Source organism: Zingiber officinale, chromosome 6A (assembly GCF_018446385.1).
Source record: "Zingiber officinale cultivar Zhangliang chromosome 6A, Zo_v1.1, whole genome shotgun sequence".
In the NCBI taxonomy this organism is placed as follows: Eukaryota; Viridiplantae; Streptophyta; class Magnoliopsida; order Zingiberales; family Zingiberaceae; genus Zingiber; species Zingiber officinale.
In genome coordinates, this window is record NC_055997.1 from 25,042,642 (window position 1) to 25,114,730 (window position 72,089).

General features: G+C 37.3%; 4 protein-coding genes and 1 pseudogene across 6 annotated transcripts in view; all 5 read right to left on the bottom strand.

The window, feature by feature from the left end:
- The window catches only part of LOC121996147, an 8,483-nt gene extending 4,839 nt beyond the window's left edge, over window positions 1-3,644 (bottom strand). For all 3 annotated transcript variants that reach the window (XM_042549991.1, XM_042549988.1, XM_042549989.1), the window contains exons 1-5: window positions 3,213-3,644; window positions 2,983-3,103; window positions 1,775-1,860; window positions 442-847; window positions 262-362 (exon numbers count right to left, since the gene is read on the bottom strand). In XM_042549991.1, coding sequence (XP_042405925.1) covers window positions 262-362; window positions 442-847; window positions 1,775-1,860; window positions 2,983-3,103; window positions 3,213-3,619 — 1,121 coding nt within the window. In that variant the 5' untranslated portion in view covers window positions 3,620-3,644. The remainder of the gene's footprint in view (window positions 1-261; window positions 363-441; window positions 848-1,774; window positions 1,861-2,982; window positions 3,104-3,212) is intronic.
- A 2,502-nt stretch (window positions 3,645-6,146) lies between these two features.
- LOC121994687 (pathogenesis-related thaumatin-like protein 3.5) lies at window positions 6,147-6,870 on the bottom strand. The gene is made up of 3 exons (XM_042548640.1): window positions 6,545-6,870; window positions 6,336-6,467; window positions 6,147-6,228 (listed from the first exon to the last, which is right to left on the bottom strand). Exons 1-3 carry the CDS (start codon window positions 6,868-6,870, stop codon window positions 6,147-6,149), a joined length of 540 nt encoding a protein of 179 aa, XP_042404574.1.
- Window positions 6,871-25,960: 19,090 nt separating this feature from the next.
- Window positions 25,961-26,937, bottom strand: LOC121994688 (annotated as a pseudogene).
- A 1,004-nt stretch (window positions 26,938-27,941) lies between these two features.
- LOC121994690 (uncharacterized protein At2g29880-like) lies at window positions 27,942-28,427 on the bottom strand. The gene is made up of 2 exons (XM_042548641.1): window positions 28,344-28,427; window positions 27,942-28,232 (listed from the first exon to the last, which is right to left on the bottom strand). Exons 1-2 carry the CDS (start codon window positions 28,425-28,427, stop codon window positions 27,942-27,944), a joined length of 375 nt encoding a protein of 124 aa, XP_042404575.1.
- A 2,599-nt stretch (window positions 28,428-31,026) lies between these two features.
- LOC121996148 lies at window positions 31,027-32,639 on the bottom strand. Its single transcript, XM_042549992.1, has 3 exons — window positions 31,921-32,639; window positions 31,578-31,763; window positions 31,027-31,464 (listed from the first exon to the last, which is right to left on the bottom strand). The coding sequence occupies exons 1-3, from the start codon at window positions 32,422-32,424 to the stop codon at window positions 31,174-31,176; spliced, it is 981 nt and encodes a 326-aa protein (XP_042405926.1). The 5' UTR covers window positions 32,425-32,639; the 3' UTR covers window positions 31,027-31,173.
- Between the last annotated feature and the right edge of the window lie 39,450 nt (window positions 32,640-72,089).

The window sequence follows — 72,089 nt, forward strand, 5'->3', positions numbered from 1 at the left end:
AACAGAGGTCGCGGAGAAAAAGAAAAACCAGTTGTTGATCACTACTAAAAATAAATAAGTACGAGAGAAGCATCACAATATATGTTAAGTTTGTCACTTGACATTGAGAAATGCATGGTAGCATATAAATTCTCTTCTGACATCTCAGAATGGACATTGAAAAAAGCCTATTAAAAAAATAGTCTTTCTACATTGAAGGGGAAAACACTTATGGAGAACATTTCATAGCAACCAATGAAAGTAGAAGATAAAGACCCTCACTCAGGTAACGTCTCATATGCAGTTAAGACACTCCAAACTTCTTGAACTGGTGCCTTGATGGTAACACTAGCCATAACACATCGATGAGCCCCTCCATTTTCCTTCGTACATAGTCATTAAGTAAACTAAGATGTGAATCAATATGTAATAAAAGCATACTAGTTTAAGGTAAATGATTACCAGCAGGCCATCAATTCTACGAAGATGAATTTCATCGACCATGCATTGCCTATCAAGTCTGCATGCGTTTCCATAAACACCCCACTTTGCACTTGGCTCAGTCGAGGGTGAAAGCACAGAACCTAAAGGCTTCACAGGTTTCTTTAAGCTATTAGGCAGTCTCTGAGTCTTGGATGCAGAACCAAACCTACCCAAGGATGATGAATATAAATCACTTAAAGTTGTATTCATTCCATTCGTAGACATGATTTCCTTCTGAATTTCTTCAAATATTCGCTCAGCTCTCCAAGCAATTGCTCGTAGATTTACTGGAAGATCAGATCTGATAATTCTCTCAAGAAAAATTGTTGGAAAGTTAAATCTAGGCACAACCGTCACTTCATAGGATAAAGTTGTCATTGAAGACCTGTAAGACAATGAATTAAATCATAGCTGCAGGATATAAATTCTTTGAACAATACATATCAGCAGATGAAGACAGAAACATTGCTAATCTTTTTACATTGAAATGTGTAAAAAAAAAATCAGATAATATTTCCATCAAATAATTCACAAAGCAAACAACGTCATAGTAATAGTTCATCCATCCCCATTAACAAAAAGCATTGTGTATCCAATTAAGCAACCAAGCGTTATAGTTCACACATTATCATCAAATCTTTTGTTGCATGTCCATTGTCTAAGCCCTTCTTATGACTTAGGTAGCTGTCAAACAGATAAATTTTTATCATTAAAAGCAAAGGAAAAAAGTTGTAACACATGGAAGGCATGACATGAACCAACATGACAACTTTGGGATAGTTTGCTGATTTGATCATCAGTTCTAAATCTTTTGGAATGTTGCCAAGATCTGAGGAAAGTTAGCATTGAGGAAAGGGCTCAGTGCAAGACATTTGACTCTACAATTGGTTTCAACTAAAAAAATCAAATATATAGTTGATGGTTCACAAGTGTAACCAACAGAGACAGAGAGTTGCTACCAAACTACCCTGAAAATTCATGAGTCTATACAACTACCCAAATTTAGAGCATAATTCATTGTCATTGGATTAAGGAACCCACGTAAGGGAATTCCAATCTACATATACCAAGCAAAGTGAACTTCTTGAATGTGATTGTTGACAATTCAATGAGCAAAATATAATTGTTAAAACTTATTTTAGATTATAATCATGTGAACTGATTAAAAATTCAAAAATGGTTGCAACTTTCATAAGCAAGTTAATAGATAGACAACTCATAAAAATGAGCAGAAAGAGAAAAAAAATGATTAATTGCTTTGCAGGAGTGGCATCAATTGGAGTCAGAAGAAAATGGTGCTAATCAAACATACCTTGGGCCTGCTTTCACAGTCCATTTCCCTTCAAACTTATTAAAATCTCCATCAACCATTGAGAAGTGAAGCTCACTCCCATTAGCCTATGCCAAAAAAATACAAATAGAATCATGGTATTTATGTTGATTACTAATTCAACAAATTTAAGAAAGTAAAATGGGATCAGCTATCAAACTGACAAGCCAAATTAATATATTCTTAGTGGAAAAGAGAAAGAGTCATGCTACCATACAAAGGAATATTTGTACTTGCATTGCATGAGAGGCAGTTGCCATAGTCGGAAAAAAAGGGAAGCATAACTCACATTTTCTGACTAAAATGGATATATGCAACAAACGGATCCTTCTTGATTGTATAACACCTTTTTGTTATTCTTTGACTTTTTAATGAAACTATATCTGCCAAACAAAATGTATAACTACACAATGCATCAAAGACTTTCATTGAAAAGAAATAAATGACTTTCTGGATATAAAGATGCTGTGTCGGTATCTTTTTTCAGTTTTCTGACAACGTTTTTGCTCATATGGAAGGTTCCTGACAACTTTTGATGACCATGTAAATTATTTTTTTTTCAGTGACTGTCATTACAGAACACGTACAAACAGTGTCCACACAATATATAGAATCCCAGTTTATGGAGTTGGATCAGACCTGATTTTTTTTACTGTTTCATCAAACAGAAAACTTATGTTTGGCAACGTATCTAACAAACCTTGAGAATTGAGATTACTTGGAAAGGAAAACTCATCTCAACTTACACAACCATCAGCTGCTGGATAAACAGGTAATGACAAACTGTCATGTACCATCTTCATTTCTTGACTAATATCGTTACACAGAATTACTCTTTCGCAAATCATAGGATAGTGCAATTATTAGTTTCTTCCTTGTGATTAGTGATAATCACGGTTTGATGAATGCATTTAAATTAGAAAGTGTGATCTAACAATTTGGATCTTAAGTGTGCATCTAAGGTAATCTGTAGATCTTACTCTGCATGATGAAATAGGGAGACTAGATATGGATTTGGAATTGAGCAGAGCTAAGTGGAGCTGTCGTTCAATGTGCCAAGGTGTCGATCACAAAAAGTCAATAAAGCATTGAAGACCATGTGGCCATTGCCTAATTTAAACCAGAAAAATGAAAAAAAAAAAAAAAAAAAAAAACTCTAAACTTGTTACTTTTGTTGATAATGCACATACCGAGTTTGGAAATTCCTGGAGGTCCAAGACAACCCGAGCTTCAATGTGCCAATAAAGCGCACGCTGCAACCCTCTCTGCTCCAACCATATACGCCCCTTGTGTGGACAAGGAATCCTCTCACTACACCGCAATTTTTTTTTTTTTGTATTATTAAAAAAAAGCAAACAAAGCATCAAAATAGCAACGAAAAATTACACTTTTTAGCCTAACCATCGAGAACAATGAATACCTATAGATGAGATTGGGGATAAAATCGGCGAGCCGCTCATAATCCGTGAGGACGCTCCACACCGACTCGACGTCGGCATTGACGAGGATCCACGCCTGAACCCGCCTCTCCCGCCAAGAGACAACGTCGACCTCACAGTGCACTTCCTCCGTGCCTCCTCCACCTCCTCCTCCTCCTCCAGATCTTTCCCCTCTTCTCGCACCTTGCTCTTTCTTCTTCCCCTTGTGGGGCTGGTTCTTGAGGCCGGGATCGGCTCCGTCGAGCGATCGGGAGAAGAAGGCCCTGCAATCGGGGAGGGAACTCGGAGGATGAGAGCAGAGGATGCCTGGGCTTCTCCCAGCGGAGAGGTACGGGGAGTGGAGGCGGCGGACGGCAGCGGGTGGGTGCGATAAGGCAGAGGCTCTCATGGGAGTGAAGCCGCGAGCAGCGCCAGCGCCGGTGTGAACTAAAAACAATCGAGATTACTCATTTAATATTTTTAAAAATAATTTTTTTAAAAAAAACTATTTATTTATTGTGTGGCTGAGATGGATTGAGCCAGGAACCAACGCTTACAGCCACTCGTAGCCCTGGCTGGAAGTCTCATTTCATAACGCACTTAGCATCTACATCAAATACCCTATTTAAAAATTTTACCTTAAATTTTAGATAGGGAAGCTAAAAAATCTTTGCATCAGCTACCCTATCCATTCTCTAAATTATGCATTCATGAATAGTACTTCTCTAAATTTAGGGACTGGATTCCATTCCCTAAACATTATAGAGGAGAGAGAAAAAATAGGGAAGCTGATATATGATGTTTTGAAAAATAGATATTCAAATTTAATAAAGTAACTTTTTTACCCTAAATTATACATTTTGGATAGGGAAGCTAATATGAATGCTCTAAACGACACTGAGTAAATTATAAAAAAATCTTCCATTATAATTTTAATTTTACATGTAATCTCTACATCTAAAAAATTTTATTTTCACTCTTTATATGTAAAATTTTATTTACTTCAACTCTTTCATATAAATATCGTTACCTAATTACCCTTCAAATTTCATAGGTACCAAAGATTCAAAAATGAATATAATTCCTCTTAAATTCAACACCTTTAAACTAGAATCTAGTATATTTCTATCAAAATTCAGCACTTTAAACTAGCATCCAGTATATTTCTATCAAAATTAGCCCCTCATAATTTTTAGGTATAAAAAATCTAAAAATAAGTATAATTCCTTTTAAATTCGGCACTTTAAATTAGATTTTAGTATATTTTCTATCAAATTGAACATGACTTTTGTCGTACTTAATATAATTTCTTCTAAATTCAGGACAATTCAAAGAAAATCTAGTATATTTTCTATCCAATTGAGTATCATTTAAAGAAAATCTAATATATTTTTCATCTAATTGAAGTGGAAAAGAGTCGTACTCAATTTGATAGAAAATATATTGAATTCTAGTTTAATGTGCTGAATTTTTTAAAAAAAATTATACTCATTTTTGAAATTTTTATACCTGAAAATATCAAGGGTGATTAGGTAAATTAATGTCTATTATATTTGACTAAGGAGTGGAAACAAAGATTTTGGTCAATGGGGACTGCATGCAAAGTTGAGTTTATGATTGGGGACTACATGCAAATTTACCCACCAACACTCACACAAAAAGGGTTGTGAGTACCAAGAATATCTTGCAGGTCGCATTATGATTCTATCATGTCTCTCCCAATCGATTATTACTCGAAAAGAAAAGAGGAATCGGTTGTTAGCGATTCAATGATGATCACTGTTGGATATAAGAGATGTGAATAAAGAAGAGGTGAAAGAAAAATAAGGTTCTATTATGAATGGGACTTTAGTTTCACATTAAAAATTTCAAGGTAAATAGGTTAGTTTATATTGATTCACATGCATTAAGGATATGAACAAATATATGGGAAGAGGCTCTCTCTTACGCGTGGGTGCACAGGGAGTGCAAATCTAAAGCTTGGATTGCACTGAACCATGTTAAATCGTGTGCGGACACGACTTGCGCGTGCCGGACCGGTCTGGCAAATAAACATTTTTGCTGCATGCAAAAAGAGTAATGCATTAAAGAAAGATTAATGCAGTCGAGTGAAACGGATGCATTAAAGAAAGATTAATACAGTCGAGTGAAACGTTGTCGTTACATAGCTGGTAAATAATTATCATTAAACGATCATTAGCGTTGTCATTGGTATGAGCTTCTATATACTATATAAGGAGACTGTGACCACAAGCAAAAGGTTACACATATAGAAAAGCAACAGAAGCTCTTCACCTACGTTCTCTCCTCCTCTGTCGTGCAAATTTTGCTCGATGAAGTGTCTGTGATAGTTCGGATACCACTCAGTTCGACGTGACCACCAGTGCTTAGTGGAATCACGATTCACCATTGTATTTTGAGAAACAAACGTCCCAAGAAAGCCTTGAAGCACAGCCGAAGGTGGGGCAAATCTGTTTCAAGGAAACTGCATTTATCAAAGGCCTCGGTTCGCTCAGCTCTAGACCAGTCACTTCGCTCAGTTGTTCGCCTGCCCGGTAGCTCGGAAGTGTGCTCGTTGGATCACTTTCTAGTTTTCACCCGACCGACCCCCAGCTCGCTCGACCTCTTTGCCCGGTAGGCCTCCAACTCGCTCGACCTCTTTGCCTGGTCGGCCTCCAGCTCACTCGGCTTCTTCGCCCAGCCGATCTCCAGTTCGCTTGGTCGCTCACCCTTTCGCTCAGTGGTCACTCTATTGCTCTGCCCGATCGACCACTTGGCTGCTTCGCTCGGTCTATTTACCCGACCGACCTTGATCTCGCTCGGCACTCGATCGCCAAGCTCGCTCGGCTAAGCTGCCCGGTCGACCTTCAACTCACTCGGTCTCTCTGCTCACCCGACCGGTTGTAAGCTCGTTCGATCACTACGCTCGGCGAGTCTCAAGCTTGCTCGGGAGCTAGCCCGCTCGGCACTGTGCAGGCTTCGTTAGGCACTTGATAGATATCAGCCCCTGCTGGCAGCCTGAGATTATCAACTCAGGTCATTTAATAGATAAGTCAATTTAATTTGATGCATTTAAATTCATCTAGTATCTCATAAATCTTTGACAACAGATTGTTTTGTCTAACATCCACAACAAGCTCGCAGAGCATAAGAGCAGCGGAAGCAGCCATTTCCCTGTGGATGCTCTTCCCAACAATCCACTGCAAATAAGCTGGTTGATGTGGTAGGTGCAGACTCTCTGCCTCCGCTTCTGGATGCTGCGATGAGCAAGTTATGAGTATTAGAGAGAAAACTTTCACCTTACAATCTAATTGATTCGATGATTCAAGAAAACCTTTTAGAGCAGAAAGACATAGTGTAATCGGCGCCGGTGCATGTAAAGATGCTTGTCGGATCGTCGTATGTGTAGCTGTAGGCGGCGGGGCACGCCTTCTTGAAAAGCTTGGAGTAGGTCGTGGGCTGGCAGGAATCCGGGAGGCCGAAGGCGCCTCGGCAGCAATACTTATCGGCGTTAAACACGCCGCACGTGCTTCGACAAGCCACCTTATGGTCGTCCGCCTTCACTGCAAGTTCCGCCGAGCAACTGTCGCGGTGGTTGCCGTCGCAGCCGACCGTGCTGCAGTTGCCCCCATCTTGTGCGTTCACTGCCGTCACCGTCATGGGCAGGTTGAAGCTATCGACAAGGCTATTGGATATATAATGTGGCTGAGGTTTTAGAAGCTGAAATCAAATCATAGAGTCATGTTGACATGGTAGACTTTAGATGTTCTAGAGGTTCAAAGTCAGCTACAACATGAATAAACTGAATATGTCCTTGACTGAGTTACTCCAAAATGTTGAAAGTATTCTCAAAACTAAAAGTGGTGGTGTATTTGTTGTTGCTTCCGCCGGGTCATCTTTTTCCAAGCCAAAAGGTAAGAGTGGAAATAAGAGGTAGAAGCCCAACAAGAAGGGTTCACAACAAAATGTAAAGAATGTCAAGGTAGGTGGCAAGGCTGAGGAAAGTGTTTTCATTATGGAGAGAAGGGTCATTGGAAGAGGAACTACAGGGAATACCTAGCTTCCAAAAAGCAAGGTGGTGGTGAGTTGTCTTTTATTTAGTCTTGTTTTGTGGTTTATTCTACTAATACTTAGATTGTAGATTATGGAGCCATTAATCATATATACAATACATTGTAGGGGTTCCAAATAACCAGTAAGCTCAATGAAGAGGAACATACTCTTAGAGTTGGCACAGGAACTGTGGTGTCTGCAAGAGTTGTTGGAGTTGTTTATCTTTATTTTTCAAATAATAAATATTTATTTTTAAGACATTGTTATTATGTTCTAGAGATTAGTAGAAATTTGATTTATGTTGCTTCATTGTTTAGACAAAGGAATATTATGTCCATTTTTCACAAATGGTGGTTGATATTACCTTGAATAAAGCTCTTATATGCAAGGTGTTGGTGCAATTTTCCTAGGTCAAGGTTGACCAATTTGACTAAGTTTGAGTTGACTCAAACTTGAGTCTTGATGTTTGAGTTTTGATATTTGACAATATATGGAGATTGTAGGTGCAATCGTCCATTTGAAGTGATTATTGGTGTAATTCCTCTCTAGTCAAGATTTGACCAGTTTGATGTGAAGAAGAGTTAAGTAGGTCGGTTGACCGGATACTTGACTATGAAGTCCTAAGTGGAGGCTAGACAAAGGCAAGACCAACATATGGTTGGTAGAAGAAGAAGAGTCAAGTAGATCAAGATTGATCGAATATTTGACTAGAAAGTTCTGGTGAGTAAAGTCAGACCAGTTGGGAAGTGTTGGTCCCTTTGGCGGCCGACTAGAGGGGGTCAATAGCCCTGTAAAAAATAAAACCAACCTTCCACGGACTTTATAGCTCAATATAATCAACACTTGCATAAAATGAATAAATGACTAAAAGAAAGAAGAAAAGAGGCACAACGATTTATTTGGTTACAACCAGAAAAGTTGTTAATCTAAGAATGATGAAAAGCTTAATAATTTCTCCTTCGGGCGAAGAAGCCCCTTACAGCAATTAAAGCTCACAATCACAAAGCTAAACAGAAAATGAAGTGACTATTACAAGTATTATTTCTCTCTTTTTCAGTATTGTCTATAGCTTCTGGGACCAGGGTTGTATTTATAGCCTTGGTCCCAGAAACCTGGAAGAGTTTCAGGCGCCTGAAGGGGGATAAAATTGTATCCCCGTTGTAACAGATCGCGTTTGACACATTCCAGATAAACATCCTGGCCCGGGCGCTCGGAGTTAAGCGAGTTCGGGCACTCAGACCAATTAGAAAGTCAACATTCGGTCCCAGTCTTCTGCTCCGGTTTCACTCGCCTTGGTTTGGGTCTTCCGCTCTGGCTCCACTTGCTTGGGTGATCTCGACTATTCGGAATAGGGCTCACCCGAACCCAACTTCCGGCCTTCGAGCAATCTTTCGCTCCTGACTTCTCGTCCCTCGAAATCACCGCGTGTTTCCTTCTCGTCCGCCGGCGTACTCTTCCGCAACGCCTTATCCCGTGGACGCACCGAGCTCGTCGACTCTCTCTCGTGTCATTCTTCTCTAGCTGCGTCTTTTGCCCGTCTCCTCGAGCAATCTTTCGCTCCGACTTCTCGTCCCTCAAAAACATTGCGCGCCTCCTTCTCACCCGCCCGCGTACTCTTTCGCAGCACCTCATGCCTCAGACGTACCAAGCACGTCAGCTATCTCCTGTGTCGTCCTTCTTGTTGGTTGCATCTTTCGCTTGACTTCCTGTGCTCCTAAGTTCCTGCACACTTAGACACAGGGTTAAAAACCAACAGGACCTAACATGACTTGGTTGATCATATTAAAACTATCTTGGGGCACTAATAATCTCCCCCTTTTTGATATGATCAAAGCCAAGTTAAGTTAGAGTAAACTATAAACAAATAGTAGTACAAAAAATTAATTAATTTTTTACAAGTACAAAAATTAAATACATTTTTTTAAAAAAATATACAATCCTCCTCCTAAACTTAATATTTACTACTTCTCCTTTTGATAACATTAAAAATAGGGTACCACAAGAGAAATTCTACTTAACAATGATAAAAAAGTCTAAGGGATAATAAAAAAAAATAACATATTTAAGGTAGAAAAAAAATTCATAGACAGTTGAAATTGTCGTTAAAAAAAGTTTCTAAAAAAATTTGACTTTTAAATAATTTATAAAAATTTAACAAACATTTTAAAGCATTTTTATAACCGTTAATTACTTAATAGTAAGTTAATTAAATATTCAATTTAGTAATTGACTTCTAGACTATGGTGAGACACTATGTCTTCTTAGTTATTGGATCGGCAACCACTTATAGACAAAGTCTCTTAAAAAATTTCATTCTGAAAGTCCTAAGTCCATAAACAATCAAGTTAAGCATGTTTTTGGAACCCAATATAATTTTCTTCCAACTGGGTTAATTAAAATTTTTTGAGGAATATACTTTCTAAACAATTTTCTAATTTTGCCTTTGTGATATTTAAATTACCAATTGAGTCCATTATAATTTCTAAAGTTTGAAGCAGAGCAATTTGAACCTACATAAATTTTTAGATTGTGTATTTATTTCTTTTTATTTTCTATTTTTATCTTGTCGAAATCTTCTAGTCGACAAAATGTTGCTAATGTCAATTTTAATTCTTTATTTTTCTTTAATAATTTTTTATTCTCTATCTATAATTTGCAAGAACTATTTGATAGTATTTTTATAAATTTAAATAAATTTGTCAAGAGGTAGGAACCGTACCTGACTTACCTTGTCGATTTCTGATGCTCCCCCTGTAGTGATGCTTTCCTCTGATGATGCTCCCTCTTCATCGATGTTCATTGAGGATGAGCTTGCTTCATCTTCTAGTAGGTACTCGGCTATTAAAGTCGTTCCAACGATTTCCTCTGTTTTAGATTCTTCTGATGATGACTTGGTGTCCATCGAGGAGTTGGATTCGACTTCTTTTGGTTCTTCATGGAGCTTCAAGAACTTTCCCAGAGTTCTTTTGTACTTTGATAGTCGTCAATTCTGTCAAGATCTTCAACCGGTAGTACACTTAAAAAATGAAATTCAGCCTTACCGTTTGACGTAAAATCGTCGCGCTGCTTTTTGGCCCAAAGGTGTTTTCGAGTTCTTCTCCGTTTGTGTTCTTTGGTGCTTCATAACCATATTTTATTATTAATAAACTATTAAAATCTATTTTAAGAAATACCTCCATGTGTTGCTTCCAAAACGCAAACTCCCCCTCGAATGTTGTGTTGGTGCAATCGACCTCCAAGGTTTTAATGTCTGACAAATATATTTAAGTATGAAGTTTGTGTAGGACCATGATCGTTCGATAGAGGGGGGGGTGAATATCGATTCGAAAAGTCGAGTAAAACTACGCAGCGGAAAAGTAAATGAACACAGTTGTTTTTACTTCGTTCGGAGCCTGTGACGACTCCTACTCGAAAGCCCGTGGTCCTTGACCACTTTCGTTGGGCAATCACTAGCAATTCGAATATAATTACAAAATGAATATAGGAAATGCAAGTGAAACAAAGTAATATCGACAAAGAAATTAACTAAAAACCGAAGGATCACTTTGTCGGAGCTTTGTTGGTGTCGCAGGAACGTAGAGCAGCAGGACCAGCAGTAGAAGAGTTCTCAGATTGATTGTTGAAGAAGCTCCATCCCTGGGGCTTCTTTTATATGCTGCTCCGGGCGCCTGGATCCCTTCCGGGTGCCCTGGTGGCAAGTCTAATCAGGAACTCCACGTGGCGCCCGGATCACCTCCGGGCGCCCGGATCCCTTCCGGGAGCCCCGGACCTCCTGTTTCCAGAAACTTCCTTTCCTGCAAAACAGAGTTAGTCTGAGGCACATATGTATTCTGCAACACAGATTGTTAGCACAATTTATGAAATAGAATTAACAGTAAAAATATGACTTAGATTCCGTCTTTCCGAGACCGGAATCTAGTCACGATCTCGACTTAGATATCTGAAATGGATCTAAGCCGGATCGACGCCTAATGTTCCCTTCCCGGGAACGCGTCCTCGCAGTCACTCCCCTCCAGTGACTTACCTCACTTACCTGCCAGACGTCCGGTCAGCCCGTCGACCCGTCTGGACTTCTCGCCAGCTATCTAGTCAGCCCGTCGACCTATCTGGACTTCTCGCCAAGCGTCCGGTCAGCCCGTCGACCCGCTTGGACTTCTTGCCAGCTATCTGGTCAGCCCGTCGACCTAGCTGGACTTCGTGCCAGACATCCGGTCAGCCCGTCGACCTGTCTGGACTTCCCCTGCACACTCGATCAAAGTGTCAGACAACAACAAAACTAACTTAACATATTTGTCATTCATCAAAATCTAGGTTAGACCGTTAGTGCTACCCGCACCAACAATCTCCCCCTTTTTGATGGAATGACAACCTGGTTAAGTTAGTGAAAGAACGCAAAAAACAGGTACATCGGTTTTAAAGTTAGTTTTAGTGTTTTCAATTTTGGTTTATCTAACTTAACCACCTAACCCTCCCCCTTTGGCATTCATAAAAAAAAACAAGGATAAGTAATCATAGTGTAGAGTTACTGTAAAAAATAAGCACAACTTATCTTGAAAAAATATCTGAGTTTGGTTCAAAATTCAAAGATAAAAGTATAATTTTTTAAATCCAAGAAAAAAAATCAAGTTGACTTGGGGGAGACAAGTTGAATTTTGAAAAGTATAAATTTAAAGTTAATCAAGTTTTAACTTTTCAAGCGTGTAAAATTTAAATCAGGTTTTTTAAATTTTCTTTTCAAGTTTAAGTAACATTTTTTTTTTTTAATTTCAACTTCAATTTTTCAAAACAAAGCAAAAATTAAACAAGTAAGATTAAATTTGCCAAAATAAATTTTTAAGGCTAATTTGATAAAAGCTAAATTTGGAAAGTCTAATTTCCAAGCATATGTTACAAAGCTGAATAAGTTTAAATTTGCAATAGTCAACTTTTTAAATCAGGTTTAAAAATTAGGTGGGATTAAACTTCCAAGTTTTTCAAACATTTGGTTAAATTTAACTTTTTGTAAACTAATGTTCAGACATAAGTTAGTTTTAAAAAGCATTTTTCAAACACATAGAATTTTAATTAATTTCTCCCCCTAAACTTGATACTTAAATTTAAACAGCTGTCTAACCAATTAGGTACTAACTAACTATCAGAAGATAGTAGCTTTCACTTGGTTAGTCAGATTAAGGTGATTATAAACAGTCAGTGTTTGACTTGACTGATCTTAATATCTGATTTGTATTTAACGTCCAGACTTATGCTGATGCACTGAAATAAGCATCTTAAGTCCAGACAGTTGGCCTATGCATCTCACCCCTTTCTATGTTTGTCAAACACAAGCAAGGTAAACCTAAGGTGTTGGTGAGATGCTCAAAAACTAGTCCTATGGGTACATGCTTTCTAAGGATTCAAAACTAGTCTAAGGCCAAAACTGTTTTTGAAAAACTAAAAATAGGAAAGTTTTGAAAACAAACAAGTTTAACTTATAATTTGAAAACATTTATTTTGAAAACAATTTTTAAAAAAAAATCCTAGTCTATTGAGCGCATCCCTAATTTTCGACGTAAGTTGCTAAACTCACTTTCAGGGAGTGGTTTTGTGAAAATGTCAGCTAAATTTGATTTGGACTCAATGTATTTGAGTTCAATATCACCTTTAGTAACATGATCCCTGATAAAGTGGTGCCTAATTTCAATATGTTTGGTTCTTGAATGATGCACAGGGTTCTTGGTTAAGTTAATTGAACTTATATTGTCAATTAATACTTTTACATTTGTGATGTTTAAGTTGAAATCTTTTAGAGTATGCATCATCCATAATAATTGTGCAACACATTCACCTATAGCTATGTATTCTGACTCAGTTGTAGATAGAGCAACACAATGTTGCTTTCTACTAAACCAGCTAACAAGTGATGAACCTAATAATTGGCATCCACCACTTGTGCTTTTGCGGTCTAATTTACATCCAGCATAATCTGAGTCTGAATACCCTATTAGTTCAAAATTATTGGTCCTAGGATACCAAATTCCTATATTTGTTGTTCTTTTAAGATATCTAAAAATTCTTTTAACTTGTGTCAAATGGGATTCCTTAGCACAAGTTTGGTATCTAGCACACACACTAACTGTAAATAAAATATCAGGTTGGCTTGCAGTTAAGTACAGTAGGCTATCTATTGCACTCCTATAATATTTTAAGTCAACTGATTTTCCATTTGGGTCATTATCTAAGATTGTGTTTACTGCCATAGGTGTTTTTATTTCTTTTGTATTTTCCATCCCGAATTTTTTAAGTAATTCTTTAGTGTATTTGTGTTGATAAATATAGTTTCCTTCATTTGTTTGTTTGATTTGTAATCCTAAGAAATAAGTTAATTTTCCTACTAGGCTCATTTCAAATTCTTCTTCTATTAGATTAATAAATTCCTCTAAAAAATCTGAATTTGTTGAACCAAATATTATATCATCTACATATATTTGTGCAATAAATATGTTTGTATTTAATGATTTAACAAACAAGGTTGGGTCAATTTGACCTTGGTTAAATCCTTTAGATGTTAAGTAAGATGTTAGCCTTTCATACCATGCCCTGGGTGCTTGTTTAAGTCCATATAATGCTTTCTTTAACTTAAATACATAATCAGGGTGTTCTAGACTTTCAAATCCAGGAGGTTGACCTACATAAACTTCTTCTTTAATTAGTCCATTAAGAAAGGCAGACTTAACATCCATTTGGTATAGTTTTAATCCCTTATGGGCTGCATAACTTAGTAACATTCTAATGGATTCTAATCTGGCTACTGGGGCATAGGTCTCATCATAGTCAAGCCCTTCAACCTGACTAAACCCTTTGGCAACTAGCCTAGCCTTATTTCTAGTAATTTCCCCAGTTTCACTTAATTTGTTTCTGAATACCCATTTTGTTTCTATTATTTTCTTATTCTTAGGTGGTGGTACTAGGTCCCAAACTTCATTACACTCAAACTGGGCTAGTTCTTCTTGCATAGCTATAATCCAGTCTGGGTCTAGTAGGGATTCATCCACTGTTTTGGGTTCTATTTTTGAAATTAAGGAGATTTGACTCAAGTTTCTAAAAGATGATCTGGTTTGAACTCTTAGGTCTGGGTCACCAATTATTTGATCAGTTGGATGGTTGGGATTCACTCTTATAGTTCTAGGGGGTTCATTTTCTTGATGTTATTCCTCTTCTTCATGACTTAGAGTTTGGTTGGTTTCTGGAACAAATTCAGGTGGTTGTGTAAGTTCTAAGTTTTGTTTAGTTTCTTCAAATTTTACATTAGTAGTTTCTTCAATTTTTAAGGTAACCTTATTGTAAATTCTATAGCCTCTACTATTTAGGGAATATCCTATAAAAATTCCATTTTCAATTTTAGAGGAGAATTTTCCTAAGTGTTCTCTTGTATTTAAGATGAAAACTGGGCACCCAAACACTTTAAAATATTTTATATTGGGTTGTTTATTATAAAATATTTCGAAGAAGGTTTTGTTATGGGTTTTATTTATTGTAGTTCTGTTCTGTACATAGCAGGCTGTACTAACAGCTTCTGCCCAAAAGTATTTAGGTAGGTTATACTCATTTAACATTGTTCTAGAGGCTTCAAGTAAGGTTCTATTTTTTCTTTCTACAATCCCATTCTGTTGGGGGGTTTTAGGGCATGAAAATTCATGATGGTAACCATTTTCAAGACAAAAACTGTTAAAGTTGTGATTTTTAAATTCTCCCCCGTTGTCACTCCTGATTCTTTTAATTTTAATATCTTTTTCATTTTCAATTTGTTTGCAGAAATTTATAAAAATTTCAAAAGTTTCATCTTTATGTTTTAAGAATTTTACCCAAGTAAACCTAGAATAATCATCTATAATTACTAAACAATATAAGTTTCCATTTATAGATTTGACTCCATGGGAGTCAAAAATGTCTAAATGTAGAAGTTCTAATATTGAGTTGGTTTGTGGTTGATTTGTTTGTTTGTGAGTGGATTTAGTTTGTTTACCTTGTTGACAAGCATTACATATGGTTGAATCTAAGTTAGTAATTTTGGTAAGCCTCTCACAAGTCCATTTAGTTTACTTATATTTCGAAAGTTGGTGTGAGACATTCTTCTATGCCATAACCATGTTTCTTCTTTTTGTGTTAAGTAACACTTAATGGAAGAAGTGGTTAAGTTGATGGCATAGATGTTGTCTTTTCTAAAACCTTTTAGGCTTATGGTAGGAGTATCTAGATGTTTGATTAAACACTCTGTGGATAGAAATTTAACATTATACCTAGTATCACATAATTGACTTATACTCAGAAGGTTGTATTTAAAATTTTCAACAAGTAAAACATTTGTAATTATAAAGTCTATTTTTAATTCAATATTACCTATACCAATTACCTTGAGTTTGCCGTTGTTTCCAAAGGCAACTGTTCCTAAGCTTTTGTAAGTGAGTTGAGTGAACTTGGTGTGATCTTCAGTCATATGTTTGGAGCAACCACTGTCCAAAATCCACTTGGTTTCCTACAGTAAGTAGGATTTAACGTTAGTCTTTTTATTTATGACCAGACAAAATTTTAAGTTTAAAATTGGAGTTTTGACATTAATTTTTAAGTTTAAAATTGAGATTAATTTTTAAGTTTAAAATTAAAATTTTGAAAGTAATTTTTAAGTTAAAAAAAATTAAAATTTTGAAATTAATTTTTAAGTTTAAAATTAAAATTTTGAAATTAATTTTTAAGTTAAACATTAAAGTTTTGAAATTAATTTTAAGTAAAAAAAATTAATATTTTGAAATTAATTTTTAAGTTTAAAATTAAAGTTTTGAAATTAATTTTAAGTTAAAAAAAATTAATATTTTGAAATTAAGTTTAAAATTAAAATTTAAGCCTTATTCATCTCACCCGATCTATATTATCAATCAGGGAATCCTATGATTTTGCGAGATGAAATTGGATTTTTAATTATGGAGTTTTGGTTTAACTTGTGTTAGATTCAGGTTTAGTTTTGGTCTCTACAAACAGGCATTCTTCGGATAAACTTCTAAGCTTGGTGAGTCACACGGACGTCATTAGAAGTAACCAACCTTTCGAGGTTTTTCGAATAGTCCTATCCACGGAGCTTAGTACTAAACCTTGGTCTAACTGATTAGGATCCATTTAAGGGTAGCTTCGGTCAGTTCCACTTGGCCAAATGCACCAGATCGAAACCATATCTTTCTAGACATGCGATGCCCAAGTTTTCCTAACGTACTATCATCCAAAAATTTCACCAATATCATGATTCAAGTTAAACTTGGTTTCTAATCCTAATTACCCTGCCGGGTTAGTTTGTTTTGGGTTACCCTGTCGGGTAAGTTAGTTTTGGAGGTGCCAGCTATTCTGGAGCCTCCCCCTGAATTATTGGCCATTAATTTAAATTTTGATTTTAGGTTTGTGTCGATTCTTTTTATAGTTATGGTTAACTTGGTGATAATTTTGTTGATTTTTAAAGTGTTTAAATTTTGAATTTGATTTAGGTTTGTATTTTGGTTTGGTTTATTCGATTTTATATAATGTATTTTTTCTTTAGGTATATAATATTGATTTAGTCCTATTTGCGTGGTTAAGCACGCTTTCGGAACCCAAGCTAAATTGGTTGATTTGTATTGGGTTATTAATGATTTGAAGGTTTTATTTGAATTCGACTTATATCCTAGTCCGGTTTTATTATAGCATGCTTTTTGATTATTTAGGATTAAGTCTAGATTTTTTGATCTTGTTGTGAATTTTTCTAACATCTCCTTTAAATTGTTTATTTCATTTTTTAATGATAAATTCTCCTCCTCAAGTGTTAGATCTTGAGTTGGATTCGAATTTTTTATTTGTTCCTTGAGGTCTTGATTTTCCTCAAGAAGTGATTTGTTTTCATTTTCTATTTTAATTAATTTACTATTTAAACAGGAAATAATTCTAAAAAATTTTTTGTTTAAATTAAAGTATACCTCATTCAGGCCTTCGGAAACGAGTACGGACTCGTGGCTTGTTTCGGGTTCAGACCCGTCTTCATCTTCCGACTCATCTTCTGTTTCAGCTTCGCGGGTCATCAGTGCGAGGTGGCTCTGATGTTTCTGCTCTTCTTCCTCTGATTCGTCCGAGGAGTCGTCCCATGTTGCTTTGAGGGCCTTCTTTTTGGTTGGCTTCGGTTTATCGAACTTCAGTTTTGGGCATTCGTTCTTGTAATGTCCCTTTTTGTTGCAGCCGAAGCAAGTCACGTTCTTTTGATCTGAGGGAGAACTGATCTTCTGAAGGTCCTTTGTGCTGAAGCTCCTTTTTCTCCTGGTGAACATTTTTCTTACCAGGTTCACCAGGTGTTCTTCATCTTCGGAGTCTTGGTCGGGATCTTCTTCATACTCAGGCTTGCTCTTCTTTTCTTTGGAGGAACCTGCAAATAAAGCTATACCTTTTTCGGCTCCAGCATTAGTTTGTTCATGTAATTCTAATTCACAGAAAAGCTCATCTAATTTTAATTTAGAAAGATTTTTAGAAATTTTGTAGGCATCTACAATTGATGCCCACAAACTATTACGTGGAAAAGCATTTATGTAACGACCCGCCTTCTACTACTAAGCTGTAAGGTCGATCGCTACATTATGCTGTGCTAAATTACTATTGCGGAAATCTGGATTGATTAAAATTTTACTAAACTGATTACTGTAAAATCTGAACTTAATACTCTAGGTGTACCTAGGAGTTGTACACATGCTAGAGAAGATAATCTATGCCTCTCGGATGTCCTGCTAGCTGTAATCAGGCATTTCAATCGATCCATGAATCGATTGGGTTGTCGGATCGATCCAGTGATCGATCCAGCTTAATACTGGCACGGAGAAAGCTCTGGATCGGTCGGCTGACCGATCCACAACCCATCTCGCTTCTGTATGCGGCTGGATCGGTCTACCGACCGATCTAGGAGTACACTGATTGGTCGGTAGACCGATTAGCTCACCGATCGGCCTCCGACCGATCGCTGAGCTCGACTCATCGTTAAGATCCGGATCGGTCCGGTGACCGATCCATAAACTTTAGTCGATGGATCGGTTAGCTGACCGATCCAGTGGCACAACCCAACTCTGAACGATCTGTAGATCGATCTGGGTTTCTGATTTCGAATCAGAACCCTGATTTCAGCACTAGTTCGTGCCAAAATCTCATATAAGAGTTCTAAAAGTAATTGAAATAAGTTCTAACATCTATTAACTAGCATTCCAACATAATTACTAACAACTTAAACAAATCTTCCATGGTTTAAACATTCTAAGGTCTGAAAGTGCATAAAGGTACTTGAGAAAAGAAACTAAGTTCTCAATTTGCTAAACTCCCTAAGGATCTTTATTCCAGGTTCCTGCCACACACACCATCACTGCATTGACCTTCAGCTTCCTCTGCTAATCCATTTTCCCTTTACCTTTATATGCAGTATAAGGAAAAAGTATCTGTAAGCTTTAAGCTTAGTAAGAAACTATCTACCTCACAAAAACATGCAACGATGCAATCATGTCTTTAAAGAATGTTATTTACAAACATGCACTGAATTTGTTAAAGCATGGCATACTGAAGTTACATGGCATAAATACTGAAACATGGCATGCATAATAAAATCTAAGCATGGAGCTATCTCATGATATCAACTAGGAGAAAATAAGCTGAAACTGTAACTGAAACTGAGCTAAAACTGAGCTAGTGCTGATCTTAAACTATAATCACATAACTAGATTATGAGTTTGAAAGCTATTATCGTAATAAGTGAAAATACATAATCATGTTGCTAGTGGGCCCGGCAACTGTACTTGCTGTGCGTGCATCCCTAACTAGACCCGGGTTTGCAAGTCCCGCATTTAGTAGGGTTTACTAGGTTATCTGAACCTAGGGACGACTGTGGGAGCCCAACCCAAATGGACATCTGGTCCAGTACAGTGCCACTGAAAATAAAATACTGAATATAGCTACTAATTGCTTATTTTGCTGTTTCTAGGTTATCTGAACCTAGAGCTAGGTTATCTAAACCTAGAGGCGACTGTGGGAGCCCACCCATTGGACCGTAGTCCCATGTAAGCTGAAACTAGACTAATATACTGATTTAAGTGCTACTAATGCATTTAACTGAGCTGTTACAAATATCTGAGGTGGTATTTAGCGACACTAATCATTTTGTCGAACACCTGGTGTGCTCCAACTCTCCCCTCTAATAGGGAGACCACCTCTAGGCACCCGACAATGTCTAGAGCCTCCAACTGAAGGAGAATAACGTGTCTGGCCCATCTAGAGGTGCTCAACTAGATCCCTAGTCTGCGAGGAGGGTTTAAACACACCCTGGGCGCCGAAAAATCTGTATATAGCTAAACTAAAGGCATGCAATCAAACGAAAGCTACTTATACTGTAGGTGAGGGATTTCTTACCTCTTACGCTAATTTCCTTACAATTATATTCGCTAGAATTTTGGTGGAGACGATCCTTTCGACGATCTTCTCGCGTCTATATGTTCCCCTCGCGAAGAAGAACGTCCTCGTGCCGGAGTTGTCATCGGAAGATGACCTTGGGGCCCTAGGGAGGGAACCCTAGGGTTGACGCCGAGAGGAAGAAGAAGAGGAAGAGGTGCGGCGTGAGGTTAGGGTGAGGAGGAGAAATTGCCGAACCAATTAAAAATAAACCAAACCCCACTTAAATTTTCTATTTATATTAAGTGGGTAACTCGACCCAACTTAAATATAAATATAATTGACTCCCCTTTCTCTCAGCACGGCTCTGCTGGGTTCAACTAGTTACTTAAGCGGTCTAAAGGCTTAGCGGACCCGAGAGGTCCCGGGTTCGATTCCCGCTTAAGCTATTTTACTTTTCTAATTATTTTTGCTACTTCCGCTACTCTAAAAATTCCGGAAAAATATCAAAAAATTCCAGAATAATTATAGAATATTTCTAATATAGTTTTGAGAATTTTCGGGCATTACAATTTAATGCGTACCTTATTAAGTCTCTATTTTCCATCTGGTGGCCTATCGCATGAAGTCCGTTAAGGATGTCCTTGATTCTTGCGTGGAGCTGATTCGCCGTTTCACCTTCCTGCATTTTTATATTAAAAATTTTATTTAAGAGCAGGTCTCGTTTTGTTACCTTGGCGTCGCTCGTTCCCTCGTGCAGTTCGATCAATTTGTCCCATAGCTCTTTAGCGTTTTTGTGTGGACTGACTCTGTTTAGTTCTTCTCTTGTCAATCCGCACTGTAGAGTGTTGATCGCTTTATTTTCTGTTGATGCCTTTTTCTTTAAGTCTGCTGTCCAGTCTTCAGGATCCAGTAGATTCCCGGAGTTGTCCACTGAAATTTTGTAGGGTCTCGTAATGCTCATCCACTGGTCGAAGTCTGTTCTGAGGTAAACCTCCATCCGTTTTTTCCAATACGGAAAATCGTCCCCGTTGAAGAGTGGAGGTCGTACTGTGCTGAATCCTTCTGTCTGAGACATTTTAGTCCTGCGCACAGACGAAAGAGAAGAAACAAAAAAATCCCAAGACTTGGTCTTGGATTAGTAGTGCGGGAAGAGAGAAAAAATAGTAGAAAAAATCTAGATTCGTGTTGCACCAATTTGGATTAATTAAAAAATATTAAAGTAATGATACACCAGTTTTAGAATTAAACGTCGAACTGAAAACAAAAAAGGAAAAAAAATTTCACCCCCAGTCTGATTGGTGGTTGCACCAAATCAGAGCGGTACTTGCTCTGATACCACTTGTAGGACCGTGATCGTTCGATAAAGGGGGGGTGAATATCGATTCGAAAAGTCGAGTAAAACTACGCAGCGGAAAAGTAAATGAACACAGTTGTTTTTACTTCGTTCGGAGCCTGTGACGACTCCTACTCGAAGGCCCGTGGTCCTTGACCACTTTCGTTGGGCAATCACTAGCAATTCGAATATAATTACAAAATGAATATAGGAAATGTAAGTGAAACAAAGTAATATCGACAAAGAAATTAACTAAAAACCGAATGATCACTTTGTCGGAGCTTTGTTGGCGTCACAGGAACGTAGAGCAGCAGGACCAGCAGTAGAAGAGTTCTCAGATTGATTGTTGAAGAAGCTCCATCACTGGGGCTTCTTTTATATGTTGCTCCGGGCACCTGGATCCCTTCCGGGCGCCCTGGTGCGACGTGGCAGGTCTAATCAGCGAACTCCACGTGGCGACGACTCGGCCTGGATAAAATTCACCTCCGGGCGCCCGGATCCCTTCCGGGCGCCCGGACCTCCTGTTTCTAGAAACTTCCTTTCCTGCAAAACAGAGTTAGTCCGAGGCACATATGTATTCTGCAACACAGATTGTTAGCACAATTTATGAAATAGAATTAACAGTAAAAATATGACTTAGATTCCGTCTTTCCGAGACCGGAATCTAGTCATGATCTCGACTTAGATATCTGAAATAGATCTAAACCGGATCGACGCCTAATGTTCCCTTCCCGGGAACGCGTCCTCGCATCCTCCAGTGACTTACCTCACTTACCCGCCAGACGTCCGGCCACCCGTCCGACTTCTTGCCACCATCTAGTCACCCGTCGACCTAGGGACTTCTCGCCAAGACCCGCTTGGACTTCTTGCCAACTATCCGTCGACCTAGCCGACTTCGTGCGGACATCCGGTCACTGTCTGGACTTCCCCTGCACACTCGATCAAAGTGTCAGACAACAACAAAACTAACTTAACCTATTTGTCATTCATCAAAACCTAGGTTAGACCGTTAGTGCTACCCGCACCAACAGATTGATCAAGGGAAGTCCTAGTTGTGGGCTAGACAAGGGAAGGGAAATCTCGGTATATCGTGGAAGCCAGGTGGATAGGTCTGGAGGATCTGATCCCTGGGTAGCCGAATACTGAGTCCTAGTTGTAGGTTAGGGAAGGAAAATCTCGGTATATCGTGGAAGCTAGGTGGATAGGTTTGGAGGACTTGATCCCTGGGTAGTTGAATACTGAGTCCTGGTGAGTGAAGCCAGGTTGAGAAAACCCTAGGGGGTGGTAACCTTAGGTAACGAGAAGTCTTGGAGGAATGACGCGGTCGATCGGACCAGCGGATCTCGGTAAATTTAAGTTTAGGTTAGGCAGGTTGAAAATCCTAAGGGGCAGTAACCTTAGGTCCTAGGGGGTGGTAACCCTAGGTGGAGGAAAACCCTAAGGGGCGGTAACTTTAGGTCCTAGGGGGAGGTAACTCTATGTGGCAAAAAACTCTAAGGGGCGGTAACCTTAGGTCCTAGGGGGAGGTAACCCTAGGTGGCGAAAAATCCTAGGGGGGGGGTAACGCTAGATCCTAGGAGGTGGTAACCCTAGGCGGAAAGTCTAGTCGGTCTGAAGGACCGAGCTGACATCAGGCTCTCCTGAGTGGAGTAGGTGAGGATGCGTTCCCCGGAAGAAGGAACAGTAGGCGTCGGTTCGACCTAGGGTTTCCGGTTTGAAATCCGAAGTCAGAACCAGACAGTCCGATGACTGTCAAATACTTTGTTATGTGTATTATGTACTAACTTTGTGCTGCAGGATATTTTTGGGACTAACATATTTTACAGGGACTAAAACACAAAGTTTGCCTCGGATGAACAATACCCGAGGAATCCTCCATGGAGCTTAGAGGCGCCTCGGATGCAAAGGTGGGTTGGCCGCGCAGCGGGCTTGGAGGCGCCCTCGAGGACAGCTAAGGCGCCCTGGACGCTGGCTTGAAGGCGCCTCAGTGGTTGATGGAGGCGCCTCCAAGCGGATAAGAGGCAGCAACGCGAAGGCTTATCTCAGCGCAGGAAGTGGGATAGAGTTTGGCGTTTGAGGCGCCTCCATGAGGCATTGGAGGTGCCCTCAACGTCCAATAAAAGCACATCTCGACCAGTAGCTAGAGGAATCAAGAAACAAGCAATCCTTTTGCTATAAGCTGCTAACGAGATGCTCTGACTAAGCTACGACAAGCAACCGACAACCTGAAACTTCAGTTTTACAATTTGTTACTGTCGGTATAATTTCTTGTGCATTCAAATTGTAAAATCCAATTGTACTCTTTTAATGATATTATAGTTGTTGCCCACCGAAAATGATCAACGATCACGGGCCTTGGAGTAGGAGTCGCGCCCAAGGCTCCGAACCAAATAAATCTTGGTGTTCTTTTGTGTCTCTTTTATTTCGCTGCTTTACTCGATAGTTTTCCGAATACGAAATGCGTGAAAGCCACGAGCACTATTCACCCCCCCTAGCACGGTCTCGATCCAACACAAACCTCTCACAAAGGATCTCTTCCTCTTTACAATGATGAAGTTTAGGATTGGGAGGAAGATAGTAGACTTGGAAGCTTTGGGCAAAGATTAGGAGTTATTCAACAAGCATGAGTAACCTCCTTCAAGCCCCAAAGCTTTCTATAAATAAGAGGAGAGAGTTGATCATCATATCAACTCATCTCGACACCAATCGACTAACAAAATCATCAGTCGACTGGTGTTACCATTGGAGGTAGCCAACGACTACTTTACAACACCAACGATTTGCCAACAATCATTTACCAGTCGACTGATAAAACTGGCAATCGACTGCACCAGTCGACTACACCACTCGACTGGTAACTGCTGGCTGAGCAAACAGAATGTTTCTATTCGCTGTCAGTAGACTGCTAAAACTAGCAGTCGACTGCTAAAACTAGCAGTCGACTGCTAAGACTGCATCTGGTTACATACACACACTTATCCTCTCTAAAGTTGCCCTTGAAGTCCTCTTCCTTGGTCTTCGTCTCTCAGATGCACCCGAGCCCATGACTCCTCTCCGTATCATCCTTCACGTTGCCTTGAAGTCCGCTTCCCTCGGCTCCACTCTGTTGCTCCTCATCCGGCGGTCCCTCGGATGTCTTCCACACCATCCTTCACCGACTCAAGGATCCGAGCCCTAGGATGAGCTTCCCAAGCTTAGCTGCATCAAGCTTCTCATGTGTGTTTCACCAAGTCCTGCAAGACTCAAACACACATATCAAACACATATGAAAGCCTAACTACTCTTTGACACACACATCAAAACCGTGATCGTACCGATCAAGCATAGGTCGATTACACCAACACGTAGAAAGTACATTAAACGAAAGTATCACCTAGTGAGGGATAATGTTCAACGAGGAGATGTGATAGTGTGCAAGATAGCATCTGCTGAAAATTTGGTTGATCCTTTCACTAAAAGCTTAACTGCTAGAGTTTTTGAGGAACATATTCAAAATATGGGTGTACTAGACATGTCTCATTTACTTTAGGGCGAGTGAGAGAATAATGTTCGATAGTATAGTGTCCATCGAGTACTTTTGTTAAGACATTTTGAAATTAAAATAATTTTATTTATTTATTTAAATAAACTTGTTTTGAGCATTGCATATGTCCATTGGATTGTTGTATTATTATAAATTGAGTGTTTAAATCGTTAAACACGGAAAGAGTCAATTTGTAATTCAGTTCAAAAAAAAATTATTGTCCATGATCAATAAATAAATAAAGATAAATTATTTTGACAAAATAGTCTCAATTTTATTGAAGTCTATCTTTGGCTTGTTAATAAAATTAGGGATACATTTGGTTGTATTAGACTGGACCACGTGTGATTTGAATTTGATTTGACCATACTAATTCAAATTCGCTTGATTATCATACGTACCACCTCAATCTTGAGCTGATAATAAACTTTGATTACTAACTTGAAGTTCTTTAATTTGAGATATCAATGGGCGAGATCAAACCATTGGTCAATATCTCGATGTTTTGGGAACTAAAGTGAAATAACAAATAACATATATTCACAATATGGAATCTGTCACCTTGTCAATATGTATGATCATGAACTCACAAGTTCTTTTAAACGACAGTAAAATTTGAGCTCAGTATTTCAACATTCTTATTGAATTTATTATGTGATGCGACCACATGAGTCTATCAAAGAGAAGATCATAACTGAATAATTATGAATATCTAATAGGGGACAATATGGAAATAATACCCTGTTTTAGATGTTCTAATTGATCGGGGTAATATGTTGGGTCGATCAATCAGAGGATATGATTATTGATTTTAGGCTTCAGCGATTTCAATTAAATTGATAGTGCAATCTTATTCTTTTAGTGAAGTACAATAAGATTAATAAATTATCTTGATTAAACCTGAGTTGATTAGATAAATTAATTTATTGGAGCTTAATTTAATTGGGTTTAATTAAGGGGGTTGTATTCATTCTAGACTTCTAATGACTTTTAATGAGTTTTTAAAATAATAAATTTTAATAGAGTTGATAGATTTCTATTGACTTTAATAGAATTCCACATACTTTTATAAACAGAATTTCAAAGACTCTTATTGACTTTTTTTGCAAGATTTTTATAGACATTCGTAATATTTTCCATAGAGTTCTGGATTTTCATGGATTTTGTAACTTGTATAATTATGTCATTTTTTTTATTGATTTCTTTTAACTAGTAAATGAACAATAACATCTTAACTTTTTATTATTTATTTGTATAAGTGAATTCTTCTTAGCTTAAAATCAAATTAACTTTAATTTAAGAAAAATGATGAATGAATCACTATTCAATTTATTAAAATCAAATTTAAATTCTTCAAGTCAATTCAATGTATATAATTCATTAATCAATAGTTTTTAATAATACATACCAAGATAGTCTTGTATGGAAAAAACCTAATTGTTATTGACAACATGATCAATATCACTCCACATTTGATTGGATATACTCTCTCTCCATGAGTTAGCATTCGCTCGTTGTTGTTCTTGAGAAAATAATTGATCAAAGTTGTTATCTTCATAAACTTGTTCTGATGAAGATGATGGGACTTCATTATCTAGTTCGATTGAAAATTCATCAGAATGACACTCCCTGCGAAGAAAATTGTGCAATCCGGCACAAGCCAATACAAGCTCTGCTTGTGTTGTATATGGAAATGGCGGAGCTGTTTTGAATATTTTGAACCGCGATTTAAATATACCAAATATCCTCTCAATAGCGTTCCTCAAAGAAGCATGACGAAGATTGAACAACTCTTTTGCATTTTCAGGGTGACGACCCTGACCAGTGAATTCTTGAAGATGATAACGTACATCTCGAAAAGGAGCCAAGAATTGACGTCGATTTGGATACCCGCCATCCACTAAAAAATATTTACCTGTCAAACCATATATATGTAGTATCAAATAACCAATGAGTAACATATATATTCTTTAAAATTACAAAAATATAAATAGTTAAGAAATATATAGAAAAAAAAAACCTCCAGGCACTTTAAGCCCATTATTTCTTGATAAAGCATCTGTCAACACAAGTGAATCATGGGCAGACCCCTCCCACCCACTGAGTACATATATAAATTCTAAATCAAAGTTACAAGCTGCTAAAACATTTTGAGAAATTTCTCCATGACGGTTACGATAACTGTTAATATCTTACCCAGACACCATAGCTAGAATGTGAGTGTCATCAATAGCTCCAATACAATCGTACAACAACAATAACATAACCACCATCGTCATCACTAATAATAATAATAATAATAATAATAATAATAATAATAATAAAAGAATTTCATACTTACTTTAAAGTAAGGGTAAAATCTTGTACTCTCTCTTATTTTTTCTGGCACTGCATATCCAGGTTTGACCATCATATCTACTACAATATTGCTCTTCAATGCTTTCAACACCTTGTTGAAGTTTTGGCTAGTATTGTAATGTGATCGGCCAAATGTTTTACGAATCAAGCAATACCGAGTATTATGACCAACAACAAGTAAAAACATGGCAAACATTTCTTTGACGCAGATGTGTCTTGTATCTTGTAAGGAGGTTCTTTCTCTAAGGATCTTGCATAATTTTAAAAATATGTTTGGGTACATTCTATAAATTTCTCGAAAGTTTATTGGATTCTCTTTTAATATTCTATGAATATAATTATATTCACTTGTACTTATTGGTTGTCTATTTAAGGGACGATGAACATATTCGTCTTGTATGCTTGCTATATATTGATATAGCACATAGAGGGTCTTGGAAATTTCCATCAACAAAGACTCAATGGTTTCATGCAACTCTTCTTGCAATTATTCTTCTTCCATTTGTTCATCTACTTCATGCATATTGATATTTGCCATTTAAATGCCTGACATTAACAAACAATTAAAATGAAAGAACATCTACGAAATCATAAAAAAAACATACCATGCATAACCAAAATAAAGATGTGTTCAATAAACAATCCAAAACTTGTAGAACTAGAAAACATTCAAGAGCTAATAATTCGCTACTAGTTCAATAATTAGAAACCAATTTAAAATACTATAAATAAAAATTCTAACATTAATTACTAATTTATGCCCCCCAAAACTACTCATTCACTCATTTTAAAATCTATCCACTCCAAACGCTCTTCAATTGTCATTTTCAAGAAAGCCACCTTCTTTGCTCTAGTATTGAGCCAGTCAAGCGCCTTGTAATGAGTACGATTATCCAAGTTTGGGACTTATTTTATAGCATCCCAACAGTCATCATCTGCAACGCCAACTAATTCAATCTTAGAAGATGCTTTCTCAATGGTGTAAGAAAGCCTATTTAAAACATCTGGGTCTATATTCTTTGAAGTGCTTGATTTTGCTTCAAATTCGCTCCTATCTCATTTTCTAGTTGCTTGTGGAACCTTAGAACTCATAGGTTGAGATGGTAATCGTGAAGCAAGGTCCTCAGAAAATAGAGGTTGATATGAAGATTCTTGCCTATTGCTTTGTATGAATTCACCACTGTTGTGATCAAATACGTAATCATCTAATAAGTTAGTACCCCCATTTTCTTGTGTTTCAAAGGTTCTCGCATCAGTGTCATCTCCAAGTCCAATTGCGTATTTTCCTATAGCAGTTCCATTCCCAACTACAAGTCTTAAGTCTTCATAATCCTCAAAAGTATCAGTCTAATAATGTTCATGTTTAGGGTGAGACTGTCAAAGAACAAAAATCATAAGTGTAATTCAAATTCTAATTGTAAATATACAGTTTGTAAATATACAATTTATTATTCTAACCTTAAAATAATCCTCCCATACTTCATCACTAGCTGTGAATTTCTTTGTCATAGAATCCCATCCAAACCCTGAACTATGACGCATAAGCTTACAGTAGTTGTTATATCGTTGTTTGAACCACTTCAAACGGCTTTGATACTATGCAAAAGTCTTTTCACACCCAAGTTTTGCATTAAGAGTGGGAAGTATTTTTATTTTCACTGTTCTTTTGTTCAACACACCATTCCTATCACGCCATCCTCACATTGCAGCATCAACCATAAGTCTTAATAATTCATTGCTGTCCTCCGTAGTCCATATATTATATTTTGCTTGTGAATCTCTCATTGATAGTACTTCTTTAGCATGCATAAGATAGAAAAATGGTGGATGAGCACATATATAATAATATTCTTTCTGTTTTATAATAAAAGTTTGGCTTATGCAACCAATTAAACAGAAAAAAAAATTTTCAACAATCAAATGCTTCTTAATTTATTAATTTCACTATTAAATTATATGAGATTTTCATTGACTCCTTCAATGAAAATAAAATACTATGTTATTTATAAGCTCTCCCTAATGTCTCAAAGTTCATACATTCTAGGTTACATATTTGCACATGTTTATAAAAGCAAGCCATCATGTATAAAAATTGATAAATAATTGATATTTTCTTTGATCCTTTGTTCTTTGCTAAAATGAATATTGGAAATTACAGAACATAGAGCAGCTGCTCCATTTTTCCCAAATTATATAAATCCAAAACCAGCAACATTTCAAAGTCGATTTTGAGTTAGAATGATGCAAAAATAACCACCTATGAACCACAAAAGAAAAATATTTTACATGAAGTTTCTACAATTAATTTTCTATACACAAATTGTGCTCCATAAAATAAAAATAAAATCAAACACTCACTAAAAAATGAAATCAAATAAAAAATTCTGCTCCACTATTCATATAATAGTAATTGTTAGAGATATAATAAATTCTACTATTAATTTTCCATATACAAATTGTGCTTTGTAAAAGAAAAAATAAAATCAAACACCCATTAAAAAATGAAATCAAACAAAAAATTTTGCTTCACTATTCGTATAATAATTCAATATTTACTTACGTTGACCCATAGAGTTGAAAAAAGTATATACTAATCGTTAGAGATTGTGTTAGAGACGGTAGACAGATATATAGGTTTATGCTACCAATCAGGATGGGAAAAATTGTAGATATATAGATGAACAATTGAAACAGTACCAATCGTTATGAAATAAGGGAAAATTTGTAGAAGAACAATCGAAACAGTAACAATCATACCTTTGAAGGAGAATTTTTTGGTCGTGAGAGGAGGTTTTTTTTATTGTGAGAGGAGACAACCCTAGAGACGTCTTGAGAGAGTTTAGTGCGATTAAAATCCGTCAAAATCTCTAGGTAAAATGGAAGACAATTTTTTACTTTTTATGGTAATACCTAAGGCATTTAAATATATACTAAAGAATTTTCTAAGAATCCTTGAAAATCTATTACAATTTTGGATACCTTTAAACTTTTATGGAGTCTTTAAAAGTTAAGTTTGAATACCACATGATTTTTTATAACTTTTGAAAATCTATTTTGAATACCACTAAATTTGTAAAGAGTTTATAAAAGTCTAATTTCAATACCTCTAGACTTTTAAATTTTAGAAGAGTCATTAAAAGTCATTAAAAGTCTAGTTTTAATACACCCCCCTAAGTCTCTTTGGTGATTCAAATATAAACACAGACAAATTGTATGAGTCATAATTTTTAGAATTTGTAGGCATAAATTAATTAGATAATTGTGTTATTATTTATAAGATATGATACGATTTGATAATCTATTAATTTATGAAAAATAGATAATTACATATCTCAATTTAGAATTATCTCATCTTTCTAAGCTATATTATAGATAAAGTAGTTCGATAGAAAGTTATGACCACACACAATAATCTCCATTTGAGTTTGAGAAAACAATCAAACTAATTTTAATTATTCATATTAAATACGCAGGACAATCAAAGTAGAGATTATAAAACTAATTTTATGGTTTGATATTCTCAACCTTAATTAATTAGTTTTCCAGAAGATTGTTCCTTGTAGTACTTATTAGAAAAAAGACTAAAAAAAAGGATTTTGAAATCCATCTCAAATCGAGATTATAGAGCATAAATCATACCTGATATATATGAAAAAGGAACAGATCTAAAAAAACAGAATCAAAAAGAAAAAAAAAAGTTAGAAATCAATCCCAAATCTAATGATTTAATCCGATACCTGACCAGAAGAGAGAGGTAAGAAACCTGAGGAGGAGTTTGGTATGCCAGTGATCCATGTCTCCGTCGTCGACGTCTTCTTATTCTGCCGGGAGGAAGAAGGTCGGAACCGTTACACAAGTAGTTTTATGCTAAACGATTATTACAGCGAGAAGGAAGGAAAGAGAAGAACGCATGCTTGGGAACGAATCAAAGAGAGGAAGCAGAGAGACACAGCGATTGCTTGCTTGTTCGCTCGATCGAAGTGGAGCGTGGCTTCCTCTTCTCTGTGTGTATTCCATCCTTGCTCTGATTCATCTCTCTCACTTGTTATCTCTCCCACTCTTTTTTGCCCTTTTTTGATTTTTTTTGTTTTTTTTGGCGTTGGAGGGAAATAAATAAATATTCCTTTAGAAACTTTGACCAGACAAACAAAAATTTATCATAGACCAATATTGAATAAATTGGTTGGCTTACAAAAATAAATAATAAAGCAGTGCATTAATAATATATTGTCTCTACTACTAAAATAAAAAAAAATTACAAAATTATAAATATATTGCTTCTCCTTTGTCAGTTGTACTGACAAGAATTCTTCAAGGAGACAGGGGAGCCGAGCTTCGCGGGGTCCAGGCTGACCTGGCACTCAACGTCCACGTGGAACCTGGGCTTTACCAGCTGGCCCAGCACATAAGCCCTGGCCTTGATCACGAAACTGAGGGTTAAAGGGATCCGGTTCGGCTGATTGGGCTTTCCAGATGGGCCGGAGAGGATCGGCCCGCCTCCGTACAAAGGCACCTTCGTCCCTTCCACCACCGTCACCACGTTTCGCTGGCTCTTTCTCGACTGGTAAAAATTCTTCATCTGCAATTTTTGTTTATAAATATTTTTGTTTTGGGGATTTATGATGTATTAAATATGCTTTTATTTTTTCAAAAAAAGCAAGAGATAAAAATGGAAAGGTTGTGCATTATTACGTCTCCGGTGGCGAGCGTGAGCTGGCTGTAGTCGAGCTGGAGGGACGTGTCGCTGACGTGGACGCCGAAAAAGGTTCCGGTGTTGTGGAAGGCGAAGGTGACGGTGGAGTTGAGGGTAGACATGTCAGTGGGGACCAGCGACGCGTCGGTGCCGGCTTGGATTATGAAGTTTTCAAACGTAATGCTCTACGATTAATTGATGCACGCGATGATTTAGCAGAGATCATAACCAAATGCATTTTTCTGAATTATATGTATATGAAGTATTTAAAAAACTGGAAAAATGATACCAAAAAGAGGATCGAAAGGGAAAGGAAAGGGAAAGGGGAAAGGGAAAGGGAACCTTCATGGTGACTCGAGGCTTCTGCGATCTGCTGGCGCCCCAGAGAATGAGGGCGAAGAAGGAGAAGAGCACCGCGAATCCGAGGACGAAGGCCAAGTAGTAGCACCGCCGCGGCAGCCCAAGCTGCTCGTCCTCCTCCTCCAGCAGCCCCTCCTCCTCGATCGTGGCGAACTCCTTGATCTTGATCCGCCCCCGCCCCGCCCCTTTCTCATCCCCGACGACCGCTCCGGCCGCCGCGATCTTCCGCCCGCGTCCGGGCTTGATAGATCCGGAGAAGCGGCTGGAGGAGGAGTCGCGCGAGTGGGGGCCGACCGAGGAGTGGGAGTGGCGCGGCGGCGACGCGGTGGGGCTGAGCGCCGGGGTGGAGTGGAAGGATGTGGCGGTCTTCTCGCCGTCGTGGGAGTCGCGCGATGGGCTCTGGACGTAGTAGACCGGCCGCCGCGGCGAGCGCGGCGGCGACGAGAGGGCGAGGCTAGTCACCTCGGAGTCCGTCTTCGCGTGCATCTCGATCGTCGGTGGCTTGATTGGATCGGGATCTGGCTGGGATGTATCTTATGGAAGAAGAAGAAGCGGTGAATTGTACACGCAATGCATGTTGAGTACAGCGATGTAGCCATGTGAGAGACTGATGTCATTCGTGTGACAGGTCAACGACGCCGTTTGCTCTGTAACTTGGCGTTTTCTTGGGGATGACGAGGGACGCCGAGGCAACCATGAACGCGTTGGGAGTCGGTCACGATTGTTCGACATCAGGGACTTGTGGAGCTTTTCCACCGACAAATAAAAAATAATAATAATAATAACAGCATGCCATTTTTTAAAATAATAATTTGATCCAAAACCTTATAATTTAATAACAATTTTAAAAATATATTTTCGGTTCGGCTTCGCTAACTAAATGCCAATATTTTAAATCCCAAACGAATTTTCTCAAAGATACTTCCTACCTAAACGTCAGATAGGCAATCCAAATAAAACTTATAAATATTTCTCTTAAATTTTACATGTTTAGTTAAACTCTATTTCATTTGTTAATTCTGTTTAAAACTTATAAATAATTCTCTAAGACTTGAATACTAAAAATATTTTTATATAATGACTCCATACATATTAAAATAGATAATTCATTTTTAAATTTGAATACTTATAAATAAACTCAAATCAGTTAAAATGAAAAAAAAACAAATATAAAAACATAGAAATACATTTGTTAATTCAACGCTTCCCTAGCTTAAGATAGCTGACAAAAAGAAAACAATTAAAGATGATGTTTATGGCAAATAAATATATTTATTTTAAAAAAATTACTCAGCATAAATGAGGGAGAGGGGGAATAAAAATTAAAATGAGCATCTTTTTTATTATAATTATAAAAATATTTTTTTCTCATTTCACTTCAATATATTTTAATTTCTTTTTTAAAATTTATAATACTATTGTAACAGATAGGGATTATAACTATTATAATATAAATACTATTTCAATTTTGATTATTAATCATAATTGTTATAATATAGATAATTTATTTATAATTAATATTATATTATATCAGTTACCAGATTTATGCCGTTATAATTGTAGAGTAACAGTAGTTATGAAATTATAATCCTTACCTACGATTATGATTTTATAGTTACTAATATATTTTAGAAAAAAAAATATATTTTTTAAAATAAAAATAAATTAAGATAGAATGAAATATTATTTTAATTAAAAAATAAATGATTTTAATAAAAAAAAATCTTTGAATTTTTACCCAAAATAAAATATATCCTCAGCCATTGTTAGACGAAGACATGAGTTGATTGTTATCTACCTAGTGGAAGTAAAAGGGTAGAATCTGTCATCCCAGTGGCTCCACAAAGTCGGTCCCACGACCATATGTGAGGAGATAAATTGGAAAACTATAGTTGGTCAGTGCGGAGGAGAGTTTTTTTTCTCGACTTTGTCGAGATTTGAACTCTTGCCCTATGATAGCAACTTTGCTCCACACTAGCTAACTCAACCTTACCCCGGAGACGATTCTTACCTACCTAGTGATCAGACGAAGACATGAGTTTATTCTTGCCTACATAGTGATCCGTTAAATTTGATTGAATCTATCCCCATATAAATAATATATAATCTTTACCACACTGCAAATAGTTCATGTCGTAGTGTTATCACATAGAGTAATGATGCTCGCAGCGACTTCCCTCAGAGAATTCGCTGAACGACTTAGGTGGCAGCTGATGTGGCCAAGTCAAACTCAGAGAAAAAAATCGCAGACTTGGCCTTTCGTAATAATCTTCCCCTTTCACAACCGTGCCCTAACTTCCCTCCTCCTCCTCCATTTTGTTGCGACCTCTCCTCCCACGCCCTAACTCTACTCCTCCTCCTCCTCCTCCGTTTTTTCTCCTCCGTGCCCTAACTCTATTTTGTGGTGGTGTGTGAAATCAGGCGTTTGATAAACACAGGCTGGAGAAGGACCTTTGAGATTAAGTATTGTTTAGGATGATTTGTGATTTTAGGTATACGTTATCTATTTATCAAGTTTATAGGGATTAGGTCATTTTGTTTCCAAGTCATGTCATGGTTGGGCCTTTAACAGAAGATCCAACACCTCTTGTTGTCTCCATCTTCATTCTTAATTAAGTTTGGTTCTTTTCACGAGCTTTTGTTAGTTGTTTGACCTGGTGTTGGATTAAAGTACTTCATGAATTTATCTATTATCTTCATTTATTGGGTGTATACTTAAGCATCTTGATAGTTTCCTTTATGTATACTACTGATAGGTTATATATCGAACATAACCAGTTGCTAATCTTGTGATTTGTTTTCTTTCACAGGGTACCAACTATCGGGGGCAAGGAGCTTGACCTTCATTGTCTTTTTGTCGAGGTAACATCCCGCCGAGGAGGCATTGAAAAGGTAAAGCGATATTGAAATTTTTGCTCAAGAATTTAAAACTTTATACTGCGTTCTGGTTAACTTATTATTGTTTGCTTGACACTGACAAGCACTATATCATTTCTGTGATGTTCTCTGGAAACTCATAGGAATAATTGATAAATTGCCTGAAGGATATATAGAATTGAAATCCTTGTTTAATATATTATGATTAAATTAGACATTAAAAGGGTATATCTCTGAGAGCCCAGTTATGATTTAAATTGTATTCTCATTAATAAGGATGTGATCCCAACTTGCCATTCAACTAATGGGAATATTATAGAATGAGAGGTTGAAAAACTTTGCAGTTTGTTGCTTGTGAACAATTGCAGTAATAAAATACCTCACAATTGGATATTTAAGTTGGGTCTTAGTTCTCGATATGATAGTTATGTTGGCTTCATGAGCCTATTTTAGTTTGACAGATTCACAGAACAGAATGAACTACTATTTCTTTTGTTTTTACATGCTGGCATTGCATTTAAAATTGATGTTAATGAAAATATTCTCTTTGTTGAGAGTTTTTTTTGTTAAATTTATTTATTTTTAATCTAAGTGAAGGAAATTTGATTATTAGGTTATTATTCCATGTCATCCTCAAGTTATAGCAGCATTGACAATACAAGATTTTAACCTGTACCATGTAGGGACTGCGGACGAAGAATATTTGTGTGTGTTTTTAGATCAACCAAGAATCCTAGAAGATACTATTACAAATGTGGGCAACATGGATGGCAAAAGTGGGTGACGACCGATACTAGTTCATCGGGCAAAATTGAAAGTGAGCAGCACAATGCTTCTCATGGACATAAACCGGGAATAATAAATGCACCAAAATTTATTTGGATATTAGTGATGGTGAACTTGATTCTCTTAGCCATAATCCTGATTGAGTTGTTAGTTCATCTGACAAGTTAGTATTAAGTAGTGTTGGTGTTGTAATGTAACTAGCTTAATATTTGTAATTCTGGACATGATTTTAGTTTGTTAGTTTATATCGTTAACTACTTTTGAATCTTGAATCATGTTGGTGTTGTAATTGTGTTAGGATAATTAGTGTTGAGTACTGTTGGATGATGTGAAGCATTTTGTTCACAAGCAATTTTGTTAATTAATTCATCTTGTTAATTAGTATCAAGTCCAGTGAAATCCTCTCGTCAACTAAACTCTACATGATCCAAGCTTAAATTCCTTCAAGTTTCAGGTCCTAAAACTTGAAGTTGATTCTGCAAGCTTCCTTCAAGTTTCAGTTCCTAAAACTTGAAGCTAATTCTGCAATCAAAGGGAGGAAGAGAATATTTCTGTTTCAAAAAAAGATCTGCATGTGCATGTTTCTTGTTTCGGAGCTGAAACAGAGCTTTGATTTCTCATCTTCTTTGCATGCCTCGGAGCTCTCATCTTCTGATTCTGCAATCAAAGTTCGATATCTCGAAGATGAGACAAATTTGGTTTCCTCAGCCGTGTTCTTCCGGATTTCGGAGCCAAGCAAGAAAGTAAAAGAAAGAAAGACAGAAATGTCACCAGTGGGTGGAGTTGGAGTGAGCCTTGGAACTGTGGTCGTGTACTCCGAGGCATGCAGAGACAAATTTGTTTTCCTCGGCCACATGTCTCATCTTCTTTTCTACAATCAAAGTTCTGATTCTGTAATCAAATTGGTTTCCCTTCGAGATATCGAACTTTGTCAGAGTCATGTAGAGAAGATGAGACATGTGGCCACAAATGGCTGCATATGCATGTTTACTGCTACTTGTCAAAAACCAGAAGCAAAAACAAAAGGAAAACAAGATAGTCCATTACTCGATGTCATATTTACATAGTAAGTTGTTCTCAATTTGATAGATTGCAACTAAATTGTATTAAAGAATGATATAACCCACATAAATATGCTACTATTCCAAAACATCTACATAACTCTCTTCTAGAACAACTCGATGAGAGAATAATTTCTCCATGCATTTACATGACACAAATTTTGTAAACATCCACAAGCATCATAAGATCAAATAAATTTGAGAAGGCATTATCCAACTCCATGTCGGCGATAGGAGGATCTTCTGCTCCAAAAAGAAGGTTGTTATACCAGAAATAAAACTAAGGATAAGTGAATGGCATATGACAATAATAACTATGCAGCAAAAAATGATACCTTGTAACAGCACCTAAGATTGATCGCCTCCAAAGTCCAATACAAGAAATGTGTTTATTATAAGTGACCACAGTTTTGAGAACATCTTTCTGATATGTAAGTCAATGAAGCCAATAGTCAGTTATTTTAGCAAGTGTTTATCAATACATACTCTCATATATCCCAACTAAACCAGTATCATACTTTTGTTTGATATTAAATACCAATTGTTTTTAGAATTAGGATCCAAAACACTTGAAACATAAACACAATTTTGTACAAATAAGCTAAAGGATAGTATGCTCATTCACCTACTAGTCCTTGCCTGCACTTTTCCATGAGTCTTCCACCATCGACTTTCCAATCTTTATTGCTGCAAGATAGATTAGAAAAAAAAATTTAAACTAGCTACAATCACATGAATCTACTTGAAAAAAAACAATAATACTAGACAATTATTTTAGGTATCTATTATATGTATCACTTACCTTCTTTTCGGGCCTTTGCAACTGCTTTCTTCACAATTTGTTCAATCTTAGATTATTTCCTCTTTATGGGTGGACGACCTCGAGACCTTACTTTTAATGGAGAGTGTATTGCTTTTGCACCGGATGTAGATACTCCTTTCAGTTGTTCAACCCTTGAATGCTCAGGACCATTAACAATTAGTTTTTCCTTCGCGTCTTTCAAAATTTCCACCAACATAGAACAATTGTCGTCATTTTTTGCACCAAGTTGTTGAATCTCTTCTATCAATGGAGTGAGAATATTATATCGATGTCTTTCTCCATCACAAACAAAATCATCATAGATGTTACTGATACTTTGATACCCATGCTTAATATCTTTGTGCCATCGGTCCATAAAATAATTCATAGGAATCTCAGTCACCTTCATTCTTATCAACACTTTGATCACATGCCTACTTAAAATTCCCTGAAACTCAAATAGACGGCACATACATTTCAATTTAAAATCTAACTCCGTATAATGCACCCTAAAGGAAACTTTTCTTAAGGGTTCTCCATTTTTTCCCAAAATAGTTTCTACTACTTCAAATATTAAAGTTGTCCCTTCGTCCTTCAATAATGAGGCATCGCAAAATATCAATCCTCTTATTTCATCTTGGAACAACTTAAATAAGTTGTTAGTGTAGTCATTTTGAAATTGTCTTTCAATAGGATGACCAAGAATAACTAGCATGGTAGAATTAAAAGAAACAAAATCCAAATGTTTTTCATTCTCAATCTTCTTCTTCAAAGCATTATTATATTGCTCAACAAATTGCTTCAAGGATGTTTTAGAATGGACGTAGTCATCAAAAAATGCATTCATACTTTCACTTCTTTGAGATGTGGACATACCTGCCCAAAAGTTATCTTTAACGTATACAGGTATCCATCTATGTCGTTCTTCATGCAAAGATTTCAACCAATCATTGTTTTCCAAATTAAACTCTTCAATCATTTTCAACTAATTCTCATCACACTCATCAACTGTAAGTGAGTTATAAACAATATTCTTTAATTGTTTCTTTATCATTTTGTATTGAGCATGACCACCAAATTTTGCTGGAATTTTTTTCATGATATGCCAAAGACACAGACGATGATGCAAATTCGGAAATACCTCTTCAATTGTAATTGTCATGGCACGACATTGGTCTGTGATTATAGCCTTTGGAGCATGTCCAAGCATACATGTCAACCAAGATTTGAACAATCATATGAAAGTTGCTGAGTCTTCGCTTGATAATAATCCACATCCTAGCAAAATAGATTGACCATGATGATTCACCCCAACAAATGGAGCAAATGACATGTCATAACTATTAGTCAAATAGGTTGTATCAAAAGTCACAATACCAGAAAAGTATTCATACGCAACTCTACATCTTACTGTTAGAGTGTATACTAAAAGCCTAGCTTTTGGTATAAACATTTATCTAGAAATAAGAATCACATTGGTCAAATGTCTACATTTGTGATAAATGTAGTTGTTCAATTAATTTATATTGTAGATAACATGGTGTGTGGTGTCACACACAGAGGATTATGTTATCAGTACCTTATAAATTATAAACAGTAGCTCACGACCAAAATGGAAAGGAACAAACCATTAGAAGGTCGTAGTGTAATTAGGTATCAGTTTATCTTGACTGTATAATTACACTAGTACACTTAGAGTGTATTGAGTAGGATCATTTGAGGTCGTTTCTTTTATACTGATTTTATAAAGAAACAAAGACCTCGGTTATTATGGAAGTGTGTGCTCTTAATCCTAATATAATAACAAGCACATATATTTGATATTTATTTCTTTAATTTATCAAAGGGTGAGATTTAGTTCGATGAATCAATAAGCCCGATAAGTTGGGAAATAGTATCACTTATAGTGTGTGTTGTTGATTATAGAAGGAAACTGTGTCCTAGAGATACTAGGTTGATAATGTCCTCAAGAGGAGCTCATAAGGATTGTCATGTTAAACCCTGCAGGTGGACCTAGTTCGACATGATGATAAGGTTGAGTGGTACTACTCTTGGATTAAGATATTAATTAAATGAGTTGTCAGTAACTCACTTAATTAGTGGACATTCGATATCTTAAACACAGGGAGACTAACACACTCATGATAAGAAGGAGCCCAAAATGTAATTTGGGATTGGTGCGGTAGTTCAATAATAGTTCTCTAGTGGAATGAATTATTATTGATAAAATTAAGTTGTGTGTTCGGGGCGAGCACGGGATGCTTAATTTTATCGGGAGACCAAAACCAATTCCTCCTCTCGGTCCCTATCGTAGCCTCTTGTATATAGAGATTTATACCCACCACATACCCACCTTCTTACCCAACCAATAGGAGCCGGGCTTGAAGCTCAAGCTTAGGGCCGGCCAAGCCTAAAGTGGCCTTAAGGTGGCAGCCAATAGCTTGGAGCCCAAGCTTGGGTGGCCGACCACATATTAAAATTATTTCTTATGTGGATATCATAGTTTTAAAGAGAGTTTAAAAATTAAATCTTTCCTTTTAAAAGCTTTCTAAAAGATTAAGAAAAGATTTGAAATCTTTCCTTATTTGTAGATTGAAAGGAGATTTTATTTTTAAGAAAAACTTCCCTTTTAACCATGTTCATGATTTAAAAGAGAGTTTAAAAATTAAATATTCTCTTTCATAAGTTTCTACAAAAGATTAAGAAAAGATTTGATATCTTTCCTTATTTGTTGATTGAAAGGATATTTTAATTTTTAGAGATAACTTTCCTTTTTGGAAATCATCCACATGTTTAAAAGAAAGATTTTAATTTATAAAATTTCCTTTTTATAATCCACCATGAAGGGAAAAATTATTGGAGAAATTTTTTATAAATTTCCGGAGACAAATTAGGAAGTTTTAATTAATTAAAACTCTCCTTGTTTTGTTTTAAAGTGGCCGACCATTGTAAATTGAGAAGAGAAAATTATTTTTAATTAAATAAAATTTTCTTTTCATGGCAAAAGAATTAAGGAAATTTTTATTTAAATTTCCTTATTTTCCAAGACCAAGGATTATAAAAGAGAGGGTAGAGGTGCCTTCATGGGTGAACAACTCTATTATTCTTCTCCTCTCTTTTCCTCCTTGGTGGCCGGCCCTAGCTTCTCCCTCTTCTCTTCTTCTTATGGCCGGCGGCAACCTCTCTTGGAGCTCTTGATGGTGGCCGATTCTAGCTAGGAGAAGAAGGAGAGAAAGGTGGTTTTGTTTCTTGCATCCCTTGGAGCTTGGTGGTGGTGGCCGGACCTCTACTTCTCTTAGAGAATTGTGGTGGCCGAAACTTGTAAGGAAGAAGAAGGTGCTTGGTGGTTCTCATCTCGGTAGATCGTTGCCCACACAACGTCCGATGTTAGAAGAGGAATACGGTAGAAGATCAAGAGGTCTTTTAGAAGGTATAACTAGTAATTTTTCCTTTCCGCATCATGCTAGTTATTTATGAAAATAATACTAAATACAAGAGGCATACGATTCTAGAGTTTCGAATTCGTTTTCGATATAGTGTTCTTTTGTTTTTCTTTTCCTTGTGATTTGATTGTTCTTTTCGGTTAACCTAAAGTTATTTTAGAAAATTAAATATTAGCTTTCTATAAAAGGTTTTGTCTAGTCGGTGGTGGTTGCTCCCATATCCAAGAAGGCCATGTGCCTCGCCACGTTAGTACTGGGAACCGATTATGGAAATTAATATTTAATGGAATTAATAACTTAAGGTGACTTGGGTCGAACATGTTAAGTTCCGCAGGAGATCCAAGTCAAAACCTAAAAGAACAAATAGATTAAGTTTTGGATCAAACGTGTTAAGTTCCGCAGGCGATCCAAAATTTAATTTAAAAGAACACATGGTAGCTAGGAAAATATTCAGACCTTTGTACAAAATTTTTGTACAGTGGAACCTCTAGGCTTTCCGAGTAGCAACCAACACTTACATCTGTCCAAAAAATATTTCTTATTCAGGATTCCCTATCTAAATCAAGCACATAAAAAAAGTTTGAGTTCCTACTTTGCATGCGACAAAAATAATTACTCAAAGCTTTAGCATCTCCATCCCCTAATTAACCTCAACTTTCTAGCTTCTGAAATATAATTCCTACACTTTCTCTCATCAAATGTCAAATTCTCATAGCCTTTCTCTCATCAAATGTCAAATTCTCATAGCCTCCAGCCTCAACTACAAATGATTGAAAACTTTTGCTTAAAGTTATTCCAGCTTGATCATTTAGCTCTAATTTTCTCTTTATAGCTGAATCCAATACTTTATTACATCTAAAATGTCGTGACTTTCCAGGGCTCAAGATATGATTATGTTTAAGACATAGACTAGTTATCACAAAGTTCCCATCATTTCGAATAGCAACATTAATCTTAGCTTTGCAATTTGTTTTAATAGAAGGTCGAGGGTATAAAATATTTTTTGTTTGAGATACTTTTCCACCATTTTTGGCACATCCAATAGAGAAATATTTTTGCTTTCCATCATCTCCATTTCTACCACCTAATTTGCAAATACCGAAACCAACATTCTGGGCATAGGTATTATAAAAAGTATGAACTTCTTCTTCAGATAAAAATGTCATTCCAATCTCAGGAATCTTGACTTCATTTACACTAGATGGAGATGGGTCTTGGTCCGTAGGGTCATTGTTATCCTTTATCTCAATTAAATCAATTTTTTCTGCTTCTATGACACTTTCTTCACCTACATTTATTTTTTAAAAAAATTACAGGACCAAAATTAAATAGAAAACAGAGACAGAATAAAAAAACATGAAACAAAGTCCCTCTAAGACAAAACAAAGCTACAAAAAATATACAGACCTAAATGACCTTCAATTCTTCATCCGATTCATATAATTTACAAATAATAGACTAATTGCAAGCATACAACTAATTTACAAACAATAATAAGTTAAGGGCTTTCACACAAAGATTCTACATTAGATAAACTGAGCAATGAAAAGTTATAAGGCGAAGAAAGAAATACTTGCCGGAAAGTAATAATAGCAACAAGCCTTGATTGATTAGAATCAGAAACAAAATTCAACAAAAAAAATCCACATATGAGCATGAACATTGAGGTTGTTTCATTTCATATCTACATGAGGATCGGTGAAGTGTAGAGATGAAAAGAAAAAAGTGGGTTACCGAAATTATAACCGACAATGTAGTGTCAAGTTTGTCCGTACTCGATATCGACCTCCTCCCTGATGTACTCTCTGAGGTCCTTCTTCAGCCTGTGCTTCTTGAATGCCTGATTTCACACACCACCACAAAATAGAGTTAGGGCACGGGAGGAGGAGGAGGAGGAGGAGTAGAGTTAGGGCACGGAGGAGAAAAAACGGAGGAGGAGGAGGAGGAGTAGAGTTAGGGCACGGGAGGAGAGGTTGCGACAAAACGGAGGAGGAATAGAGTTAGGGCATGGAGGAGAAAAAATGGAGGAGGAGGGAAGTTAGGGCACGGTTGCGAAAGGGGAAGATTATTACGAAAGGCCAAGTCTGTGGTTTTTTCTCTGAGTTGGACTTGGCCACATCAGCTGCCACCTAAGTCGCTCAGCGAATTCGCTGAGGGAAGTCACTGCGAGCATCATTACTCGTTATCTATTTATCAAGTTTATAGGGATTATACTATTTTGTTTCCAAGTCATGTCATGGTTGGGCCTTTAACAGAAGATCCAACACCTCTTGTTGTCTCCATCTTCATTCTTAATTAAGTTTGGTTCTTTTCACGAGCTTTTGTTAGTTGTTTGACCTGGTGCTAGATTAAAGTACTACATGAATTTATCCATTATCTTCGTTTATTGGGTGTATACTTAAGCATCTTGATAGTTTCCTTTATGTATACTACTGATAGGTTATATATCGAACATAACCAATTGCTAATCTTGTGATTTGTTTTCTTTCACAGGGTGCCAACCGTCGGGGGCAAGGAGCTTGACCTTCATTGTCTTTTTGTTGAGGTAACATCCCGCTGAGGAGGCATTGAAAAGGTAAAGCGATATTGAAATTTTTGCTCAAGAATTTAAAACTTTATACTGTATTCTGGTTAACTTATTATTGTTTGTTTGACACTGACAAGCACCATATCAGCTGCCACCTAAGTTGCTCAGCGAATTTGCTGAGGGAAGTCGCTGCGAGCATCATTACTCATAGATAACATATACCAAAATCACAAATCGCCCTAAACAATACTTAATCTCAGAGGCCCTTCTCCAGCCTGTGCTTCTCGAACGCCTGATTTCACACACCACCACAAAATAGAGTTAGGGCACGGGTAGGGGTGAGCATTCGGTCAAAACCGAACCGACCGAACCGAATAAATTGAAAACCGAATAAACCGAATTTCTTTTCAACCAATCGAACCAACCGAATTTCCCTATGAAACCGAACCGACAAGATATCGGTTAATTCGATTTTCGACCGAATTGACCGAATTAACCGAATTTTAAAATCCTATTAGGTTTTACCTTTAAAAAAAAGATTTTATTTAATTAATTATATTTTAAAATAAAAATTAATTAAAATAATATTTTTATTCGGTTTATTCGGTTTAACCGAATTACAAAATTCAAAACCGAAACTGAACCGAATTAATCAAAAATCGAACCGAATTTTCAAAAAAAAATCGAAAATCGAATTAACCGAACCGAATTTCTAAATTCGATCGGTTCAGTTCGGTTAATTCGGGTTTTCCGAATTTTTGCTCACCCCTAGGCACGGGAGGAGGAGGAGGAGAGTTAGGGCACGGAGGAGAAAAAACAGAGGAGGAGGAGGAGGAGGAGGAGGAGGAGGAGGAGGAGTAGAGTTAGGGCACGGAGGAGAAAAAACGGAGGAGGAGGGAAGTTAGGACACGGTTGCGAAAGGGGAAGATTATTACGAAAGGCCAAGTCTGTGATTTTTTTCTCTAAGTTGGACTTGGCCACATCAGCTGCCACCTAAGTCGCTTAGTGAATTCGCTGAGGGAAGTCGCTGCGAGTATCATTACTCATAAATAATATCTAATCTTTACCACCCTGTAAATAGTTCATGTCGTAGTGTTATCACATATAATCCTTCTGTATATATTACTGTTGTTCAATGAAGTCTTTTATAATTTACTTACCTATATCTAATCAAGAAATTGACGATACTAAACTGTCTAGAAGGAATATTATCATCTTTTACCATATACATTTAATCCCCGTGACTCCAAGGAAACGTCATCCCTCCACCGTGTCCCGTGTTTTTCTTCCTTTCCTTTACTTTTCTTTAGGTTTTGTTAGATCAAAAGAAAAGAAAAAGATTTCAAAGGAAAAAAAATTCCCTTAGGTGGAGAAAAAGAAGGGGAAAAAAGAAAAGAAACTTATCTGTAGCGAAGAGAAGGAGCTGGAAGGAAAGGGGAAGGGAAGGAGAAAAACAAAAAAAAACAAAAAAAAGAAAAGAAAAATAAGAATCATAGTCACGATCAGGGACATACTTTTTATTTTGAATGGTAAGTTGTACTATATAGATTTTTTAAGGAGTATGAACACACGAAAAATAACTAATAAAGTATCATAATTTATAGAAAATACATATAATTAAATCGAAATATTAACAATAGCATAAAATTTATTGAAAATTTTCTGTAGGTTAATCACTACCAAGATAATAATTCTATAGATAATACAAGATGTTAATCATCATTCCTATTAGCAAAACAGAGCCAAAAAAAATAGAAGATAATCATCATGCGTCACATGATGTTTGAATTTCTGTTAAGTTTCTCCCCACTAAACTTTTAGGCCTTGATATCTCAAGGATTACAGAAGTCTACCTTTCTTCCATAAGTGAGCTTTATTTCCGGATTGGCACAGAAGTCTACGATGACCGACGAGTCGATACAAGAGGAGACAATCGAATTCTACGAGAATGCATTTGTTGAAAATATTGTAATATTTGCTCATTTTTAATTGTAAAAAAATATCCTTTTTAATATAAACAACTAGACTGTCATTCATCCATTCATCTCCCATTCTATTATGTAAATCAGTCTTCACAGTCTTCATTGTAGAAAAAACTCGTTCAATGGAAGTAGTTGCAAGTAAAACTAATGCCAACTCTATCATACAATAAATCAATGGAAAAACTAAATGTTTTTCGGTCTCAACCAATTTATGAGCAAGAATTCCGAAGTCGCCAATTGAAGAAAAGTGAGGATCATCCCACGGATTATAAAAGAAACTCATAAGTTGTTATTCTAAAATAAAAAATCAGTATCAAAGACGTCCCCGAGATAAAAATCAACAAGATGGATGAGTTTGAAAACATCAAATTGAGATAAAAAAAGTTCTTGGATGAAGACATGATATGCAACCATGCAATTTCGTACTAACTTCTGAAAAGCAATAATTCATTTCTTGTATAATTAAATCAACAACCTAGCATTCAAATTTGCAATCATGATAACATTAATAATCAATGAAATCTCTTTCACAAAAAAAATTAGAAATAATACCTGACAAAAAGTCTCCACATGATAATGATGAAAATTGGTGATGAGTTGCCCTCTACGCCTAACATGACCACGAGTTAGCATATTGTCCTCTATATCAAGTATTGGAATCATATTCAATTCACAAAATGTGTTAACTTGTTCCAAAATTATCTGTCATCCATCTTCCCTGAAGTCTTGTAGTCGACATTGTAAGGATCTATTACGCTAAACATAAAAAAAATATAGCAAAAAATTATCTAGATCCTCTTCAGAAGATCCATGCGAAGGAAAATCATATACTAAGTATTTGTGGAGAGTTATACCTTTGCTGCGTGCCCTTCGTAATCCCAGCAGCAACGTTTCTTTAGATGTAGATCTCAGCGCGATTAAGTTGTCGTACCTCTACGATATCTACATGAACAAGTCTTCGTTTGTCTCACAAATTCATGAAGTGGAGAAGGAAACCACCTAAGGTTGTGCTAGCAACCCTTTCTAGGAGGTTCGACCAAGATAGGGAGGAAGAAAAGAAGACAATATGAACCCTTCAAGTTATGACCGAAAATCATCAACACACCTTTTGTACTCTCATGGAATACCAAAGGTCCTTGTGCCTTTTGATCTTCCTTCATGAATTCAATTCATGAAGAGCCTCTTGATCTCCTTCATAAATTGACTCTTAGTCATCTTTCATGAAGAGTCTTTTGGTCTTCCTTCTAGAATTAAAATCAACATTTAATGATCATTTTCGAAATTGATCTTTCATCTTCCATGGTGAATTCAAGTTCACCCAATGAGTCTAACTCATTGAACCTCATCAATCCAAATTGATTCCATGAATCTAATTTATTGCATGATTGACTCTTAGGGCTAACACTAATAATCTCCCACTAGCGCTAGTACTAATCATTGAGATATCAAGGTTGAGTCTAACCCAATGGTCCCATGTTTCATCATATTTTAGTCAAATTAAATATAAACTCATTTTCAATTCAACTTGTTCTTTATGTGTGACCCAATAGGTTCTCGTAATGTTGGCAATGTATCCAAATTAATATTTGTGATACATAAGCAGTAAGTGGGATCTAGCAATGCATCATTGCTACCCAAGTGACGAGAAAGTCGAGATCTGACTTAACATGCCTGTGTCTATTATCCTGTATGACTCAATCTTTCTATCCTTGATATCTAAATTGATCAATGAGGTATAGACTGTTGGTGCAATATCCCTCAGGTCAAGGTTGACCTGGGTAACCAAGCTGAGTCTTGGTTTGGGTTTAGATGTTTGACAATAAGATATTGATTGAAGAAGAGTCAAGTAGGTCAAGGTTGACTGGATACTTGACTGGGAAGTCCTAACTGGGATGTTAGGCAAAATGAAAGTCCTGGTGAGTGAAGCCAGGCAGAAGAAAGTCCTAGTGAGTGAAGCTAGGCAGATGGAAAACTCTAGTGAGTGAAGCTAGGTGAAAGCCCTGGTGAGTGAAGCCAGGCAAGGGAAAATCCAGATGGATCAAGGATGATCGGACATCTGGTGCTGGGAAGTCCAAGTAGGTCAAAGGATTGACTGGATACTTGGCAAGGAAGGAAGTCCAGATGGGTCAAGATTGACCAGACATCTGGTGGAAGTCCAAGTAGGTCAATGGAGTGACCGGATACTTGGCACGAAGAGTAAAAGTCCAAGTGGGTCAAAGGGATTGACCGGACACTTGGTGGGGAGTCCTGGCAGGTCAAGGGAGTGACTAGATGCGAGGCATGATGTACCAACAGGTCAAGGTTGACCGGATGTTGGTTAGGGAGGTTTGGGACTTGGTTTTGGGCAAAAACCAAGTCGGATCGATCCGTGGATCGATCCAGGTATGATCGATCGGTGGATCGATCTAGATTCTTCCCAGTGAGAAGCACGGATCGATCCGTGGATCGATCAGAGTCCCGATCGATCGGCCGATCGATCGGGACGATCTGCTGCGCGCGATAAGCCGGATCGATCCGTGGATCGATCGGCGCTTCTGATCGAGTGCTGCGGATCGATCCGTGGATCGATCAAAGCCTCATCGATTGAACATTCGAATCAATCGGGATCCGACCGTTGCGTCGGGTTTAAAGCCGCAGGCGGGCGTCATATCTCTACGAGCTCTTCTCGATTCATTCCAGCTCCTCCACAGCTCTCTACAAGCACGTGATCGCCAGTTCTTGAAGGTTCTTGGAGGCTTTCCAAGTCAAGAGGCGGATCTATTGCAAGAGGAAGAAGTTAGGGTTAGGGTTTTTACGGCACATCTTGTAAGCTTTTGCTTAACTTGTATTTCCCTTTCTTCTTCTTGTATTGAGAGTGTTGTAGGGCTTCTCCGCCTTTGGTAGTTACCATAAAGGAGTGTTATTCATAGTGGAGGGTGTGTGCATTGGTGTGGATCCTTGGATTAGTCACCTCTTGTGAGGTGGATACCAAGTAAAATCCTAGTGTTAGCGTGTTTGTGTTTGTTTCTGTATTTTCCGCTGCGCATTCTTGAAGAAACAAGCAACACCGAGCAACGAGCGAGCGACGAGCTATTCACCCCTCTAGCTACTTTTGGTCCTAACAAGTGGTATCAGAGCCAGGTTGCTCTTCACCGGAATCATCGCCGGAAGGGTCAAGCATAACAAGAAAAGCTAGAGGGTGAAGAAGTTGGAGCAAATTCTTCAAGTTCAAGATTTTATCAAGCTCAACTTCAAGATGCAATTCCAAGATGGACTTGGATTTGACACAAGGGTGGCTCCACCATACGCTTCTACGAGTTTCGATTCTTGGAAATCAAGAATCGAAAATTTTCTTATGATGGAGATAGAGCAATGGTTTGCTCTAATGGAAGGCTTCAAGCCTCAAGAAATTCAAAGGGAAAGTTCTAAAGAAAAGCAATGGAGAGGAGCAAGTCCAAAGGTGCGAGGCAAATGACAAAGTGACCAAGCTTTTGGTCAATTTATTGCCAAGCACCATCCTTTGCAAAATTGGAGAGTTTGAAGATGCAAAGGAGCTATGGAGCAAATTGGCCAAGCTTCATGAAGAACCCTCAACGAATGCAAGAATAAGAAGCAGAGAGGGTGACTCTTTGGAGCAAGAGCAGGAGGACTCCGAGGTTGAGAGATGCTCAACCTCCGAAGAAGAGGAAATCCAAGAAGCTTCATTCTCAAGGGAATGCAACGAAGGGAACAAGGAGGGAGCATACTCCTTGTTTCATGTTCAAGATGATGAAGCCTCCACCTCTAGAATTGAGGGGGAGCAATCCTTGGTGACACCGGAGCAAGAAGAAGAAGAAGCTTCTACATCTGGGTCAAGAGAAGAAGAGGAGGAAGAAGCTTCTACCTCCAAAAGTCAAGAAAAATCAAATGGAGGAGAATCAAGGCCCGATCAAGAGGAAGCTTCTACCTACGGATCCAAAGAAAAAGATGCCACCCCTGCAAGCAGAGGTATAAACATTTCAATTAATAATAAAAATCATATAATATGTTTTGAGTGTAGGGAACATGGGCACTATAAGAGCAAGTGTCCTAAATTGGCCAAGAAGAAGGGCCAAGTGGCACAAAAGGGCAAGGCGAAGCCCAAGGAGATCATTCCCAACACAAAGAAGAGCAAGGAGCATATTATATGATTCTCTTGCAATCAAAAGGGGCATTACCGAAGTCAATGCCCCAAGGGGAAGAAGGTGGTCAAGGCTCAAGGAGGCACTAGGCAAGGGGGAGCCTCCAAGGTAAAGAAGAAGGTAACATTTATTGAGCCTACCCCTTTACATTATGGTAAAAAGCATGATGGTTCTAACTTTTATCATTTTAATGCGATTTACCATAAGAATAGGAAGCATGAGGGCTTTAAGGAAAAGCATGTGGCCCTACATGCCAAAACTACTATCCCTAAGGCTAGGAATGTAGGTAAAAACCTAGGCGATAACTCTAAGGATGTAAGATACAAGCCTAGAAACAAAAATGCTCATGAACTTAATGGAAAACCAAAAACTAAGGACTTAGTGATGGAAAATCAAGTCTTGAGGTCAAGACTTGATAAAATGGAAAAGACCCTAAAAAGGATGGAAAATATCCTATTAGGGCAAAATGAGCATAACCTAGGTTTAGGGGTACAAAAGCCATCCAATGGCCATAGAGGTTTGGGATACAAACCAAAGGCTAAGAAGGATGTGCCCTCTTACCATAGAGTTCCATATAGTTATGGAACAAACCCTAGGTCTAGTGGTCAAGCCAAGAATACTAGGGAAGTCATCCCTAAGAGTATTTTGCAATAAATGTGACTAAGACTTCTAAGAAGTCTAAGAAAGTCACAAACAAGGTCACAAGAGAGGTTATCCCTAGAGTTGACCTAGAAAATGTGACCAAGGCTTCTAAGAAGCCCAACAAGGTCACTAGGAAGGTATCTAGGGAAGTTATCCCTAGTGAGTACCTAGAGCATCCAAGGAGCACCAATAGGTGTTGGGTTCCTAGGAGCATCTTCTCTACCCCATAGATGGGTTAGAGAGTGTCAACTCCGATTAGAAGGGTAGTTAACCCAACTTTGAGGAAATTGACACTCAAGGAGCATTTTCAAGGTTTTAGTTAACCTTTGAAAATGAAATGGAATTAATGATTACTCCTTGAAAGAGTAAATGTGCCAAATTGGAGAAGTATTGATTTTATCTTAAATGGCACATATTGGAAAATTAATAAGAACTATCAAGTTGGGTTTGTGGTATGTTCTTAGGCAACTTAAGGCAATCCGGGCCTTAAATTTAAAAGTGCTACTCTTGAGGAAAAATGGAATATGCCAACATTTGAGGACATGTTTATTTTAATTGGCATAAATTAATCAAGGGAATAAGAAATACAAACTTAGGCTTTGGCATTTTCTTGAAGCACTTTAGGGCAATCTAGGGTTTAAGTTTTAGGATTAGCTAAGATTAATGATACTTAGATAGGTAATCTAGGTATATTTTATTTATGCTAAACCATGCCATGATTGTTTGCTCATAATATGCCATGACATCATATTTTATCTTATTTGGATTTTGCATTCATGACTTATCATGAAAAATACAAAAATACCATGTCATGCCATACATACATCATGTAGTTATAGAAATCTTTCTTTTGAAAGCTATTTTATTTTGATGTATGCCATAACATAATCATGCATTAAGTTTAATTCCTTGCAATTAAGGACGAATGACATTTAACAACACTTATTAACAAGTGACATCCTAGGTGGATGTCTAATATCTCTAAAATGCCTAGATAGATATGCATGATCCCTAGATTAGGGCAAAACCAAAATCTACATCTCACAAAGACTATAAGGTGACTTATATGTGTTTTAGTGCACATTAGATACAAGTGAGATGTTAGGATGATGAACAAAACTCAAGATGTTGATTTAGTGCATTCTTTTGAGTTTTAGGTTCATCAAAACACATAGTTATGTGTTTTCCCATCATTGGGAAAGCTAATGTACAAGTCATGTGCATTAAGCCCAAGGAATGTGATGGGATATTGGTTTTGAAAATGTTTTTAAAATGTTTTTGGAAAACCTTGGTGAAGGCTATCTTTTGATAGTAATCACCATTGAATAGTTAGACACAAACTTGAAGAAAAACACTAAAGTTTTTGCAAGTTTTCAAGTTTGTGTCAATCTTTGAAAATATGATGTATTTTCATAGAAAGCTATTTTTCCATGATTAAGTATGCCCTAAATAATGTCTACACGAAATTTCATAATTTTTGGATTTTTGTAGAATTTTCTAGGGGTTTCTGAAGTTGACTGAAATGGAATTTCAGCAACTATCAGAGCTCCGATCGATCCATGGATCGATTGGAGTTCCTGAATCGATCCATGGATCGATTCAAACGGCAATTCCCGCGAGCAGGAGCTCGCTGGATCGATCAGCCGATCGATCCAGGGAGTCTGAATCGATCCGTGGATCGATTCAGAAAGGTTCAATCGATTGGAACTCAACTCCAATCGATCCAAGTTGCTGATTTTGGCTGGGAAGGCCTGATTTCAGCATCTTTGAACCTCCTTGAGTCTAAGTAACCATTCCAAACCCCTTAAATATATTTGTATACATACAAAGGGTGTTTTCATGTTGAAAGCAAGGATGGATTGGTTAACGAAGACTAAGTAGAAGTTTAGGTTGAGGTTGTTTCAAATTTTGAATATTTGAACCTCAAAACTTCTAAATTTGGGTTTCCTAATGTTTTAGGGATTCCAAGTCATTGTTGGTGCAATGACAGAAGTTACCACCATGTCTTTAGGGGGAGGGACTCTTTAAAGACATGAAAATTATTTTTCATGAACCTTGGAAGGCGGTTAACCTTCTGTTGTGAACTTGCTCAAGGTTGAGCATTTAAATTTGAAATGGGGAGAAATGGGGAGTGGATATCCTCATTACTTCAAGTGGACACTCATGTAGTAGATAATGCTCAAGGTTGGGTAATTGTCTACATTGAGGGAGAAGTTAAGGATAAATGAAGGGTATGGGACCTTCATTATCGTGTTGATCACAACGAGTGATGTTGTGAACAACGATGAGCAACTCTTCAGGGGGAGAGTCTTCAACAAATGGATTTGTTGAAGTGTGCCCAGAATTGGAGCATAGGTTGATGTGTGTCCAACGATGGGTTGATGTGTGCCAATAGGGGGAGAATGTATGGTTAAGCTTAGTCCTTCATTACCTATGGGAAGGTCATAGGGGGAGAATGAAAGGACTCATGAAAGGGAGTAAGTTAGGCTCTCATTACCGAGAGGGAGTTTGCCCTCTTAGGGGGAGAATGAAGAGCTTAATTTATGCTTTCATTACCTAGTGGCATGAAGAAGGAGGCTATGGGATTAGCCTAACTTACATATGGGATTGTAAGTGTTATTGTGGTATTGTCAAACATCAAAAAGGGGGAGATTGTTGGTGCAATATCCCTCAGGTCAAGGTTGACCTGGGTAACCAAGCTGAGTCTTGGTTTGGGTTTAGATGTTTGACAATAAGATATTGATTGAAGAAGAGTCAAGTAGGTCAAGGTTGACTGGATACTTGACTGGGAAGTCCTAACTGGGATGTTAGGCAAAATGAAAGTCCTGGTGAGTGAAGCCAGGCAGAAGAAAGTCCTAGTGAGTGAAGCTAGGCAGATGGAAAACCCTAGTGAGTGAAGCTAGGTGAAAGCCCTGGTGAGTGAAGCCAGGCAAGGGAAAATCCAGATGGATCAAGGATGATCGGACATCTGGTGCTGGGAAGTCCAAGTAGGTCAAAGGATTGACTGGATGCTTGGCAAGGAAGGAAGTCCAGATGGGTCAAGATTGACCAGACATCTGGTGGAAGTCCAAGTAGGTCAATGGAGTGACCGGATACTTGGCACGAAGAGTAAAAGTCCAAGTGGGTCAAAGGGATTGACCGGACACTTGGTGGGGAGTCCTGGCAGGTCAAGGGAGTGACTAGATGCGAGGCATGATGTACCAACAGGTCAAGGTTGACCGGATGTTGGTTAGGGAGGTTTGGGACTTGGTTTTGGGCAAAAACCAAGTGCTGGATCGATCCGTGGATCGATCCAGGCTGTGGATCGATCAGTGGATCGATCTAGATTCTTCCCAGTGAACAGAAAGCTTCTGGATCGATCCGTGGATCGATCCAGAGGTCCCGATCGATCAGCCGATCGATCGGGACGATGCTGCTTCGCGCGATAAGCGCTGGAGTGTCATCATCTTATAAATCTTTGTGTTTCTTGATCTCTAAGTAAATACACTGATACAAATAAGCTCAATATCTCATATTGACTCATTTGAGCATGGTCATACATTCTTGTGTCCTACTAATCAAGGGGTCCACAGATATCGCTTTCGTCATATGAAAGGGATAGATCCTATCTACATCACTCACATCCCTCCGCATAACTTGTATACCAGTGATCGACTTTATAGTCCACCTTGTTACAGGTGATGTTTGTTGATACCAAAACACACAACTCCTTATGTAGGGAACTGTACTGACTTCGGGTCTAAGAACTATTCATACTAATAGTCACATAAGAATATTTATAACACTCATATAACGATCTATGAAATATTCTCATGGCGGGTCATTCGGTACATATTCTCTAATATATACTTATTTGTCAACCTGATTCTCATATCCATGACTTGTGAAATTAATTTATCCATTGACCTACATGCTAGTCTCAACACATTAATATTGTTCTTGCATATTAATGCTTGATTAGGAATAGTTAAGAGTAGTGTTTTATATAAATCTACAATATCTCATAGTCAATTCAACCAATTGATATGTTGTAAATTAGAACCTGTTATCCTAGGATATTATTATACTTATTTATTCGGTACTAAACTAAAATAAATATAATAACTAACTTTATCTTTTATTAATAAAATATGATACAATATATCCTAAGTCAAGCAACTCTTGATTGGTTTTTAGGGCTTACACTAAGAATCTTTTTATGTTACTAGTGTCAATCACTGAAATATCTAATATCCATTGACTTAGTGTGTCCATCATGCTTCCTCTATGTCAAAGTCGTGGTCAAAGGATCCGTAATGTTAGCATTGGTCGGTATTCTACATATCCTCACATCTCATCTATCAATGATCTCTTGAATAAGATGGAACTGCTGTACTATCTAATACCCAACACCACCATTTAAGTAAAAAACATACCCTGACTATGATCTAGAATCATCTTTATCAGTTTGAAAGCTAGCATCGGTGTAACCCTTTATAGTGAGCTCTTCATCACCTCCAAATATCAAGAAATAATCTTTAGTTCAAGTACTTAAGAATATTCTTGAGTACTGTCCAGTGACGTTCACTTGGATCTGACTGGTATCTACTCGTCATGTTTAATGCATATGAGACATTTGGGTGAGTACAAAGCATGAAATACATGATAGATCCTATAACAGATGCATAAGGAATCTGATCCATGTGGTCTCTTTCTTCCTTAGAAGAGGGACATTGAGTCTTCAAAAAACTCACACCATGTGACATCAACAAAAATTCCTTCTTGAAATTCTGCATGACGAAATGATGAAACACCTTATTAATGTATGCACTTTGACTTAGACCAAGCAATCTCTTAAATCTATCTCTATAGATCTTTATGCATAAAATGTAGACTGTTTCTCCTAAGTCTTTCATAGAAAAACAATTTCCAAGCCAAGTCTTCACTGACTGAAGAGTAGGGATATCATTTCTAATGAGAAATATGTCATCTACATACAATATGAGAAAGATGATTTTGCTCCCACTAACCCTCTTGTAGACACAAGGTTTATCTTCATTCTTGATGAAACCAAACGCTTTAATTACATCATCAAATTGAAGATTCCAGCTTCTAGAAGGTTGCTTTAATCAATAAATGGATCGTTACAACTTACATATCTTTTTAGCATGCTTTGGATCTACATAACCCTCAGGTTGTGTCATATACACATCCTCGAGCAGATTTTCATTAAAAAATACAGTTTTGACATTCATCTACCAGATTTTATAATCATAGTAAGCTGCAATAGCAAGTATAATCCAAATAGACTTGAGCATTGCAACTGATGAAAAAGTTTCATCATAATCTATACCATGAATCTGTTTGAATCCTTTAGCCACCAATCTACTTTTATAGGTATACAAAAGGCCATCCATGTCGGTCTTCAGTTTGAAGACTCACTTACACCCAATAGGTTTGATCCTTTCTAGAGGATCAACCAAAGTCCATACTTGGTTAGTGTACATGGATTCTATTTCGTATCTTATGGCTTCTAGCCATTTCTTAGAATTTAGGCCCTGTATAACTTTCTAATAAGATATAGTGTAAAATACTGAAAAAGGATGAATAATCATAAGGCAATTTCTCAAAATTTTTAAAACTTTTCTAGGAATTTTTCGGAGCTCGTATGATGAGTTTAAGGGGATCAAATATTGAGTCCCGGGAAAGCCTGTTTAGGCTACCCCATTTAAGCGAGAAAAAGTTTTGTTTTCTTTTTTGTTTTTCTTTTATTTCCTTTTCCCCGCTGAACCCGCGCCTCACCCGTCGCTCACCGTCGTCGTTTCTCTTCTCTTCCTCAACGGACGCGCCGACATCGTTCACCCGACGGCGCCACAACCGCGACGTTTCTCCTCCCTCGCGTATAAGCCTTCGGCTCAGGGAGTCGTTCTGAGTCTTCTTCCCTATTCCTTTTTCTTTTTTTTTTCCGTGAGCCTTAGCCCCGGTCGACCCGCGACTCCCTCCCTTCCCTCTTCGCCGGCACTTGAGCAAGAGTCGACCAACCTTTCTCCTCGAGCTAGCAACCAAAGCTGCTGGATCGGGCCAGACCCTCCGACAAGCTGCTGGATCGAGCCAGACCCTCCGACCGCCGGCGTGAAGAGGTAATTAGGGCTCCGAGGGTAAGCAAATGAACCTTCTTTCTCGCTGTGGTTGCGTTCTTGTTGCGATCCGTTCCCTAGATCCATCGTCGGTGCTTTGCCCCTTCAGATCACTTGTGCTGGATTTTCCCCTCATCAGATCTTGATCCTCATCTTCTTTGTGGCTGATTTAGGTCACGGATTGGAGAGGTGTGCTTGAGCTGTCGGGCAGAGGCTAGAAGGGTTGTTTCTTGATCAGTGATCTTCATGCTTGACCTCCTGCTTGATTTGATTGTGATCGTGAGGTGATTTCCAGCAACTTGCTTTGTTTCAGCATCAACAGCGGGTAAATTGAGGTAAGGTGTAGGAATTTTGATACATGTTGTTGATGATTGTTTGATGGGTTAGCAAGGAATGCTAATTTAGGTTTGTGTTTTGAATTAAGTATGATTGGATAATAGTTAGGGTTAATGGAGCTAACCCTAATTAACTCATGAGTAGGGTTTAATTAGGGATTAAATAATGGATTTAAACTAAGCTCGGATTAGACTCGTTTAGAAAGCTAACCGAGGTTAATGAATGAATTAGGGTTTCTGGTAAATAAGGATTTTTGGTTTATCTATTTTGTTTACAATAAAACTTAGCTAAATCGTACGATTTATTACAGGATTCGGATTCGGGACGAGCACTTCGACATAGAGGTTGATTAGCTCGTATTGGAGGTGGGTACCTTGACCTATCTATTTTGATATGTCTTGTTGATATATTTAGTATATTTTAACAAGCAGTACTAAATATGTTTATATCTGCATCGGCATGTCACTATTTGTTCTCCGAGCATGTTTTGTTTGTTACTTGTTTAGCATTCATGTCCTGTTTACTACTTATGTTATAGAGGTAGTGACATGTCATGCTTTATGATATATCGGACTGGTTAGATACCATACCTGACCTGTGTACCTAGATCATATTGTTTGATCCACGTATTTGGTACATGTTTTTATGGAGGTAGATAGGATCAGGATATTTCTATGCGTAGTGTCATGCATCATTACGCATGATTGCATGCTGAACGATTGACAGCTCCATTATTGTTGAGCACATCGCCAGTTACATGGATCTGCACACACAACCACTCATGGGTTAGTGGTTTTTGTTCAGGCAGGGTGTGTTACAGCAGGTTGTTAGTTAGAGCCCTAGAGCCAATCATTTGATGATTGTATTATGGACTTATTGTATCATATTCTTATATATAAATAAAGGCATTTTTTTTTGTTATTATACTTACTTGTATTGGTGCCAAATAAACTAAGTATAATAGCGTCCTTGAGTAGAAGGTTCTTACCTATATCAATCGGTTAGTTGAACCGATAGTGAGATGATATAAGGAACACTACTCTTAATCATTCCTAGTCGAGTATTAACATTCAGGGACAATGTTAATGCAATAAGACAAGCATGTAGGTCAACTCGATGACTTGATCTCACAAGTCATGGATATAAAGATATCAAGTTGACACATGGGTATGCATTAGAGAATGTATACTGAATGACCCGCCATGAGAAAGTATCATGGATCGTTATATGAGTGTCATATACTTTCTCATGTGGCTATTAGTATGACTACTAGTCCTTAGACCTGATGTCACTATGGATCCCTACATAAGGAGTTATGTACTTTGGTTTCGTCAAACGTCACCCGTAACTGGGTGGACTATAAAGGCGATTACTGGGTATGTAACAAATTATGAGGAGGGATGTGAGTGATGTAGATGGGATTCATCCCTCCTATATGACGGAAGAGACATCGATATTCTTGATAGAGTGAGACCACGAAGTGCATGGTCATGCCTAAATGAGTCAATATGAGATATTGAGCTCATTTGATTGAGTGAGTCTACTTGGAGTTCAAGATTTAGATTGATTAGAGGATGACACAGTTTATGACTCATATTGATCAATCTATATGTCTAGGATAGAAGGGCAATGTCATATATTGTGAGGAGTCACAATTAGTAGTCACAAGGTGATGTTGAATCTCAACATTCTTGTAACTTGGGTAGTAATGATGTGTTGCTAGATACCACTCATTACTTATGCTCCTAAATGGGTTTAGGGGCATTGCCAACGTTACAAGAACCTATAGGGTCACACACTAAGGATAATTAGATGGAGATTAGGTTCATATGATGAACCAAGAGGGTTAGATTCATTTGATGAATCAAATTGGATTAAGAGTAATTCTAATTGGGCTAATTAAGTTGGACTCAAGTTGATTCATGTGTTCAATGAGTCTAATTTAGATTATGACTCATTGAATCAATTTAATTAAATGAATTAGATTCATTATATTAAGTTGGCTTGAATTAAATGGTTGGATTAGATCAACCATGAGAGAGATTAAGTCAAGTTTGACTTGACTTGAGAGGAAGAGGAAGAGTCAAGTTTGACTTGACTTTATGTCACATCATTAGTGAGTTGGCAAGATGTGGACCAATGATGATGCTCCACATCATCATGGTTACTTAAGTGAGATGCCACCTCATGGAGGTTACAATTATTCACTTTAATGGCCTCCACATTAATTGTGATTAATGTGAAGGGGGTTACACCTCCTAATGTGGCCGGCCACATCAAGTTCTAGAGGAGGAGTTTTCATTTTGTGTGTGTATCTCTCTTTTCTTCTTCCTCCTCAAGCTCTTCCTTCTCTCCCTCTCCTCCTATATTGGTCGAACCATCCAAAGGTGCTAGCACACCTTTTGTGTGGTTTTTCTCCACCTACTTGTTCGTGTGGATACTTCTAGAGGAGTGTCTACTTTGACACTCTCGAGATCCGGCACCTTGGACGAGCGGGATTTGCTAAAGGGTGCGCATCAAGGGTAAATCTCTTTAACATATAGTTCTAGTGTAGATCTATAGGTTAGTAAACTCGTACTCGTATTTTTCGAAAGTTTTATTCTTCGCACGGATCCGTGGCTTGGGGTTTCGGGGTTTCCGCGACGCGAAAAAGCGATTTTCACGGCTTGAAAAACCCAACACAGGTTGCTCTGTTTGTCTCCGTTGGTCCACTCATGGGTAGTGTGATGCAGCGTGGTAGCTGGCAAGGATCCCTCCTCTGGATTGTCTCAGGTAGATGAGAACATTGTGCTCCCCCACTTATGATTTAGAGTAGGAGGATAGGTGTACTCCGACAACATCCCGTCCACTCGGTCACTCATCAGGAACAGTGACGACAGAGTGCACGGTTGTCACAACCATACCCACTCGGTCTCACCATCGTGCGTGAGATGGATGACTGGCGTCAGGGGTGATCAGGACATGTCATTGGCATCATAAGCATTGATGCATTTATTGCTTGTGTTTGCTGCACTTTGTTTGCTGCATATTGGATGGATGCATTTGATTGACATGCATACAAGATTATGATACTCTTCGGTCTGACGACCTTGCTTTTCCTTATATCCAGGTCCTGGTTAGTACATATACTCCTTTACCTTACAGTTTTTCATATGATATTTATTCAGGAGACTATACACATATTTATTACTGTTGGTTATTATTTACTATATATGTCAACTAGGTATCCGCTGAGTGTTGGACTCACCCTCGTTATTACTATTTTCAGGTTGAGGTTGTTCAGGAGGTTCCAGTCGTTAGTCCCCCCACCACTTCGCATTGCGACGAGTTCGCACATTTTGATTTATGTTATTGTCTATGTTATTTAGACTTGTATCTTTTGGCACTTGGATCTTGTACGATCTCTTATTATCGATGTGTTTTCGTTTGGATGTATGCTGGTGATTTGTGTTTTATGGGTGTAGTTGAGTAGGATATCGAATTTGTGTTTTATGGGTGTAGTTGAGTAGGATATCGAATTTGTGTTTTATGGGTGTAGTTAAGTAGGATATTTGAAATGATTATCTTATCGTTGCTTAGGTTAAGGTTTTACTATTAAACTGCGTGGGTGTTTGCTTATTTTTATTGTTATTGTTCCGGTCGTGTTGGCCGAGGTATATGCGGCCCTGAGGGCATTGTAGAAAGTTTCATATTGTCACCTGTACAGGGGAGATGCTGTCGAAATTTCTTCTAGCAGGGACTACCTGGGGCGTGACATATAGGCTCATTGAGACAAATAAGTTCTACATCACCATAATCAGATAAGAGAAAAGAATATTTCTCAGGTTGACAACGGGTCCTATCAGATCTGCGTAGAGCTTGTGCTACTTGAACATATTCTTGCTCCACAACTTCTTGCAGTGTAACAAAATCATGATCCACAACATCTTGTGGCGCTTGTTCAAATTTATATTATTCATTTTAGGGCACAAATTACATTGAACTAAGTTGACTCATGTTGACCAGCTCTAGGGGATGCTGATGTAACGACCACCCTTCTTACTATACTATACTACTCCCTAAGGATGACCGTTACTTAACTACTAACTCTACTTAACCGGTATGATTAAAAATCACATGGAAACCCTACCGAAAAATTTTGGCAGAGTCTCCCCTGTACTGGCGACCATATTCAACAATACATGCAATATATACTCAGCCACAAGCGGCTGGAACACATATCAATCAACCACGCAGTATAATAAATCCAAAATAAAGGAAACAATACCACAACTCATCACACCATATCACAATTCATCTACTATGTCCTAATCACATCAAAATATCATGTACTATCTCAAATACTTCTAACATAGCAAAAGACAATAGAAACTAAAAGAAAACTTCTTTCCTAGTCCTAAGGCTTCCATAGTCCTGGCATCACACATCCTTCGAACACCTCCTTGTCGCCTTCCTTTCTATATCTTTTCCTTTCCTGTATCTGCAGTAAGAGGAAGTGCAATCTATAAGCAAAATTTGCTTAGTAAGCGCTATCTAACTCACAAAATCACGAATGTGCATGTATACGAAAAGAACTATAAACTATATGCTCTAAAAAAAATAAAGCATAAACATAACTGCTCATGTCAAACTAATAGCAAAGAAAAGCTAAGGAATCTACTCATGTAATTCTAATAGCTAATCATGCTACTCATCTAATAGGTAAACATGAAAACTACTCATCCACTAGATAAACATGGTAGAATAAAGAACTAAACTTACTGATTTTCAGAACTATATGAAACTTATTTTATTTGTTCTAACTTAATCTTTAATACTTTATGTTTATGTAAAACTCATTTTACTTGTTCAAAAACTTATACTTATAATACTTCAAAATAATAATCAACTTCTTCTTGGGCCCAGGCGTAGTACCATCTTATGCGCGTTCCCTAATAGGTTGGGGTAGCGAGCCACCAATCCTAAAAGAGCAGACCTCGGTCTACCAGGGCCAAGACCTCGAAATTGGACACCTGGATTTGTTTAACGACAACCTCGGAAGTCGGGTACTAGCCTCTTCTTAAAAGTAAAATACTTATAATCTTAATTACTTCTTCTTTAAATGCCTTGACATTTTAATAGGCACCTTGTGTGCCAAAAATCTCTAAAGTCTTGACTTTGGGATCTTCTTAAGGCCTTGGCCTTTCTCTTTCTTTTCTTTTTCTTTCTTATACTTTTCTTCATCTTTCTTATACTTTTCTTAAACCCAAAATACTGTTAGGGTATCTTTCGTATGCATCTATGAATGAAACTAACTATGTAACACATAATCATGCATAGAATACAAAAGAAATCTGCACATACAATACTTATCAAACATCTGCACTAATGCTTAATAGAAATCTGCATACTAGCTTAATAAAAATCTGCATAATAGCTTAACAAAATCTGCATACTAAGCTTATCTAAAATCTGCATTTGCTAAAGAACTAAACTAAATCTACACTTAATGGAATATAACTGCACTGAATGAAATATACTCGTTAAGACTTAGCAGAAATATGCACTAAGACTTAACAGAAATAAAAAGAAAACTTAACTAATTAAATCCCTAACTTGTCCTACTGGAAAACTTATCTGTGAATCTAAATACCAACATGTACTCACTAGATCTACACATGCTGAATTGTTTGTGATGTTTGTCAATTTGGAAGGAAAGACGGAGTCTTTTCCTGTTAGTCAAACTCAAAGAGCTACTAGAAAATTACAATTGGTGCATACTGTTATTTGTACTCATATGAAATCCAATCCCTTGTATTTAAACAGTAACATGAAACCTTAATATCCTTGTCCACACCAACATCCCAGAATTTAGAATCTAATTCTTTTACAATAAGTAAGAACACGGTTCTAGAAAGAATCGCATCTATGATCTACAAATTCTGCTCAATGATTGGAATTCTGCATACATAACTCAAAGCTCAAAACTCCTGTTCAGTGCCACTATAAGAAAACAAAAAGGAACCGAGAAGGCTACATTCTCAAACAACTATACCCTTCCATGTTAAAATCCCAACCTACTAATCTGGATTAGGTTTTCATGGCAACAAACTCCAAACAAACCGAACCACTACTCTTCCTCCTTTAATTGATCAGTACCACGGCAAGGAAAGAAAAACAAAAGATTGCTAGCTTCCTTACTATCCGAACATGCTTATTTAACAACCTAACCAATTCTTTCTAAAACCTCTAAACATCATAAGAAAGCAAGAACAACCTCAAATTCAAACTGTTGACCACTAAATCTGTTCAAGGGACTATCTGGAAAATACAACCAACACAAGAGAGCATCATTGTTTCGGGTCACAATCCCAAAATCATAGACACTAGAAGAACACATGAACTAAGATCTCAATCTTCTAATCTGCTTCGGAAAAACAAGAAGAAATCATGAATCCAAATTCTCAAATCACGGCAGCAAGGAAAGAAAATCATGAATCTAATGCAGAAATCCTTAGGCATGTTACAACCGAAATGCAAAGGAAATTCGTTCACAGCAAAATCCTTTATCAATGACTTACACGGCAACTAAGCAAAAAGGAACCCAAATAGCAACTACATGGCACAAAAACAACCTCACGGCAGCAAACATGAATTCCCAATCTTCACAGAAAATTCAAAAACAAGAAGGAATACGAATCCGGAACTATCCTACTGCAGGTGAGTATCAACTTACCTCGTGTTCTTGAACTCACAGCCGAAGAAGGAAGATTTCTAGGGTTCGGGTCTCTTGAAATTGTGGCCGCTCTTCATGTTCACGGGTCCTTCTTGATGAGAGGAGCTCGAATCCTAGAAGAGCTCGCGGAAATCCCCTTCGGCCGGCCGCCGGAGACGAAGCTAGGGCTTCATTTTCCTTCGCTCGGCAGAATCGGCGCCGACGCCGTTCGTGAGGGAGAGGAGAGAAAATTAGGTCACCGGGGAAATAATCAAGCCCTAAGTTCTCCTCTTATAACCTTAATATTCTGTTAACTGCTTTAAATAAATCTCCTACCTTTTCTAAGCAGAACCGACGGCTGGAGCACTTGGTCAGTCGCGGCTTGGCTCATGGTTGGAGTCACGGGTTCGAATCCCGGCTGCAACCATTTTTCTCCCTATTATTTCTTGTTATTAACTTCTACTACTTAAATAAAATTATCCCTTTATTTGATTAAGTAATAACTGCTAGCCCAGTTGGTTAGTCGGGTTTTGCTCGGGTCAGGGGTTGCCGGTTCGAGCCTCGGCTTGGACATTTTTTTGTCACAACTTCTTTCTTTTGGTAAAAATACCAAACGACCTCCAAAAATTCCATAAAAATACTCTAAAAATTTCTAAAAATCTCTAGAATTTTTCTAAAGTATTTCTAAATATTTTAAAGCACTTTTAGGACTCCTAATGAGAAAAATTAGGTCGTTACAGCTGATGTGGTAGTTCCACATTATGGTGTCTATTCAATTTCCATCAAGGCTTCAGTACTTGATTCTATATCTTGAATTTCTTCAAGATCGACTTTACTCCCACTATTTTTTCTAGAAATAAACTCCTTTTTTAGAAAGACCTCATTTCTTGCAACAAACACTTTGCTTTGTGTGAGATTATAAAAGTAATATTCCTTTGTTTCTTCAGGATATCCTACAAAATAACACTTATCTGATTTGGGTGCTAGCTTATCTGAGGCTTATCATTGAACATAAGCCTCACATCCCCAAATCTTCATGAAAGACATCTTGGAACTCTTCCCAGTCCATATCGTATATGGTGTCTTTATGACAGCCTTAGATGGAACGCGGTTAAGTGTGAAAGTGGTCGTCTCTAGAGCATGTCTCCAGAAAGAAATAAGAAGATATGTTTGATTCATCATTGATCGTACCATATCTAATAAAGTATGATTTATCTTTTCTGATACACTATTTCATTATGGTGTTCTAGTATAAGATATGATCCCAAACTTAACGAGATGGTTAAGAAACTCTTGGTTAAAGTATTCCCCACTTTGATTTTATCGAAGCATCTTAATACACTTACCAAGTTAGTTTTGTACTTCATTCTTGAATTCTTTAAACTTTTTAAATGATTCTGACTTGTGTCTCATAAGAACATATGGTCGTACCGACTAAAGTCATCAGTAAACGTTATGAAGTAATGATATCCTCCTCTAGCTGTTATTCTGAAAGGGTCGCATAAATCAGTATATATGAGTCCTAACAAGTCATTAACTCTTTCATTGTGTCCACTAAATGGAGTCCTTGTCATCTTGCCTTGAAGACAAGATTCGAATATCTTATATGATTCAAAATCAAATGAGTCAAAAAGTTCATTCTTATGAAGTTAGGATATGCGACTCTCATTTATGTGACCGAAGTGAAAATGCCAGAGATATATTTGGTTCAAATATTAGATTTTAACCATTTAATATTTATGTTATAGATTGGGTTGTCAAAGTCTAGAATATAGAGTCCATTCACAAGATGTACACTACAATAGAACATTTTATTGAAATAAATAGAATATCATTTGTCCTTTATTATAAATGAAAAATCTTTCTTGTCCAAACAAGAAACAGAGATAATGTTCTTAGTCAAGGCAGACATGTAACAACACTCTTTTAGTTCTAAAACAAGTCCAGTGAGCAAAGATAAATAATATGTTCCTACAGCGATAGCAGCAACTCTTACACCATTACCTACTTGTAGGTCCACTTTGCTCTTTGTCAAAGATCTAGTATTTCTCAACCCCTGCACATTAGTACAAATGTGAGATGCACACCCAGTATCTAATACCCATGAAAAAGAAATAGATAAATTGACCTCTATAACATATATACATGAGGCAGAAGTCTCACTTCTCTTTCTTTTCAATTCCTCTTGGTACATCTTGTAGTTCTCTTCCAGTATTCGGTCTCACCACAGTGGAAGTAGGTTCCTTTCTTAGCAACACCACCTTTAGATTTCAATGCATGAGTCTTACCTTTGCCTTTGGCTTGGGTCCTACCCTTATCTTTGGTCTTCCATTTACCTTTGCCCTTTGACACCATCAAAATGGTACTAAGTTTTGTCTTCTTAAGGTTGAGTTCAGCAGTTCTCAACATACCCAATATCTCAGGCAATATTTTGTCAATTTCATTCATGTTATAATTCATGATAAATTGACTGTAACTCTCAGGCAATAACTGCAAAATAAGGTTAGTGGCCAATTTTTGGCCTAGTCAAAATCCCAACCTTTGTAGATTCTCCACATACCCAATTATTTTGAGCACATAAGACCCTACGAGACTTCCTTCTTATATTTTGCATTGAAATAGAGCCTTAGAGATCTCAAATCTCTCATGCCTTGTCTATCCTTGATATAATTGTCTAAGATATGCAACCATATCTTAAACATCCATGTTCTCTTGTTGCTTCTGAAGCTCAGAGTTCTTGGTGACAAGCATAAGATATGATACATATAATACATCATCTTGATGCTTCTTATAAGAATCTTTATCAACTCTAGTGACAGTAGTGGAGGACGTGGTTCAAGAATGGGCTGCTCTAGGACGTATAATTTTCTCTCTTGCTTGAGAACTATTCTCACGTTTCGATACCAATCTAGGAAGTTAGCTCCATTGAGCTTGTCCTTATCAAGGACAAATTACAGTGAGAGTGTATTCGACGTACTAGACGACATGGTGATCTACAATAATAAAATGTAGAAATAAATATCATATTTAGATCATTTAATTATAACTTTAACTAAATTATTCTCCAGAATTTGAAAGCTTGGTCGGAGTAAGTCATGGACGTGGTTTTACCCACACTACTAGCTCCAAATCCAATCATGATGACATTCATGTGGGACAAGATCCATATTATACCTCATCTTAAGTTAAATTTTACTAATCGCCCAAGACTTAGTATAATGTAGGTAGGCAATGTTTACCAATTACATCCTATGCAACTCTTGTATCATTTGATGAAGAAGACTATTTGTTCGTTTGCCCATCTTATGAAATTCATATTATACTCATCTTGAGTTAGCTTTGGCTAATCACCCAAGACTAGTATAATTTGAATTACATCGTATGGGATATGCCTTTAAATTCTCAATCTAATTGAGATAACTTAGTTAAGTCGCACCCAAAGTCTAATAGTCGGACATCACAATTGTCCTATTACACTCTACCAAGATAAAATGAATCACTTTACTTTGGCAAAACTTGACTATAAATGATCAAGATAGCAGTGAGTACTAAACTTTGGTAGACATATGAAACGAACCTAATTTCGATTAAACTACGCATGCATCACATACAATCATAGCACACATCAACATATATGCTAAATTAAATGTGACATGGTTATGATCCCATCAACTACGATCTTCTCAAGCTAATGAGAAGAGCGAAAGGTTAACCTAGGTCAAAGTAGTTTCTCCAAGTGCTTCCTTGGTCGTCGTTTGTTGTTGTCCTTTTCCTTTTTTCACCATTGTCTAGTAGACTAGTTCTTTCTCTAATTTATACATTACAAAACCTAAAGAAACCTTAAGTTATATTCAAGGATAGTCTAAATGTAAAATAGGAATGAAAAAGAAGAAAGGCACGACACACAGGTTGTATTATGAATTACAACATACACACACATCCAATCATATTGGGATTAAAGGCTATAACCATGCACCATGTCATATAATATTTACAATATTTTATGACATAAAATCTATATGAGTTGCTGCCATGCCTAAGACCCTGCTGCCCACAAAATCTTTGGACAAAATCTTGTTGTTCACAACAGTTTTGGTCGAGATCTTATTGTTCACAATATCTTTGGCCGAGACTTAGTTTGGCTAAAATCTTTGTATGGCCGAGACCTAGTTTGGCTAAAACCTTGTATGGCCGAGACCTAGTTTGGATAAAACCTAGTTTGTCTTAGACCATTTTGTTCAAAACAACTTTATAACTCATAATCATGCAAATCATAGTAAACATCTCATGCAATTTATATATCACATATAAAAATCTAACAACTTAGTATATGCATTCGCAAGTGGCTCTGATACCACTGTAAGGATCTAGTGCGCTAAACACATAGAAAACACAGTGAAAAATTACCTAGATCCTCTCCTGAAGATCCATGCGACGGAAAACCATATACTAAGTATTTGTTGAGAGTTATACCTTTGTTGTGTGCCCTTCACAATCTCAGCAGCAACGTTTCTTTAGATGTAGATCTTAGTGCAATCAAGTGGTTGTGCCTCTATGGTATCCACGCAAACAAGCCTTCAGTTGTCTCACAAACTCATGAAGTGGAGAAGGAAATCACCTAAGGTTATGCTAGCAACCTTTTCTAGGAGGTTTGGCCAAGATAGGGAGGAAGAAAAGAAGGCAATATGAACCCTTCAAGTTATGGCAAAAAATCATCAACACACCTTTTGTACTCTCATGGAATACCAAAGGTTCTTGTGCCTTTTGATCTTCCTTCATGAATTCAATTCATGAAGAGCCTTTTGATCTCCTTCATGAATTGACTCTTAGTCATCTTTCATGAAGAGTCATTTGGTCTTCCTTCTAGAATTCAAATCAACATTTGATGGTCATTTTCGAAATTGATCTTTCATCTTCTATGGTGAGTTCAAGTTCACTCAATGAGTCTAACTCATTGAATCTCATCAATCCAAATTGACTCTATGAATATAATTCATTGCATGATCAACTCTTAGGGCTAATACTAACAGACATTTCACACTTTTAACCAAAGATATGGCTTGAATAATATTTTGATCTCCTTGTTGTAGGGAAAGTGATAACTCATTTATAATTCCCAATATATGCTTCATAAAATATAGCACAAAAATAAATTGATAACTCTCCATCTTCTCAATTAAACCTGTGGTAGTACTTTTATTCGTAGAATAAGAGGCGTCATCATGTACATTTCCTAACGCTTCTATCACTGAAGACCACATAAAGTATAGATGAAGTAATGTTAAGTAGTGTGATCCCCAACGAGTATCTCTAGGTCTTCCTAAACTAGTTTCTTGATTTTTTTTCTTTTCCACTAGTGTTTTCTCGACTTTCCAATTTAACAATTATCTTATCATGTTAAATTTTTCTAAGTTGATCTCCTCTTACAAGATACTTCAAATATATTCAAAATCATAGTGACATACTCAAAAAATTCACTCACAATAAAATTGTCATGGGCAACAACAACAAGAACTAATTAGAGTTGGTGAGAGAAACAATGAACATATATTGCAAATGGATTTTCTTGTACTTTCAGATATTTCAATCCATTGAACTCACCACACATATTTGAAGTCTCATCATATCCTTTGCCTCTCAGTCTAGATAATGATAAACCATGTTGCATAAATAAAGCATCAATAAACATTTTTAAAGAATGAGAACTAGTGTCAGGCACATGCACAACTGCAAGAAATCGTTCAATCACACATTCTTCTTTATTCACATACCTCAAAACAACTCCCATGTGCTCCTTCACTGAATTATCTCAAGCCTCATCAACCATCAAAGAAAAGAATTCATCTTCAATATCATTGATTATAGCAAGTGTGATCTCTAAGGCACAAGCACGTGTTAAATCCTTCTGAATTTTTAGGGAAGTCAATTAATTGTTTGCATGAGTATTTTATTTTATAACTCCAGAAACCTCTTCATTTCGTTGACTATACCATTCAAGAAACTTGAGAAAATTATCTCTATTTGAAGAACTTGTTGACTCATCATCAAAAAGGCAACCCTTTTTTCAATAAAAAGTGTGTCACATCCAACATTGCTGTTAAATGAGTGCGATAATCAATTTCTATATCATGACCATGTATTTGTAAAATATTTCTCACACTATGCCTTTGATCTTAAAAAAACTCAAATTGTATTATAGCGTCATTGTGATAACTATTCACAGTCCGTATATGATGATTGAATATTTCTAATGCTCTTTTTCAATTGTTGTATCCATCTTTTATAAAGACATTATTTATATTTTCTTTATTTAACCATTTGAAAAGATAATACCAAAAATAAAATGCAGCATCTTTTGATATGCTATACTTTAGTCATGTATATTTTTTATACCAAGTTTCTTGAAAACTCTTTTCTTGATTATCAAAAGTTATTTTCGGATACACATGACCATTTGGTTGACAAGACCCTCGGAGCGCATACTCTCTTTGAGCTTGATTTCGAATAGCAATATCAAATTCTTCAATTGATTTCCATAATACTAGATCATTAACAATATCATTCAAATTTAATTCTACACGAGACTGCGGTGCACTACTCGCTACGCACGGCGACACCGACACCGACACTATGGTGCTGGTGCACCGCACCACCACATCACTGCACGACCCGCACTGGCACTGGTAGGCGGCAGCAAGCAGCAAGCGTCGTGGGCGGAGTCGCCTCCCCGGTCGGTGCACCACTACTCTAGACTTTAGAGCCTCAGAGAGTTGGAGATGGAGAGGCTAGAGTTTCCAACTTTTCGTCGTTCTGCGAAGTAGCAAAGGCCAAAGAAAATAAAAGGCATTGTAATCTGTTTTCATGTTTAATGTTTTAGTTTATTTTTTATTATTATTTAATTTGTTTGAGTTAGGTAGTTGGGCCCCACTTGGCATAGTGTTTAATTTAAACGCTAAGAAAAGGAAAAAAATGCTCCTTCTTCGACTGTCCTCACATTGCACAGTGGTACAGGAGCATTGTGCATAGTAGGGGTGATAAAAATGAACCTGATCCGACGACCCAACTCGAGTCGATCCGAAAAAAATTAGGTTCGAGTTGGATATTTTTGGGTTCGGGTTGGATGGTTAAAAATTTTCAAGTTGAGTCAGGTTGAGTTCGGGTGGAACTAAATATAGGGTTTAGTGGATTTTTTAGGGGTTAAATCGAATTTTTTTTTAAAAAATAAAGATGTTTTTATGTATATTAATATCATGTTTGTATGATAATGATGGAATATTACGTTAAAAGTGAAGAATTATAGGGAAAATAGTAAAAAAAAAAATAGTTTTGAATCGACTTTTCGGGTTATCTGGGTCTAGTTCGGGTTTGTCGGGTTCAGATTCGGTTTTAGGGGTTTTGGGTTGAACTCTGATTTGAGTTGGGTTAAAAAGAAAAAAACTCAACCCGATCGTACCCAACCTGATCCACCCCATCCAAATTGACACCCTTAGTGCACAACGGTACCAGCGCTGCGGTGTCGATGCGCCGCACAGCCTACATCAGCACTGGTAGGCGACAGCAAGTGGCAAGCGCCGTGGGTGGCATCCAGGTGGGGGAGGCTGAAGCCTCCTCATCCTCCTATGTCCGCTAGGAAAATTTTCTGCCATCTGACAATGTCCAATGGGCGGCAGCCATGCTTTGGGGGGGGGGGGGTTGAAGCCTCCCTCAGCCTCCCCGGTTAGTCTGCCACTGGTCATGATGACGCGACCTCGTATGTGACCACCACAAAGCTGTTGCCATGCGTAGTTGCTTAGAGGTCGCAGCTATGCATGACCTTCATGGGGCTATTGTTGCTAAGCGACTTCGCAGTGTTGCCGGGTGTGGACGCCACTTGCGGCCCCACAAGATCGCCAATTGCGACAATATGGGGTCGTGACCTACGAGGCCATTGCCCACTATCATCGACCGATCGACCTCACATGGACACCGATCGCAAGTTGACGACAACACTCACCCCCGCTGCCTCTTATAGCACCACTGCCCATTGTAGCTGACTGAGCGGCCATGTGAGGCATTAAGAGAGAATCTAGCTTTGAATGTAGCGTCAAAAGGAGAAAATTGCTTTTTGTTCAATTTGAGAAGAAGAAAAAATAATTAAAAATTGATCCACATATGGATTTATAAATTTGTATGTCTATTAAGTAAATAAAAAAGGTGGATTTCTAAATCTGTTTATCTATTAGGTAAATAAAACAAAGCAAATAATCCATCATTTTTTTTAAGTAAATAAGGGAAAATTTTCCATAACAATAATCTTTCTAGAATTTTTGTTTCCCTCCTGCCAAACAAATAAAACCTTTTCCCCAAAAAAGATGGAGGATCCAATACCTTAACATAATAGAGAAGGGTATAGAGGATAGAGATGAGTCTAGTATATATATATATTATAATTCACTAACTATTTTTGTTTATGTTTAATTTTTTCTATTAAATATCATTAAATTATGAGTAGTCTATAATGACATCTATAATGATTGGACCTCTCCAAGAATCCCCTCAATATCATATCAGTATAACATCAAAGGTAAAAAAAAAAGTCAATACATCTCCATTATAAAAAAAAAAAAAACCCTTTCGATAACTCTTTTATAAGTCCCACTATTTTATAAAAAAACCTCACTCTTTTAGTATTTTAAACAAAAATTAAAATTTATAAAACCATTTAAAAAAACAGGCCTGAGCTCCTTCACCTAAACCATGCCAACGA

Excerpts from the sequence above, each read along its gene's own strand:
- LOC121994690 (XM_042548641.1), bottom strand. The coding sequence starts at position 28,427 with ATGCGTCATAGTTCAGGGTTTGGATGGGATTCTATGACAAAGAAATTC. Across the intron at positions 28,233-28,343 it reads TATGGGAGGATTATTTTAAG|ACTGATACTTTTGAGGATTA; the intron begins GTTAGAATAATA and ends GAACATTATTAG.
- LOC121996148 (XM_042549992.1), bottom strand. The coding sequence starts at position 32,424 with ATGCACGCGAAGACGGACTCCGAGGTGACTAGCCTCGCCCTCTCGTCG. Across the intron at positions 31,764-31,920 it reads AGCCTCGAGTCACCATGAAG|AGCATTACGTTTGAAAACTT; the intron begins GTTCCCTTTCCC and ends AATTAATCGTAG. Across the intron at positions 31,465-31,577 it reads TCACGCTCGCCACCGGAGAC|ATGAAGAATTTTTACCAGTC; the intron begins GTAATAATGCAC and ends CAAAAATTGCAG.
- LOC121994687 (XM_042548640.1), bottom strand. The coding sequence starts at position 6,870 with ATGACGGTGACGGCAGTGAACGCACAAGATGGGGGCAACTGCAGCACG. Across the intron at positions 6,468-6,544 it reads ATGTCTTTCTGCTCTAAAAG|CATCCAGAAGCGGAGGCAGA; the intron begins GTTTTCTTGAAT and ends TGCTCATCGCAG. Across the intron at positions 6,229-6,335 it reads TCTGCGAGCTTGTTGTGGAT|GCTGCCAGCAGGGGCTGATA; the intron begins GTTAGACAAAAC and ends TGATAATCTCAG.